Below are 60,948 nucleotides of genomic sequence, written 5' to 3'. Positions count from 1 at the left end.
CAAAAATATAAACTTCAAGTTCTTCAATTTACTCCCAATGCACCGAAATGTACTTAAACTACTCGGAATGACCCCAAATTAGCGTGCAAGTCTTAAATGACAGTACATAACTATTCTCGATCTCGAAATCCCATTTGGACCTTGATATCACCAAAACCTCCTCCAAACCAAATTTAAAAAACTTCAAAAACCTTCAAAGAGCCAACTTTCACTATTAGGCACTGAAATGCTCCCAGGTCATCCAAAACCTGATCTGACCATACGCCCAAGTCCAAAACCATCATAAAAACCTATTGGAACCGTCAAATCCCGACTCATAGGTCGTTTGCTCAAAACGTTGATTGAAGTCAAACTTAGCCATTTTAGTCCACCTTAAGGAACCAAGTGTTCCGATTTCAACCTGAACTCTTCCAAATCTCGAACTAACCATCCCCGCAAGTTATAAAATAGTAAAAGCACATACAGGGAGCCTTATTTAGGGGAATGGGGTTCTAGAAAGCAAAACGACCGGTCGGGTCGTTATAGGTTTTCTAGTAGTGGGGTCATCTTCAGGTCAAAGGGGGCTACTCACTTGATACTAATCGGGTTGCGAGGCATCTACCCTTATGCTCCTATAAGGGTGATAAGACAAGCTGGAAGAAAACAAGTCATACATCGGGTTTCCAACATGGTTCAGTACAAGGCAGATTTCAAAAGAGATGTCATTTCGTTCATGTTTGAGGTGCAACACATGTGGAACCAAAAGATCATTGTGAAAGGAGAAACCATTGAGCTAGACAGGTATCATGTCGGTCATATGTACTACTATATATCATGGCTGGAAAATGACGTAGCGGGGGACATCAAGCCAGGAGTTAATTTAAAGGATAGGATCATAGATGAAGTGGTTGAGGCCCATGTTAAGTAGAAGAGGCTACGCAAAAGGGTGTTTGAGTCCGAAGCTAAACATATGGAGCAGTACAAAGTGAACATGGAGGCAATAAGGGAATGGAAGGAGATTCCCACTAAGTCAGCAGAAAGATTGGAATACTTGGAACAAGGACTGATGGAGCTAGAAGGGAAGATGAGGAAGAGACTCTCGGATTGTCAAGGCATGGACGATGGTGAAGGAGGAAATCTGGCAAAATCTTACTTGCTATTGGATATACGCGATCTAGGAAACTTGATTGATAGGGTTAAAAGAGCCAAAAATGGAGAAGGTCCTTCGGGGACCCAGTAGGTCAGGAGATAATATTCTTTACTGCTTTCTAGCTTAGATTAGATTTCGATGTAATAAGGCTTGATGCCATTAGTGACTTTATTATTATTGTCAATTTAGTGAAAGTTTGTTTTGGCCTATTTTGGCATTAATGAAATGAAGAAAAGTCGGCATCAATTTTCTCCAAGTCTGTGTGTCGCTTAGGCCTAACTCGAGCACAATGAGGTCCTCAAATTAGGACGTGAATTATTGCATGACTTTGTGAAACATGTTCAAATATTGCAAACATTCTTTTATTTCACCTTGCTAACTTGGTTACCTTTTGCTTTTTATTTTCTTTTTTTGATTATTTCCATTTCCAAAGATTGGTTCGTGTATACTGGCATCATTAGCATACCACACTAGATCAGAGGTCCTTCACCTCCTCCTCCACCTAGCGACCAGAAAGGCAAAAGCAAGGGAAAAGGGAAGATGGAGGATTTACGTGGTATCGATAAAGACAATGCTAATGTGGTTTAAAACGTTGAAACTTCAGATGTCAGAAGTACTCCGGGGCAGAATGAATTGGTCTTACATTTGGAGCAGAAAATCCTGAAACTACAGGACGAACTCGAGTAGGTCCGAAATCTAGAAAACCTCTCCCTTACTATCAATGTTCCCGTTATCAACCAGCAAAACCCGGCTACCCAGAACCAAACACCGTCACAAAACACACAAAACCAGAATCCACCACCTATAGCTCCAAATCCTCCCGCACCACACCAGTAGCATAATCCCACACCTTCCCAGAACCTTAACCCGCCACCAGTGCCAACCCCTCAACAACATCACCATTATCCAACTCAATACCCGTAAACCACTACTTATCACACCCCCCAAAATGCACCACAACCCACTCTTGATCCCCAAAACTCGACCAACGACCATCCATATACCCAAGTTCCAGGAACTCATCAAAGCAATCCGATATATGTGGAAACCTTACCCCATACCTCGTGGAAAACCCTATACATACCTGAACCAACTGAAACGTACTTGCTCATTAGAAACATGGAAGATGATCTCAAGTATCTCACATGGAGAGTCTAGAGTGTTGAAGGTGGGAAAGGCTTTGAAGGTCTAAACTATGAGGGCCTGTGCATTCAGACGGATGTGGAACTGCCAGAGGGTTACAAACCTCCCAAGTTCAAAATGTTTGATGGTACTGGTGATCCAAAGGTGCATCTGAGAACATACTGCAACAAGTTTGTAAGAGTGGGCAAGAATGAACAAATCCGTATGAAGTTGTTCATACGAAGCCTTATAGGAGATGCTTTGTCTTGGTATATCAGTCAAAACCCAAAGAAGTGGGTTAATTGTGTAAGTATGGCATCAGATTTCATGGATAGATTCAGGTTCAACACGGAAAATATGCCAGATATTTTCTACATTCAAAACCTCAAGAAGAAGCCGATAAAAACCTTCCACGAGTATGCTACTCGTTGGAGATCATAGGCTGCAAAGGTAAGGCCGACACTTGAAGAAGAACAAATGAACAAGTTCTTTGTTAGAGCTCAAGATCCGTAGTATTACGAAAGGTTGATGGTCAGCGAAAATCACAAGTTCTCCAATATCATCAAACTAGAAGAAAGAATAGAAGAAGGAATCAAGAGTGGGATGATAACCAATTTCGAGGCACTACACATAACGAAAAAAGCTTTGCAATCAGGAGGCATTTCGAAGAAGAAAGAATTGGGTGTTGTGATGGTAGCCCAGGGCCCTATGTCTCCCCTCACATATCAAACACCTCCATCCATATATCAACCCTCACCCCCAAAATACCAATACCCTGCCACCGCCCACCATACCTACAACACTTAACCTGCATATTACTATTCACCTTCACCCGCTGGCCAAAACTACCCAAAGCCATGTCCAAATTTCGAACGCAGACCTCCAAGACAATACACCCCAATTCCTGAACCCATAGACCAACTATAAGAGAGATTGAAGGTCGCTGGTTATGTCACCCTTATTCCTGCCGTTATTGTAGAAAACCCTTCCCAATGGATCAACTCCAACGAAATATGTGCTTATCATTCAGGCATGAAGGGTCATACCATTGAGGAATGTTGCATATTAAAAGACGAGATTCAGGCGCTGATCGACACTAAGGTTATACAAGCAAAGGAAGTGACACTAAATGTTCGCAACAACCCTCTCCCAGATCACAGAGGTGAGCTGAGGGAGATGCTCCTAAAATATCTCCGATCACCCTCACTCCAATTCTGGTACAAACCCAGGTGCCATTAGAAGTTGAGGTAGCTACACCATTCACTTTAATGGTAGCTCCCACACCATCTTACAAGTCTGATGTCGTCCCGTAGGATTATATTGCGGAAGCAAGAAGAAAGGGAAAAGCCAAAATGGAAGAAATAGGTATCGCGCAAGGTACGACTAGAACTAGCAGAGTTTACACACCTGAGAATCTGGGAGGAACGAGCAAGGAAGCTGCACCTAAGCCGCCTGTTCTCGAGACTGGCACTGATGATCTTTGGAAGAATATACAAGCAAGGGAATACTCTGTTGTTGACCACCTGAACAAGACTCCTGCTCAAATATCCATCTTATCACTGTTGCAAAACTCAGACGCACACAAGAATGCTTCGATGAAGGTGTTAAGTGAAGCTTATGTACCTGCCGGCATCACTTGTGGAGAGATGGCTAACATGGTCGGACAGGTATTGGAGATCCACAAAATCACTTTTCACAAAAATGAGTTATCACCAGAAGGATTGAGTCACAACAAGGCGTTGCACATCACAATGCAATTAGAGGACAAGTTCATCACTATGCTCTTGATAGATGGAGGTTCGAGTCTGAGCATATGTCCATTTACCACTCTAAAGAGATTGGGTAAAGGCATGCACGAGATACGAATGGGAAGCATGAATGTGAAGGCGTTCGATGGATCTCAGAGAGCCACTATCGAAGAAATCAACCTCGATCTATAGATAGGTCCGACTTGGTTTGATATTGAGTTCCAAGTGCTAGATATATCTGCTACTTACAATCTATCATTAGGACAACCATGGATACATGCACCCGGAGCAGTGGCTTCAACTCTGCACCAGGCTGTGAAGTTCGAGTGGGATCATCAGGATATGATCATTCATAGAGATGGGAGCAACCCCATCTACACCAATCAGGTCGTTCTAGTCATCGAAAACAGGAGGAAGTTGGGTGAAGAAACATATCATCGTATTGAATGGGTTAACATAATTGAAAAGGACCGATGGTGGAGCAACAATATAGAAAGCATATTGTTGTGGATAGAGTATGAACTAGATAAGGGTCTCGGCAAAAAGTGTTCGAGGATTACCAAACACGTACAACTGCAGTATCATGGCACGACTTTTGGAATCGAATATGAATATACATGGCAAGAATATCAGGACTGGATACTGCCATGGCGTGCCCCTTATTATCCGCTAGAACAACCCGTACCACTTCTGCACTAGACATTCCATCAGGCTGACATGATGTGGGGTCTGAGGAACATGAGATTTTGGTTGGCATGAGGAAGTTGTTTCTAGATAAAGAAGACATGGACTACAGTGCAATTGTTGAGGAGGAGGAGGATCTTACCATTCAAACAATGGAAAAATGAGCTATTCTCACAAACTAGACCACTGCATTATCCCGGGCTCGCTGAGTTCCTAGGTAGTTTGGCAAATTAGCATGAATTATTTTCAAATAGTTTTGAGCATTTAAGACATTTTCAATATTTTGTTTTGAAACAATTACTCGATCCATCGAGTCGTACTTGTTGACATTTTAAAGTTTTATTAATGCATTACTTCTTTTCATATTTATTACTAATTTTCTACATTTTTTTCAGCATAATTATTACATATCCTGATGAACCTACGACTGTGACGTGTAATGAGACAACGCAATATAAGGACAATGGTTTGGAAGATCTGGAAGATGACATAATACCTGAGGAAATTTTTAAAGATGTAGAGAATTTTGAAAACAAACTGAAGTCTAATTTGGAGGAAACTGAGGCCGTCAACTTAGGAGATTCCGAGATGGTCAAGGAAACTCGTATAAGCATTCGTCTATCACCGTCAGAGAAAGAAGAGTATGCCATGATCCTAAAGGAATATGAGGACATATTCGCATGCTACTCTACCATTTGTGAACCCCAATCCTTATTATAGTTGCTTGCTTTACTACTATCTTATTCTGTAGACTCATGCCTGGTAATGCTAGGATTGCTCGGGTTTAATGCCTAGGGAATTTTTGATGTGCATAACTGAACTTGCTATATGTGATCAATTTGTATTAAGTACGTGTTTACTGATTAATTATAGTGTTGAGTTTGTGATAATGTTGACCTTAAGCTTCTGGAATAGGTTTCCTTAGTAGCACTCCCACTTGTCCTGAATTAGTCTACAACTCTTAGTTATGTCCTGCCTTGAATTCTTATATTCTTTTTGGGAAGTCTGTTGTGGTATCTACTCCAAAGGGGAGTCTCTCGAGCATGTCATTGTCACTTTTTAATCTCCTTATAACTTATCCATGTCCTTAAATCGCATGCTTAATTTCTTGCTTTGTGGATTCATGTTTCCTATAACTTATCCGGTGCGTCTTAAGAAGTCTATGCTTTGAACTTATTTTCTAGTTTGAAAGCCTTGCATATGTTCCCATTGTAAGGTATTTGTACATGTGTGCCCTCCCACCTGTTAGATGTCACCCCTAAGGTGATACTTAAAAAATTCACACAGTCTAAAGTTCAGTCGGGACCCACATTTGTGGACTACAAAGTGTCCTTAACATCTTCTCTTTGAGGTAATTTGAGCTCTTACCCGATATTTGGTAACGTTAACTAGTTAAAACATAGTTATTTGCAAATTGGTGCCGTAACGCACCTTAAAAATCATTAGATGACGACTTTTATCTTGAACACCCCATCTAAAAAAGTTGTCACGCGTCGAAACCCGCTTTCGCAAGAAAATGGGAAATGACAGCATGACGATTCTGATGAGAAAATACTTAGGCTTTTACCATAATGAACTTGACTTATATGGATTGCTTTCTTTTATTTTTCTTTATTTGTTTTGAATTGCTAGCAAACATGCACATCATTTCCACTATTCACCTTTATCTGTTTCAATTGTTATGACATGCACATCTCTTTCCTTAAAATGAGGGTATAATCAAACCTAGCTATAATAACATCCCTATATAACAATCATTTATTATAAAAGTCAAATTTTATTTAAAACTATTTTTTTAAGTTGTATTTTACCTCTCTATAACAGTTTTTTACCTATAACAGCAACAATCATATTTATAACAGAACGCTCTTGTAAAATTACCTCTCTATAACAGCTATATAGAATCTTTAAGATTACTAATAATAATACTAAAAATATGTACACAATCTTTTTCATTAAATAAAGTTTTTATCTTGCATAAGATATAAAATTTGAAGATTTGCATATGATATATTTTCCATTAGACAAATTTCAAAGAATATTTAGATAGAAAATTTAAATATTAAGCTCTTAGATTGTCTTCAAAGGAAAGCTAATGGATACCTTTTTGCTTAAAATTTGGACATGAGTCTTCATTAATTCAAACGTCATATCGCTATTAAGAGAATGAAATCTACGAAACAAGCTACAATTATAAAGTTCTTCCATCAATCTTGAAAGAATTTATTTTTTTAGGTAGCTTTAAAATGTATGCGTTAGAGTTTAAACCATTATACATTTAGTTACGAATTTATTAATAATGTATTAGCTTTCAATATTTAACTAGTGAAATATGCATATCTTTTAAGATTTTTAATTTGAATAATATTTTAATCTTTTATTTAGAACACTAAAAAGGAAAAAATAATTAATTTTTGGATACTTTTTATCTATAACAACCAAAAAATATTTAAATGTCAAATATTGTTATAAGTGTATAACAGTCATTTACTATAAAAGTCAAAAAATATTTAAACGTCAAATGATGTTATAGGTGTATAACAACCATTAAACTAACAGGTTGTATTGTATTGTATTGTATTGTATTGTATTGTATTATATTGTATTGTATTGTATTGTATTGTATTGTATTGTATTGTATTGTATTGTATTGTATTGTATTGTATTGTATTGTATTGTATTGTATTGTATTGTATTGTATTGTATTGTATTGTATTGTACTGTATCGTTTGATGAATACAATGTTTGGATGGATTGTGTCGTTTTGCCGTCGTTTCATGGTATCATGCACCAGTAATATGATGAATAAACTTGCAATATTATAAAGAAAAATTATGAGATGGTATATAAAAAGGTAGGGTAAATGATAAAATAAAATTATTTAACAATAATGAAGGGTGAGATTGAGAGAAAAACACAAGGAAACGATGCGACCACACCAAATCGGTCGTTACATAAAGTGTCACATTTCATCGTTACGTAACGACAGATTTAACGATACGATACAATAAAATTTAAGTAACAATCAAAACAAATATTGTATTTAAAGTAACAATACGATACGATACAACTGGTAACAACCATCCAAACAAGCTGTAAAGCCAAAAGATATTAGAACAAATAATGTTGATATAGAGATGGTTGATTGTAATAATTTTTAACTTGTAACAGTAATAACCTTCTTTATAATTGTATAGTTTGGTAAAATTGTCCCTTTATAACAACTATGTAAAATCTCTAGGATTACCAATAATAATTCTAATAATTTTACCAAATATTTTAAAATTTTAATGCATCACATATGATAAAGAATATTATATTACATCCATAATTAAAAAGATAACACTCAATTTCATTAAAAGATGTCCTTGTATATATTTTTTCCATTGCACAAAAAATTACATATTTGCACATCTAATTACCAAAATAATGCACTTTTTAAATATTTAATTAGTAAAATATATATATATATATATATATATATATATATATATATATATATATATATATATATATATATATATATATACACACACACACACACAAAATTTGAATATTTTCTTATATTTTGTATGTAACATAAAAAAAGAGAAAAAATATTTCTTGAATAATTCTTATACATAATAATCAAATACAATAATATTCAAATATCATACAATAATATGTATATAATAGCCATTTATGTTTGATCGTATAAGAATTAAAAGGGAAAAAAAAAAGAAAGAGTAAAAAAGAAAAGAAAAAGGGCTTCTTGTTTGGGGAGTCAATTACTCAAATGGTCACTCAACTTTCTCAAAGTATCTCCTAAAGTCACTTTTCTTTCGTTTGTAACAACAAAGTCATTTAACTATGTCTATTGCACTCAGAAGATCACTCAACTAGATTTTTCAAATTTTGGATTGCCAAATACCTATTTTATCCTCTAAATTATAAATATTTATCTTCTTTTATTTTTTTAACTTTTCAATATTATGATTTTCCCTTTTTAATTTATATTATGGACTTATCTATAGAATAAATAAATATTATTTATAAATTAAAAAAATAAAAATTATTTAAGCATCTATAATCTATAATGTTGGAATAACAAAATAATAAGCATAGTAAAATTAATTAGAATAATTTGTTCATAATAATAATTTTAGTATTAACAACAAAAATTTAAAAATTTGTTTACACAATTTAGAATGAAAGAAAATAAAGGTTGTAAAATATATATTCCATGCATGTAATATAAAAATAATTATTTAAATAAAAGTATTTTTATAATATACATATATATATTCTTGAAAATTATGCTCAATTATATTATATATATTCCATGCACGATTTAACATAGTATATTTTACCCTATACAGATAGTCCCACTACTTTCCGGTGACATAACTTTGTGTCGTCGGAAAGTTGATAGAAACATAATAATATAATTGAGCATATTTAAGAATATATAATGTATATTATAAAAATATCTTTATTTAAATAATTATTTTTGTATTACGTGCATGAAATATATATTTTACAACCTTTATTTTCTTTCATTCTGAATTGTGTAAATAAATTTTTGAAGTTTTGTTGTTAATACTAAATCATTATTACTAACAAATTATTCTAATTAACTTTTTTTTACTAAGCTCGTTATTTTATTATTCCAGCATTGTACATGCTTAAATAATTTTTATTTTTTTAATTTATAAATAATATTTATTTATTCTATAGATAAGTCCATAATATAAATTAAATAGGGAAAATCATAATATTAAAAAGTTTAACAAATAAAAAGAAGATAAATATTTATAATTTAGAGGGTAAAATAGGTATTTGACAATCCAAAATTTGGAAAATCTAGTTGAGTGACCTTCTGAGTGCAATAAGCATATTTTAGTGACTTTGTTGTTACGAACAAAAGTAAAGTGACTTTAGGATATAATTTGGGATAGTTGAGTGACCATTTGAGCAACCATCTCCTTGTTTGGGACAGGCTACTTTTCTAATATTCATCATTCGAGAGGGTTGCTTTTAACAATTAAAGCAAAATAGTGAAACTCCGACCGTCGGGTCTCCACGTCGCCGGCATTATCAACACCTAACATGGCGGAGGAAGATGATGAATTTCGGAGCTTAACCGATCCAGATTCTGACCCGGAATCAATCCCTATGTTCTTCGATAGAAATCGGCATATTTGCTATCTAGAGATGATGCTGGAACTCATACCTTCACCTTATCAATCGCAAGAAATCAATCGCCTCACTCTCGCTTACTTCACCATCTCCGGTCTCGACATTCTACGTGCCCTCGATCGCGTAACTTTCGCCCTCTTCCTTTTAATTTATCCTTGCTTTTAAATATTTACAATTTAGAAAAATTGTTAATATTGTATTAGGAGCATTTTTGTCTAAATTGTGGTAGTTAATAGTAGTTAATACTCTCTTTATCCCGAAGTAATGACAGTAGTTTCTTTTCACTCATCTGTTTAAGCAATTTTTATTATATGATTGCTATACACTCTGTGCGTACTGATTTATATTACTTTTTCTTCTATTTTGGAATGCCTCTTCGATTAAATATTTAAATCTGTAAACTTTCATTTGATCTCTATCGAAATAACTTTTCGAATAGTACATCAAATTTTCTATTCCCTAGAATAAATTAGTTAAATTAACTTCTTATGCTTGTCATGTAAAAATGAAAAGGAGGGGGGGGGGGGGATAGTATATTTTTGTAATTTTTTATAAAAGAACTCTTTTCATGTTATACCAAAATTTAGATGCATTTAGCCTTGTATTATGAACTATGCTTTTTTGGAACGAGAGAGTACTTTGTTTTTCTTGTAAAGTGTCTATCCTTTCAGCTTTGATAATTTTTTCCTTGATTTATATCTGAAATTAATGTTGCTTCCTAGTAATTTGGAGTTAACTAAGCCAGCTATGATGTTCTGTTCGTATGCAGCACTCGAAGTTGCTCCTACTTTTAAGATTTCCTGACAATAAAATATCATGCGGTATAGTCACGTTTGCAGATCCCATCATACACCAAGTTTCGAACTGTGCGCCATTGACCCTCGGGGAATTGTCGGTTATAAAAAAAAACACATTTGCAGATGCTTGAAGTGGACAAACCTAAAACAATACTATAATTTATCTAATTATGAATGCATATAAGAGTTGGCTAGCCAAAGTAACATTTTCTTCCATGCCAGGTTGACAAAGAAGGGGTGATTAATTGGGTTTTATCACTGCAAGCTCATCCACGAGATGAAGCTGAATTGAGCAATGGTATGGTTCAGTTAATATAGAGAAATGACTTCGATTAGTCAAGCAGTCTTTAAACTTGGAGATAGTAGATTTATTGGGGACTTTTGGTTTTGTGCAGGACAATTTTATGGGTTCCATGGTTCTAGGAGTTCTCAGTTTCAATCGAATGAAAATGGGGTACAAGAGCGGGTTATTGTTAATTGTTAATTGTTGTTTTGGATAAACAAGCTGATTTAGAAGAACTTATTCCTATAAATTCACCTGTCTTATGGTTTCTACACAGGATGCAATCCCCAATGGCAGTCATTTGGCAAGTACTTACTGCGCGCTATCCATATTGAAGACCCTTGACTATGACTTTTCACTGCTGGATTCCACATCAATCGTCAAATCAATGAAAAATCTTCAGCAACCTGATGGGAGGTACTTTTTGTGGCTTTTCTTTCTATGGATTGTATGTAATTCTTTGATCAATGATACATTGCGTATCTGAATTGCTGCCTTAGTTTATATATCTAGCAAAGTTTCTTTAGAACTTAAAAAGTACGCTTGGGTCTATACTCCATTGCTTTGGTTACTCTCATGGCAGATCTAGTAGAATGTGGAATGGTAGATGTACTCTTTAACTGGTCAACCCCATTGGTTCTTAATTTTGTATCTTTTTCTTTTCGTAATCTGTAACTAGTAAATTTGTCCACCAAAGCCTGTTGAAAAAAAAATCAACAAGACAAATAGGGACCATATTATTCACAGCTCGTACATCAGGAAGATGGTTTAAAACCTTTACAGAGACCACTTTTGGTATAGTAGCATTCTCACGCAAAAAGTCATTTTCCAAACTTTTTATGTCATAAAAGAAAACAAATATTTGAATTTAAATACTCAAAGAATATTTGTATTTCATTAATTAAAATTTTGAAAAGCTAATACATTTTTAGTAAATCCATAATTAGTTGTGCTATATATATTCAAACTCTCTAGAGCACATACGTATTTTAGATCTCTAATGATTGAGATAGTATATTTTATTTCTATATAAATATCTTACTATTACAAAATTTTATTACAGAATATCTTACATATATTTCATTTCTGTAATTTGCTTCATGACACCAAAGTTTGTAGCTAGTGCTTTAAATATGAAAATAATTTTTAGAAAGGAAGTGGGAAATTTAGTAAAATATACGAATTAGCATCATTATAATGAAAGGAAAAGTAAATTAATATTTGAGTAGCACTATTATAGAGAGGTAATTTTTCAAAGAGTGTACGATGATGGCCGCCAGTTTTAGCTTCATGACACCAAAGTTTGTAGCTAGTGCTTTAAATATGAAAATAATTTTTAGAAAGGAAGTGGGAAATTTAGTAAAATATACGAATTAGCATCATTATAATGAAAGGAAAAGTAAATTAATATTTGAGTAGCACTATTATAGAGAGGTAATTTTTCAAAGAGTGTACGATGATGGCCGCCAGTTTTAGCTTCATGACACCAAAGTTTGTAGCTAGTGCGAAAAATCGGTTTCAAAGATATTTGGCTGTTGTAGTAAAATGTTGTTATAAAGGATGGCTATTAAAGAGAGGTCTGATCCTGAATGTGCTGGCAGTGACAATTCCACTCAATCCCTCCTTGAAAGAAACAAGAATAGAGAGGAAAATAAGGGGAAAAAAGAAAAGAACAAAGGCTTGCTGATTAAAAATATAAAAAAAAGAAAGGGCCGAAGGTACTTAATCCATGTAATATACACCTTTTTATATGTCGATTGTACATCTCCTTATGTATGGAGACATCAATCAATTTCTGATGGAAAGCTAGGACAAACATATATTTATATGCATATCATTGATTCTGCCAACATCTCTTGAGAGCTATACCATTAGATGCATCCTTTAAATAGAAGTATTGATAAAGCTCCAGTACACCATTCCCAACTGTGAAATTAGTACGGGACATCAATCAATTTCTGATGGAAAGCTAGGACAAACAGATATTTATATGCATATCATTGATTCTGCCAACATCTCTTGAGAGCTATACCATTAGATGCATCTTTTAAATAAAAGTATTGATAAAGCTCCAGTACACCATTCCCAACTGTGAAATTAGTACGGGACATCAATCAATTTCTGATGGAAAGCTAGGACAAACAGATATTTATATGCATATCATTGATTCTGCCAACATCTCTTGAGAGCTATACCATTAGATGTATCTTTTAAATAAAAATATTGATAAAGCTCCAGTACACCATTCCCAACTGTGAAATTAGTACGAACGTTTCTTCCACTTCTCTTTCCTTATCCACAATACATTAAAAAAGTTTGACATGCAAATGAATCTGCCGTAATCTTGGCCTCAGAATATGTGGGGTGTGTGTTTATGCTTATTTAGGTTCTTTTATAGTAACTGCTATTTTTTTCATTTTCCAGCTTTATGCCCATTCATAGCGGGGCAGAGACAGACCTCCGCTTTGTATATTGTGCAGGTAGATAATATCTTTGCATTGAGCTTATTGAACTTAAACACTTTAGAATGAAAATTGATTATCGCTGACCTGCATACCAGCTGCAATCTCTTCCATGTTGGAAAACTGGAGTGGCATTGACAAGGAGAAAGCCAAAGAGTACATTATAAACTGTCAGGTATACAGAGCATGGCCATCTGTTTTCACAAAACTTCTTATTCTGTATCTTTGATATAGTTACCTCTCCAAAGTGAACTTACATAAGTTAATGATCGGTCAATTTGGCACATCCAAATTAATTCCATTTACCAACATCACCCATGTTAAGCATTTATGTTTATATAGTCGAGTTGCGCACAAGTTTTCCGTGACGATAACTTTATTAGGGGAAAAAAGATGTTCATCTTACAGATAACATTTAAATATTCACATCCTTATTTTGAAAGTTTGGATTTTATTCAGTTTTTGTGCATTCTCATTGCAATTTAAAGCTGCCACCTGAAAAACCTAACTTTTCAGAATTAAAGTCTTAGAAATGGTTAAGTATTATAAATTACACCCTTATGATAAATAAGTTTCTCATTCCTCAGATTTTAATGATAAAGTGTCCATGTTATAGAGCATCATTTTAGTTTTCATATCTCTAGCGTTTTCTTTTGCTATGATTCCTGGTGATGCTTCTCATGTTAAGCACTGCTATCTGGTTCATGCAGTCATACGATGGTGGTTTTGGTTTAACTCCTGGTTCAGAATCACATGGTGAGTGAATATTACCTCTAATGCATTTATAAAGATCCCTAATTTTTAAATGCGAGTGATGTCCTACTTTTTTGAAGTCTCATAAGGATCTTTTCATTTGAAGATTGTAATTACTAAAAACTGTTTCTTTCCTATTTGGGGTGGGGGAGCTGCACAAATAAACCGTTGCAAGTTTATTTGAGAAAAAATAAAATGGGTGATAGAATTAAAGGATATCGGGCAAGCAGTTATGGCCCCCTTCCGGTAGCTGAAGCGTATTCGTACCAGTCAATGTGAGGATGGCCCCCTTCTTGTACTGCTTATCTTTCATATCTCTGTTGTGATCTTCTTTTCCTTTTTTCTACTTGGGGTAACTTTAAAGTGGTAAGAGTGAAAGATGGTTGTTGCAAATCTATCTTTTATCCTTCTATATTTAGTTTCAGTTGTGGAAAACCCTGTCAATATTTGTAGTTATCAGATTTATAGAGTGGCTATTGTTTTGTCTCTGTTTTGAGCCACACGGGGTGGGAAAAGAAAACATAAAGGGGGCTCCAAATGAATGTATCTGTCATTTCTTCTTCTAGTTCTTTGTTTTTTTAAGAGAAAGCTGAAAGTGCAATGTGGTAGCATGCTCTTAAATCATCTTTCAGTTTTCTTACGTGGTAATATGATATTTCTCATAGATGGTGATTGTTTAGTATCACAGGTGGTGCCACTTATTGTGCGGTTGCATCTCTCAAATTGATGGGATTAATTGAAGAGGATATATTGTCAAAGAGTGTATCCTCTTGCTTCATAAATGTGCCCATGCTTCTAGACTGGAGTCTACAGGTATACTTACTTCTAATAGTGTGTGACAGGTTCTTATATTGCTATGCTAGACATATTTTTCAGTATTCCTCCAAAGAAAAAATATTACAATTTTAAAATAGCGGATGATTATAACCAAAAAAAAAATTGTAACGTGGAACAATGTAAGGATATAGGAGGACCTTTTTTTCAAAAGAAAAAAAAGGATGATTTTTTGTACAAGTCCATTCCTCATATCTGGTCCTTTGACTGATAAATGGTCGATATGATCTACTGTCCTTTTTGCCTCTTTGAGCCGAGGGTCTTTCGGAAACAACTCTCTATACCCTTGGGGTAGGGGTAAGGTTTGCGTACACACTACCCTCCCCAGACCCCACTAGTATGATTTAACTGGGTTGTTGTTGTTGTTGTTGTTGATCTACTGTCCTGCAATTGGTGTGACTCAATCTTTCTCACAGAGACAGGCCACTGATGGTGGTTTCCAAGGTAGACCAAACAAAGCTACTGACACCTGCTATGCTTTTTGGTGAGTTCAAATAGCTTTTTATCTTCAACTGTCATCACTTCTGTTTCTTCTGGCTTGACAAATTGACGCCCTTGTTCAGGGTTGGAGGAGTTCTAAAGATCTTAGGGGCTCACAAGTTCATCAATTATGGAGGTTTACGTAAATTTCTTTTCACCTGTCAATCCCAGGTGCTATTGACTTCTCCTCTTTCTTTTCTTTCTTTGAACATGCTTTTAAATGCAACTGCAGTTCTAGAGCTTCCAAATTGTTCTTTTTCTTTGGGACTAATAAAGATCTAATGTCTGAGCTCGTATGCCCTTCCTATTATATGATGTCCAAGAACTTTTATCAACCACTGGAACCTCATTGCTACGGATTGTTAAAACTGTTTCACTGCCAATATTTGTGTACCATCATCGTTGTGGTTTGCTTTTAGATATTTTCACCACCTAATTCAGGCATTTCCCTGGAAGAACTTTAAGTTACTAAAATTTATGCCCCCTTTTTTTGTTCTACAGTATGGTGGTTTTGGCAAAATTCCGGAGCAGCTGCCAGATCTTTATCACGCCTACTATGGCTTTTGTGCATTTAGTCTGTTAGGGGAGGCAGGCCTCAGTTCAATCTGTGTTGAACTGGGTATAACAAATGGTACACGCACTAGACTTTGATCCAAATGTTATTTGGGCATCTGCAGCCACTACGAATTTCGCCTCTCATGATTGCAAAGGTTTCCATGCGCAGGTATAATTAAGTTCCACTCCTCGGTTGAGTGGAAATAAAAATTAGAAGTTTGGTAATTATGATACTTTCTACCTACTTGTTTTCACCATTTTCCCTATATACTAAAAATATAGTTTATTTGATTTTTGACATAGATGATATAACTTTACTTTCACTTTGTTATGTTCAATCACATTTGCTTGGTTCCCCTAATTGTTTTAGCATTTTTTAGCTTCTACTTCGAGACGTTAATGGTACTTACCGGCTTGTCACAATATTTTACTTTTTCTGCCTGTTTAGGTCTGGATTTTGATCATGGGTTGAGCTTTAAACTTGAAATTACTGATTAGCAGTTATATATCTATACATGTTCAATAGGAATGTTAATATTTATCGCAAAACTTGTGGTGCATGTTCAGATGTTGCTTTAGCTATGTCAAAAACCTATCAAGGTGTGGTGCTTTACTTTCTAATTACACTTTTAAGCTTCTCATGGCCCCATTACGTGGGACTACATTTGTCAATCCTGGCTTTGTGACTTGAAGTATGGAAATAAATGTTAGCTAGCGGTTTATATGTTCAAAAGTATTAGAAGAATTAACCTAAACAGTCAATCACCCAACCGCTCAAACAAGAAAATAGCTGGTATATACATATATATAATATGTATAATTTATTTATAATGTGCGTATTGTCACACCTCCTTTTTCGCCCGCGCCGCCTCAAAAGGGCGCGGAAGGGAGTTTTTTCCAATTAAAGGACAATCGAAACAGGATTTATTTATTTATTCAGAGTCGTCACTTGGGAGATTTAGGGTGTCCCAAGTCACCAATTTTAATCCCGAATCGAGGAAAAGAATGACTCTGTATTACAGTCCGCGAACCAGAAATCCGGATAAGGAATTCTGTTAACCCGGGAGAAGGTGTTAGGCATTCCCGAGTTCCGTGGTTCTAGCACAGTCGCCTCAACTGTTATATTCGGCTTGATTATCTGATATAATACATATTATAAACTTATGTGCAAATTTTATCCTTTAGCCGCTTTTATTATTTTTATTTATTGTTATTATTTTACGGAGAATTGCAACATTGTGAAAACGTATTTCAAACCACGTCGCAATCAATGCACCCGTGGTTATTGACACATTTCGACTCCGTTGAGATTTGGATTTGGGTTACATAAATGCACACCCATATTTAAGAAAATAATTTGTTAACGACGCGCCTAGAGCGACTAACGTATTGTTGTTTTGGGAAAGGCCGTAAAGTTTTACTAGACGTCCAACTCCGATGTTCTAAATAATTAATGCATACATTTGTGAGGGCCCCGCAATCTACATATTTTACTAGGCGAGGCTCGTCTCATTTATTTTAAATGGACAAATCTTAAAGCGACTACATTTTTCTATTAAAATTAGTCTCTAAAATAAAGAAAGAAAATCCTAATTAATTACGAGTTTTTTTTATTTATTTATTTAAGAAAGCATGGCATACTAATTGCTAGATTAATACAAATATTGATGAAAAGGAATTTTACTCAAAAATTCAAAATTATAAATAAAATAAAAATTCGACAACTAATATTCAAAAGAATCAAATATAGCTAGATTAAAACTCGCATTGTTATAAAAAAAACTATTGAGATTAATTATTCACAACCATTTGAAACTAGATTTAACCATAATTACTAATGCTTATTAGAAAGTTTATTAAACTTAAACGTTCTTCTAATCTTGTTTGAACTCAAATCGTGCCTTAATGCCTAATTCACGAAATTCAGTTTAAATTCATACCTTAGCTAAATTTAGTTACTTGTTCACGATTAACCTACTGTTGATAATCTTAAAACCTTCATAACTAGTGAATTAACCCGTTTTGCCAAACTGATTCATTAAAGACTAACTTATGTTATTTTCTCTTATTCCAATTATTATTCAGTAATACATGAAATAGCCTAAATACAAACAATAAAAGGAACAAAGAAAAGCGACATTAAAACTTCAAAATTCAATTCTTCATATGTATTCATGCTTCCACATTATTAGCTTGCAATAGCTAGTGTTACAGTCGTGTACCTGATATTTGAAGCAAAAGAAAAGGGAAATCAGCAGAAATTCAGTAGCATACAACAACAGCAACACCCAGCAACCAGCAATGAGAAACCAGTGACAGATTTTAAAACTCAAGATAAAAATCCAGAAACACCAACAACAATCAACGGACAGAAGCCAAGGGAATCTTTTCAGAGTTGAAAGACTAATTAATGTTCAACCCTTAATTTCTGAATCCGTATATCAGAATATTTAAATTGTATATCAGGTGTATACTATTCTTCTTTTGAATTTCCAAAATGTTTTTCTTTTTATTTTTGGAGTCTTAGTATTTTCGAAATTTTTCTCTCTATCTTTTTTCTTCTTTCTGTCCTCTTTTTTCTCTCATCTTCTTCTTTTTTTCTGTCCTCTTTTTTCTGTCTCTCTCTTTCTCTTGTTCTTTTAAAATCTGATCAAGTCTTCCTTATTTATTCCCATCTTTCAGCATTTTTTAAATTAAAACCCATTATCTTTCACTCATCCCCCTTTTAATCTCACTACCTAATGTTTTGCCCCCCACTACATTAAACAAATACATTATCCCCTCCATTATATCTTGTCTCCCATGCTTACATTAAACAACTATTATTTTCCCCACTACATTATGTCTTGTCCCCCACTACATTAAACAAATACCCCATTATATCTTGTCCCCCATGCTTATATTAAACAATTGCATTATTCCTCACCATTATATTTTGTCCCCCCATTATTGATTATTTTAATATTATTTTAATCCTAATTGACAGAGCACTCAAAATAAATAATTGTTCAGAATTTTAATTTCAAAAATACCCCTCTGGCCTTACTGAAATTACCATTTTGACCCTGAAAACATTGTAATTTACCAATCTACCCCGTCAGCTATAACAAGTTCAACTAATCAATTCTAACCAAAATATAGCAGCTATAACCAATTCCTAATAAGATTTTATGAACAAACTCAAACTATATGATGAACAACAAAGAAACAACTTGAATTATTTTAACTGAACAATGTTTTTACACAACAAACTTATTTTCAGATTCACCAACAATAACAAACAAATACATTCAAAGCATGAGCTCAAATTCAAATTACACTTTAAACAAAATAAATAAACAGATTCAAATCACTAAACTCAAATAATCAATTGATCTTTAAATTAAATCCAACAAAATTATAACAAAGATACATGATTCAAACTAAATCAAAAAATTAAAAACTAAAACATAAACTCACATTAAATCACTGAATTAACATGAACTTCAAACAAAAAATGAACATGAATTATATCTAAATTAAATAACAAAGAACGGATTCAAGCAATTTAAACTAACACTCTTTTATATTAAAATTAAATCCTTTTAAATTAATAAAACAAACTGAAAAATAATTAATTGAATCTTCAACTTAAATCTAACAACATTATAATTAAACTAACAATTTCTATCTAAAAATAAATAAGAAAAAATGAAACAAACTGAAGAAGTAATCAAAGTGAAAATAACGAACAAGAAAAGAATCAAACTTATACTAATTTCAAATCTGAAAATATCAAACAAAAATACGGAAGAAATAAAACTTAGAACAACTGACCGTAAATGACCAACGACGAACTCGAACGAACTTAAACGAAACCAACGAAACCTTGACATAAACGGACTTGAAGACGACGAAGCAATAGCTGCGACAGCAGCCATGGCGAAAGAAAAGAAGATGAAGAAGCAGCAGCCGCGACAGCAACCATGGCGGACAGTGAAGTACGCAACAACAACGATCTTGAAGAAGAAGCAGCCAACGTGATCTTGGAGAAGAAGAAGAAGCACGGGCAGCAGCAACGGACAGAGAAGAACGCAGCAGCAGCAGTGACGAATGGAGAAGAAGAAGCAAGAACGATCAGCCATGGCCGAGCTTTGAGCTCGCCAGGGAGAAACGAAGACGCAGCGAACGTGACAGACTGAATGTTGCTGCGTTTGGAGCGTCGAAACTGAACGTAGCAGCAGCTCACGTCCATGGCTGGAGCTCGACGGGGCAGCAGGAGTTTGGTTGTTCATGGCTTGGGTGGTGCGATGACGATGACGGATCTGCTGGTCGCCATTGATGAGCTCTATTGACGAGCTCCGATGACGAAGATGAGGCAGTAGTCATGGCTGCTTGGAGGTGTGTGTGCGTGGTGTGTGCTATGTGTGTTGGAGGTGTGAGGAACGGGGGGGGGGGTGTGAGGGGGAAGGGCTGCCATGGGAGGAGCTTGGTGAAGCTTGGAGAAGAAGAAGAAAAAGAGAGGTGGGGGGCGGGTAGTTTAGGTCTTGTTCTTTTAGGGTTTTGCAAATTTTTTTTTTTGTTCAAGAATGAAAATAGAAAGGGTGGGGTGAGGTTTTGGGTTATGGACTGGGTCGACCCGGTTTGAAATGGACTGGGTCGTAGGGGAAGATTGGGTATTTTTTTTGGGCCTGTGGCTTGAATTTGAAGAAGAGCCCAATTCTGATTTTCTTTATATTTTTTGTTCTCTTTTCTTCTTTTATTTTTCTAAAACTAAATTCTAAAAATTCTTAAATTATTGTATAGAACTAAATTAATTTATAAAAGCGCAAATTAATTCCTAATAACAATTAACACACAATTAAGTGATAATTAAGCATAAAATTGTACAATTGGACATTAAATGCTAAAAATGCAAACGATGCACATTTTTTTGGAATTTTCATTTTTGTAAAACAAACTTAATTACTAACAATTGTAGGATTAAATCCTAAATGCAAATGCGACATATTTTATATTTTTATTAATTTAAACAAATAAACATGCACAGACAAAAATACAAATAATTATACAAAAATACTACAAAAATACAAAAATTGCACACAGAAGGAAATTTGTTTTATTTTGAATTTTTTTTGGGAGTAATTCTTTCATAGGGCAAAAATCACGTGCTTACACGTATGACCGTGTGTAATCAGCTATTTGTATAAAGATTCCAAGCATTCTCTTTTTTTGGGTGACTAATTCCAATATATTGTCCTTTTTTTAAGGAGATATTAGACCTTATTTGCTTTTTCAAAGACTATTATAAACTTTTTCCCGAAAGAAACTACTGCAAAATATATTTAAAGAAAAGCTCAATTAAGTAATTGCTAAAACATAAAAAAAAAAAATATCCATAGCTCAGGATGTTAAACATATAGCAATATCAAAGGTAAATTTTTCAATAAAGAAAGAATAGAAAACTGAAAAACCTCTAGGAAATAGTGCAAATACCATTTAGAAACTGACAGTATGACCACTACAAAATCGGACAGGTTAGGTCGTAACAATTCCAACATATTATTTGTCAAATCCATTTTGATTTAAATAAATTTTGAAGGAATTGAGTTATAATCCATTATTTATATTACCCTTTTTGGCATGTTCAGCACTCTATTTATCTAATTTAATTGCCCTTCTAGTTATGACTTATGACCTATAAGGCTATGACTCATATATCTCTAGATCGAGAAGTCTATTGGAAAACATATTTCCTCAACCTTTATTATTGTGAAACTACACAATATAATTGCTGCCAAAAATAATAGCCGGTAAAATGTATTATATATATATTGTATATTTGATTAGCAAATGTAATTATTTTAGTTGACCGGCCAAATATGTAAATTGTCCTTTATTATTCAAGGTTTAAAACCTTTATGTCGAAAGAGAATATACAAATTTTTTGGTAAGTTGACCTTTTATTTTCATTTGATACTATATAGTGTATCAATCATGAAAAAAAAAGTATAAAGGCAAATCGACGAAATGATTATTTAAGGTGGTTTACCTTTCGGTTTGGAAACACGTGATATTATCACGGGCAAGAGTACATGTTTGTTCTTTACTGAAAATGCCAATTCATCACCCTTTCCACACAAGTTATAATCTCTCTCTTCCTCCTCCCTCCTTTTGTCATTATGTTTTGTTGGTACTACCTTTTTCTTTAGTCCAACTTTATATAATAATCACTAGTAATAAGGAACTTAATATAACGACGATTCCAAATGTAATACAGATTAATGTTTAGTCAGCCCGTGTTCTTACAAGGAATCATAGTGTATTCTTACGAGGAATCATAATAGTTCAGTTGGTTGACTATTTGAATTTTTACCTTATCAGTAAGCGCATCCGTTTCTTCGCATGTAATCTCCTTCCCATTTTTCCTTACCTTCCGCCCAGGGGTGTAGACTGATTTTAATCTTTCTACCTTAATTAAAGGTATCGAATTTGAGCTTTGAGAGAATTTTTTGTTAAGGAATATTTTACACCCCACAGGGGTACAACAACAACAAATCCAATTTGATCCAACAAATGGGGTCTGGACCAATCTGGCACTCAGAGGGCGTACTTGATACAAATTCATATTAATCAGTGATTTTGGAAACCAGGGTGTTTAGGGGGGGGGGGGGGGAATTCCCAATTTGAAGATTTTTACTAGTGGGAAAATCTAAAAAGTTAAAAAGGAAGGCCTAGCTCTTCTTGATCTCTTTGTCTGGGTAAAAGAATAGAGTGTACAGATCAAAAAATCAAGAAACTACTTTGTGGTGGGCCAATCAATTTTCAAATGAAAATGATACGTGTGTTAAAGAAATTAGTGAAAGATCATTATGATTCAAGAGCATGCATAAAAAGATGAGAAATCATGACTTGTCAATGAGATAATCTATAAAGCAGTATGTGAAAAAGGGGGGGGGGGGGGGGCTTCAAGACGGCTACATTAACTTTACTCATACTTCCATATTATGGTGGCTTTTAATGGTAAACCGGTGCAAAGGTATCTTGGGTTCACGCAGGATTTGCGAAAGAATCGCACGTCAAGAGGTGTGATATAGACAGTCTAATCTAATACAAGCATTAATGGTTGCTTCAACGACTCGAACTTGTAACCTATATCTCACGCGAAAATAACTTTATCGTTGGTTCAAGACTCCCTTCTATGGTGCTCTTTAGACTTGTCAATATATAGAAGAGTAAAAAGGGCAGCCCGATGCACTAAGCTCTAACTATGCGCGGGGTCCGGGAAGAGCCGGACTACAATGGTCTAACGTACGCAGCCTTACCTTGCATTTCTGCAAGAGGTTGTTTCCACAATTCAAACTCTTGACCTCCTAGTCACATGACAACAACTTTACTAGTTACGCTAGGGTCCCTCTCAATATCTAAAATAGTAAATTAAATATTTTTGTTCTCAATTTTTTTCTCAGTAGTCATTTTCTCCTTGAATGATTACAGGTTGTATTTAGACAGCTTAGGAGACTGAAATTGAATAGAAACAAACCAACCATCTCACCCCCACCCCCACCAAAAATAACCACTTCCCAACTAGTATCAAATGCATAGTGGAATCTGGACATTATTTGCAGTGTTGCAGTCTGCAAAGAATGTTTTTCCCCTTAAAAAATTCAGTATACACTGCACTATGCCTAGACTTTTGTCATTAAATGCACCTCCAAATTAGTTCATATATGGTCGCGAAACTTTACTCACTATAGCAATAATCACAAAACTATTTTTTATCACATTAGAAAAGTAACTATATTTGAATTATTCGAGAAAATACAAATGACCGCAAAAAAAGGAACTTACGCAAAGAAAGGAACTATATTTTTTCTTCCTCGAATTCCGTACATAGCGGAAGTTTAGTGAAACGGACCGCTTTTTTTACAAATAAATTTAAAAAATACCACCAGGATTGCACCATGACTAGGCTTTAATCATTAACTTCACCTTAAAATCACAAAGTCAGATGATTTAAGCAAACAAGCTCTAAATTCATACGCTAATTAAACAAAGAAAATAAGTCATTTCTTTTTAATACAATCAAAATGGAAAAAAAGGGGGGGGGGGGGGGGATGAAACAAAATTTACTCTTATAATTGGTTCACCTGTTGGATTGGCAGCTTCAAATTAAAGGGAGTACTTATGAAGAGCTTGAAGGACAGTGTTGTACATGATGTTGATCAAGTTGTACTTCTCTGTTCTTAGGGAAAATGAGTGTAATAAATGGTCCATTTTCCTCATCTTTGGACAACTTTGAACTTGAAGAAACTTCAATACTTTCAACTTGATATGACACATTTTCCTCCACAATTCTTCTACAAAATTTATCTTCAGCATCTCTCAAGAATTTAAATGTTGGAGGAGGTGAATTGGACCTTATAAACTTATTAAACTCAGCATCACTTATTGATTCAAGAAAAGGATTGAATCCATTTTTGTGCATCATAGGACTTAAAGGAGGAGTAAAATAAAGTGGTGAAGTAAGTGGAGTTAAATAAGGAGTTTCCATATTTAGACATAAATCACTTAAACTCCTAGTTCTTGATCCTTTTCTACTCTTTTCACCTTTGGATTTTCCATCTTCAGATTCCAAATCTTCTTTAGTTTCCTCTTTGATAGTAAATAAAAATCTTGGTGGCCCACAAAGTCCTATAAATTCATTTTCCATGTTATCATCTCCAAAGGGTTTGAACCAAAAATCGGTAGCCTCCTCGACTGGTTGACCTCTCCACTGAGTACTATTTGACTCTACATTGGATTGAACTTGGATTGTTGGTTCATGGACTTGTGTATCATTGGCACAAATTTCTTGAGATTTTAAGGCAATATTGGAATTTAAAGAAGTTGAGGGCTTAATACAAAACATACAAAAGAACTCTTTGGCTTTATTGCTACTATAACCATCTTCAAGACTTGTTTTAACAATCCTATTTTTCCACCATAATAAGTAGTAAAGCTCAGCAATAAGAGCTAATAAAAGACAACCAAATACCACACTTAAAACAAGTCCTACACTGCTCAAAGATTTCATCTTTACATTTATATAACCAATAAAAACAAAAAATTCCAACCTTTCACCTTAGAATTGCCTCAGATTCTTGAAACTGAGAGAAGATCTTTGGTTTCAAATTTTCAAGAAGAGAAGAACTCTGATATTTTCAGCAAGTTTTCTTTAAACTTTGTCTGAAGTTGAAGATGTAGTAAAAGCATAGAACAAATTTCAAACCAACCATAAAAAGAAAAGGACTAAAGCAAGAAAAGAGGGGGCCTTTTTGCTCATAAATCAACTTATTGAATGATGATACATGTTATAGAGGAAAACAGCCTAGCTTTTTACTAAAATGCCCATGGAATCTAAGCAAGCAGATGTGGACACAACTCTGATTTGGGTTTGGGGGTTTGGATCTGATTTGGGTTTTGTGGGGGTTATTAAACTGGTTTGTATGTGAAGGTAAATTTTTAACTAAAGAACAATACATGTCACTGTTACAATGAGGGGCCCTTTTTATCAATTAAAAAAAGAGAGTTAATGATGGTTTCATGAAAGAGATTTTTTATGTTAGCAAAAAATATAGATATTTTTAATACATATTTTTGATTAATTGGAAATATATATTAGTCTTGTGAGTACATTTAGTTTAAGTCGTGTTTTTAAGAGTCTCTAAGTTGTGTCAGCGATTTATATGTCATTAGAAAATATAGAGAAATTCTAGTATTTTTTATTTTTATTTTTATAATATTGGTATAAGATGTGCTTAAATAAAGTGATATAATCACTGGGAATTCGTATAGCCAATCCCAATTTGTTTGAAATTCAGGTTAAGTTATTAAAAAATGGTAGTATTTAAACTAGTTTAATTTGCAGACACCTAGATTATTTCGCCGAGTTCCTATTATTTCCTTCCAATACGAGTATCGAGTAACTCTTCTCTTCAAATCTTAAACATATGAAAACAATTACCTAATATTATCAGATTTTTGTTGGAATTTATATTCTGATCTCTCATAATTTTTATTTATCCTAGTCTCATGCCCTTGGTGAACAATGAGGGGCTTTGCTGATAGTGAGGGGTGGAGAGAGGTAAAAACTATTGTCTATTTTTTATACTATACTTTATAATAATAAGGTCACATATCTCTAGAAATGTTCACATGGGATCACTTAGAAAGATACCTTTCTTTCATCAATAGTCTCCCTCTTTCCCTTTCCTTTTAGCATTTTCTTTACCCTTCCCTTTTTTTTTTTTTTTTTTCTTTTCCTTTCTTTATTTTAATTATTTTATTTACACAGTGTTTTTTGGAAAAATAATGGGGCTTAAGTTGCAGGTAAGAATGCAAGGTTTTTTGACAAATGTTCAACTTGTATTGCAAATAATATTTACTTAAAAGCTAAAAAAAATGGATGATAAGAGTGAAGTGGGGTGCAAGGTTTGCTTAACAAGAATGGACATTTGTGAATATGTGAGGATAGTTTTATTACTTTAAAAAAAATAAATTTTAGCAACGGACAAATATTGTACTATTTCATCACTAGTTAGTTGATGACATCGATCGCTAAAATACAGCACTAATATTAGCTTTTTTTCTTTTTCTTTTTATAACAATACTTTCATCGTTTCAATTTGTTTGTCGTTATTTTATGTTTTTTCTATTTCAGATTGCTTCTTTATATTTATATCTTGCCTTTATTACGGATCCACATGATAAAAAATACAATTATTTTGGTACAAAGGGTATATTTGGTACTTAATGCATATTTATCACGTGTGTCAAAAACCTCCTCCTTTTTTTAATTAACCCTTGCATCTAGTCAAATACTATCAAATAAATTAGACGGTATGTATTATGTCAAATAAATTTCTGATGTCTGTAGCCTTTCCAAGTACTATATATAAATGACCTAAAAAAAATTGGATCCAACCTCATTTTAGTATACAATATACATTTAGTCTGTAGCCTTTCCAAGTATATAAATGCCCTAAAAAATTTGGATCCAACCTCATTTTAGTATACAATATACATTTCTTTCGGAACTTACAGTATTTTATTCAGGTTCTCGTATACTCCCTCCGTTCACTTTTACTTGTCCATTTTGGACTTTTCACGCCCTTTAAAAAATAATAATTATAGTGCGTATTTTATCATATAATCCCTAATAATGATAGCATTGCAAAAAGTCTTGAGAAATAATTTTGAAAATGAGTAATTAATGATAATGGTAAAACAAGAAGAAAAAAAAAGATTCTCTTAATCTTAATTTAGTTTAGAAGTAAAAGTGAGAGAGTATATCTTACTTCCCTTTTGAGTAGAATAGAATGATAGAGAGAAATTAATGCGTTTTAGCATTTATCATAGTTTCTACAAATTTTAAAAGATTGTCCATTAATTTATGGAAAAAAGATATAACGTGGTCTACGAGAAGTTGAGTCCTTGAATATGTTTATTTTAATTAACGAGTCAAAGAAGTAAATCTCGTAGGCTTCTTGATTTCTGGATTAATTTGTGTAACTCCAGTTATCATTTGAAGATTACAATGGGTTCGTTTACTATTTTTCTTTTTGTCATTTTGTTTTAAATGTTACTTGTACTTACTGTAAGAAATTTATTTTATTAACCCTATGTTTGGAATACAAATTAATTCAATGAAACATCAAATAGTGTTAACATGTAGAGTTTCAACAGCTATTGCATTCACGTCTACTACTTTTGGCTTGAAATACATATAGATAAATCGGTGATACTTTGCTCCCATAATAATTTAAAATCTTGGCGGAAGCAGGTTGTTCTGAGGAGGTTTAAAAAATAAAAAGTAAAAAGTAAACACGCGAAAAGATCGAGGAAATTCAAAACTTTTATATATACATACATACATACATACATAAAATAATTTAACCTTATATACTCATATGCAATATAATTCTCCGGCGCGATTATTTGTAAATTTATTGTTGCTGTGAGAACAAAAAAAAGATACTATTGGTAGGGGCTGTTACTTGAGAAGTCGAACCATTTATAAGAGTCATTAAAATGGGGCATATGATCCAGCTGTTTCTTTCTTATTTCTACCTTCTTTTGCTTTCATAAGCATATATATAAGCATGCCATTTACTCATTTGGCTCATTTACATATTACACTGGAGTTGTATTTCACGTGCACTGACCGTTCACTCCCAACAGTTTTATACTTGTGTTATCGCTTCTTTTTAGACTCAGGTTTGGAATATTTAGTACCCTAAAATGGTCATATCTCGACAAGAACAAAAACTAATTAATATCTTGCCGTTCCATTCAAGACTTCAGTTGGTCTCAGTCGATTTTTCAAAATAATTTTTTTTTTTTTTTTTTGACGAAACCGATCGAAGTTGGCGCAAAATTATAGGAAACTATTTTAGCGTCCACAAAATTTATATTTTTAAGAAACCGATCAAAATCGGTTGGTTTTTCATATAAAATAAATCAAAACTAAAATTCAAAAAATCGACCAAAATGGGTCGGTAATTTTATATTTTTAATAAAATCGACCAAAATCGGTGTTATTTTTGCGCAAAAAACGAAATTAAAGAGTACAAATAAATAAAAGAAAACCTTAAATCAAATATACTAATGGTCTAGTGGTAGAATAGTATCCTGCCACAGTACATACTTTGGATCGATTCCGGATGGTGCATTTTTTAATTGAATATTTTTTTCTTTTTGGATCATTTATGAAATTTAATTGACCGACCGAAATCGGTCGGAAATTGCGACCGACTTCGGTCCTATTTATTACTGACCAACCTAATTTTGACGGATTAAAGTCGGTCGGAATTGGTAGATTTTTTCAGTTTTCCGATCGATTTCTCTCGATATTTCTAGACGGTTTTAGGCAGTTTTTTAGTAGTTTACGTAAATCTTACCCTAGCTCTAAAGGTAGAAAGACTGTTTCTGATAGAACCTCGGCTCAAGGAAGACAAGAATTTAAGAAGAGTCTTTTGCTAATATCTTAGCGTCTATCTTTTATTTTGCGTCAATAATCCATGTTTTTCTTAATCGTCACCTCTACCTTTTCTTCGTGTTTATCTTCGGATTGGATTGCTTGACTTCCTTCAAACCTTACTTGAAGGGTTTGCTTTCTTTAAAAAGTAAGTATTTTCTATAAAGAGTTTTCAAAGCAACTTTGTTCGTTCTAATCAAAGCTTATGGATTTAGGATTGTTGTCCCCTTAATGAATTTTCTTAGATCAATCCTTTGGATTCATAATAGTTTTTATTATTTTTAGGATGACTTTTGATCTATAGCTAGTAATCCTCCTTTTTCTTATCCGAACTTAGGACCGTCTATGCTCTGCCAGAGGCAGGTGCATATATATTGTACGAAGTAGGGGTGGGCATATATCGGGTAAAACCGATAACTCGAACCGTTAATTCTTTATTGGGTTATTGGTATTGGGTTATTGGGTTAACGGTTCGGTAACAGGTTAAATTATTTTTTTATTGGGTTATCGGTTCGGGCTCGGTTTGCATTTTTGTTATTGGGTAATAACCGATAACCCAATAAGAATGATATAATTTACTAATTTACCCTTATTTATATACTAGGGTTATTTATTTTCCTAATTCCATCTTCACTCTTCAGTCTTCAGTCGTTTGTCTCTCAGTTCTCATTCTTGTTTCCGTCGCAGCCCCCAAAAGTCAAGACGCAAGACTCACCACCAGTTCTCCGCCAGACATCAGTAGATACTACACAGAAGTGGGAGTGTGCTTTTGTTAAGAAACAACAAAAGTTGGCAGTTTACACGTTTTGGCAGTTTGATTTCTTTGTTTTATATATTGCAAATTTTTTTAATTGTTTTATGTTATGGGGTAAACCGATAACCGAACCGATAACGATATATAACCGATTAACTGATAACCGATAACCAATATCTTATCGGTTTGGTTATCGGATTATGATATTTGTAAACCGATAATCGATAGGCAAAACCGATAATATTCAAAATCGAACCGAACCGACCGATGCCGACCCCAATACGAAGAGAGGTCACTCGCACCCCAAAACTTCGACAATTTTTTTATATATACTTGCCAATGCCTGCACGCTAAATCTTGGGTCCTCCTTTGTGCTCTGCGAGCATAAATGAAGTTTAGCTCTTATTTAAAACCTAAATATTGTGCCTTTTTAATCTAAACAATTTAATCAATCTTCCATGTAATTAGGGGACAGCATTATTCTGCAAGTTGCCTTATGGATATGTTCCAAAGTGTTAAACTGATTGAAGTCAATTAAAGGAAAGAGTACACGTGGAAGAATCCAAGGAATTGACAAAGGATAATTGGGAACAAGTGGGCCTCTGTTGCTGTCAGTCATATCGCTGACTTTGGCCCACGTAGGCCCAATTTTTATCAAATGGGAAGTTTGTTGGCAAAAAGTCGGCCTTTAGTGTAGTCAATCTTATTAGGGACAAGTGCACGTATAGCCATTTCTAGGAGGCTATTTAGAGATTAGCTAGTATTTTTTTATCTTGAAATTTTAAATATAAAATCTCAACTTCAGGGTATTTTTATCCTGAAAAATTGAGTTGATAAACTGAAACTCAGGACGTACAGACTAATTCTTAAATAGCAGCCCTTTAAAGTGGCTACATGGTGTCATTTCCGCGTCTTTATTAATAACAAAAGAGATCTTCACACGTATAGTCAATCGAATTCACTGTTTACTTTTTTAGCCAGTATACATATATTATATACCAGTTATACATAATTATACAAATATTATATATGAATTATACATATATTATACATCTGCTGACTATTTTTAGTTTAAGCAATTGGACATGCGGCTATACATGTACTAACTATGGGCTTGTCATTTGGGCCAGGAGTAACCTTGAAAAGGCCCATAGCTTCAAATGACTCCGGAAATACATACTTTAGGAAAAATGATATTGTATAGCTGCTCTTAAAATATTCTTTGTTTCTTCGCGCGTAGATGACCATTTTCTTTGTAATAATTTGGCAGGAGAAATTCAAAAATAGTCAGATTTATAAGTGATCATTCAAAAATAGCCATAATATTTATGAGTAATTAAAATTTAGTCACTTTTTTTATGTAAAGATAAAATCTAAACAAAAATACCATTAAAAATCTGAAAAAATTTCACCAATAATATGTTGTAGTTCGAATTTTTATATATGAGATTCCAGCATAATGTGCTAGAATTTCATAATGTTTTGAAGTTCCAACATAATATGCTATAAGTTTAAACGCCGGAGCTCCATAATTCAGTATATTATGCTGTAACGTTCCATGTGCTGGAGTTTCAACATAACATACTAAATCGTTTATAAGCAGGAGCTCCATAAAGAGATTATATATAGACTATAATTATCCTGTAGCAAGAAAAAAGTTAATATTTTAAAAAATGAAAGACCGTAAGATATATTCAGAGTTCGACTGTAAGTTAGGGTATTTCCAAATAGTGCCTTGAGCAAATTCCATGCATTCAGATATGGTGATAGCTAAATAATTCTGTCAATAAATCCTTCCACTTGAAATGATAAATGAGTAAATAATTTCTCATCTAATTCTCTGCCAAAGACAATTTTCTTTTCTTAATTCTGGACCGTACAAATTACAAAATACAGATCAAAGAAAGAAAAAGAAGGGAAAATACAACTGTTTTTAACGAAAAAATATATTAGTTATAACAAATATGTTTATTTATCGAATTTGTGATAATTGTTTATATTTTTTGAATTCGTCCACCTATCTTATCTCCTATAAGAACAAAAGGGACAATGATTTGCTTGAACAAAGTTGGGAATTGGAGCAATGGGATTCTAGCAAACAAAGCTAGTAACAATATTCCCTCAAAAACCCTCTTGGATAGCTATAGCTACGGGGCTTTTCTTGCTTGAACAGAAAAAAATTCATGAGAAAAAAATTTACGTATTTTTTTTTGAAAACGAACTTATTTGGTTCAACAAGAGGTCTTGACTCCCCGACTGTATTGGGAAAAAACTGAGTTTATATTAAAAGATGATGTGGCATGACACGTGGATTAGTTAAATGGTCAAAGCGCAGCAATTGACTAAGAGGCATGGATGGAAACAACCACGGGAAGAAGAATTTAAATAGGCACGAGACGACGTATAGATACGAGTCTCTTTCCAATTTAAATTATTTACAGCCAACGGATAGAAGGCATTGAAAGCAAAGATCTGGTGACAGAAAGGAGTCATGAGAGAAGTACATGAAGGACATTGTGGGAATCACGCAGGAGGACGGTCACTGGTAAGAACGTTAATTCGCACAGGATATTATTGGCCTAAGATGGAAGAAGAGGCAACCAGTTTCGTGTCCAAATGTGATAAATGTCAAAGGTACGACAATAATATGCACAGACCAGCTGAGTTACTACATCCTGTTTTAGCCCCTTAGCCCTTTATGAAATGGGGAATGGATATCGTAGGTCCACTTCCACAAGCAAAAGGTCAGGTAAAATTTCTACTTGTACTTACAGATTATTTCACTAAATGGGTAGAAGCAGGGGCATTTAAACAGGTACGAGAAAAAGAAGTTAAAGACTTCATATGGCAAAATATAATATGCCGCTTTGGAGTACCAAAGGAGATCGTGCGTGACAATGGACCACAATTTATTGGAGCACAAGTTACAGAATTTCTTCGAAGTTGGCAGATCAAAAGAATAACGTCTACGCCATATCATCCAGTGGGGAATGGACAAGCAGAATCAACTAACAAAGTTATTATCAATAACTTGAAAAAGAGGTTACAAGATTCAAAAGGTAATTGGCCTGAGGTATTACCTGGAGTACTATGGGCTTATCGTACAACGACCAAAACAGGCACTGGAGAAACACCATTTTCGATGGTTTATGGTACGGAAGCCTTAATTCCAGTTGAAATAGGTGAGCCAAGCACACGATACGATCAGGCAACGGAGGAATCTAATAATGAAGAGATGCGGGTTAGCCTAGATTTACTTGAAGGAAGAAGAGAAGCTGCTTTGATAAGAATGGCAGCACAAAAGCAAGTAATAGAACGATATTACAATAGGAAAGCACGCCTCAGATTTTTCAAAATTGGGGACTTCGTGCTTAAAAAGGTGTTCCAATCTGCAAAAGCTGCTAACTCAGGAAAGCTAAGTCCAACATGGGATGGACCATACAAAGTCCGTGGCATTGCGGGAAAAGGAGCATACCAGTTGGAAACAATGGATGGTAAAGTTTTACCCTCACATTGGAATGCTGTCCACTTAAAAAGATATTACTTTTAAGAAAGTACCTACGGTCAGGTATCATCATGTTAAAATTTCTCTCTTGGTTTATTAATATTTTACTAACGATTTTAGATGCTAGGCAAAATATCCTAACTCGTGCCAAATGATGAGTCACAACCTGCAAGGCAAAATGGAGTATTCTTAAATTCCTAGCCCAGGGTTACAATTAATCTGATGGAAATACACACGAGTTAGGCAGTCTTCATCTATAATCGCACCGTCGAGTCCCGTATATCTTTCTGTTTCAGGAAAAGGGCCAAAGTAAAAGAAATAAATAAGTTCTCGAGGCTTCATACTTCACCGCTCAAACACTTGGGGACTACATATTATACACAGATATGTGTAGAGAAAGAAACAGTTACGAGTATCGAACAAAAATCGGCCACAAAGAAGCAAGTGTTGAGAAAAAGTTACGAAGTCTTCAGCATTCATGAGAACAACAGAGTCATCTCTCAAACTCATAAACAAAGTCACCTCTCAAACCCTTCTTAACATGTAAAGATAGGGTCATGACTATGTACTGAAACAGGTTATGAAGAAAAACCTTGTTTATTTTATGTTATTTACAAATCTGTTACAAGAAAAACAGTTACGAGAAAGTTGTAGATGTATTGTAATACATGTAACAGTCAAACACTTGTTAAAAGTTCATTCATGAGAACAACAGAGTCATCTCTCAAACTCATAAACAAAGTCACCTTTCAAACCCTTCTTAACATGTAAAGATAGGGTCATGACTATGTACTGAAACAGGTTATGAAGAAAAACCTTGTTTATTTTATGTTATTTACAAATCTGTTACAAGAAAAACAGTTACGAGAAATTTGTAGATGTATTGTAATACATGTAACAGTCAAATACTTGTTAAAAGTTTATGAATAAAAACTTGCCAAAGTTGTTTCATATAAAACGTGTGTTTTCCTATTACTTTCATCGTATTATAACACCATTATGAAGTTGAGACGTCTTCTTCATTAAGTGTCGATAAAATAAAAGGGCCCTCTTTTATAAGCCTCATGTTAATAAGTCATGAGAAGAATCATAAAGCATTTTCAAAGGATAAAAATGCTAAACTATTCTATAAGTCCTAAATAAGTAAGGTAAAGGCAAGAATAGAACACATTGAAGTACTAACAAAACTTCTTAATATAATTAAAAAGACTAAGTAGAAACTTAGTCAATAAAAATTTATACAAGTGCCCCATTATGATAACTGGGGACTTTCACCAAAAAATCCCTTAAAAACTAAGGGATAAAACCATCATCCAATTGAAGGGGTTAGCACATCAGAAGTTGCAATATTTATTTCACTTTCAGCCACAGGCACGGTGGCAACTTCTGAAGAAGCAGCAACAGGAACGATTTCAGCAGAGCTTGAGATGTTAGGATCAATGAGGGAAACAAGAGTCACGGAAGCTTCAACTTCCACAGACTGGGTCATTGAAGTTTCACCCTCTGAAGCTGGAATTGCAACATTTTCAGCTGAAGCAGGAATTGTAATCCCAATTGCTGCAGTATTCACTTCTTCATTTAAAAGTTCTTCTGTTCCAGGAACTTCAAGTGCAGGAGAAGGAGTATCAGCAGACTGTTGGCTTTTCTCGATGGTATCTATGACTTTGGCCAGTTCAGACTGCAAGTCAAAACCTTCTTGAGCAGCTTCCGTCAAAGCATCACGACGAGATTTCAGGAAAGCCCAACTCACTTCTATGTTAAAATTTTCCTCTAGAAGTCCATATTCCTTTTCCCACATAGCAAGATCGTTTTTTAAGATTTGATATTCAGCTAAATGGGAATCAAGGGAAGCTTCAAGAGAAGCATGAGAACTCTTCAAGGCATGAATCTCGTCAGAAGAAGTCTGTAAGTCAGCCTGAGCTTGAGTCAAGCTTTGCACTAACTCTCCTGCATATTCTTCCTTCCTAGCCAAAAGTGCCTTCAGCTCTCTAACTTCTTCACTAGCCCTGGATAATTGTTCTGACAAAGAGCATTCCAAAAGCTCTTTGTCTCTTTTCAATTGGCTTGAAGAGGCTTTGACAGTTGCCAGTTCAGAAGTTAAACCACGGTTTTGCTGCTCCAGGAGATTTTTATCTTCTTGCAACTCCTCTATGGTCCCTTGAGCATTCTCGAACTGCTCCTTCCAATTGGTTGCTTCAAGCTGGGCTCCCCTAGCTATTTCCTCGGCCTCGTGGATAGTCTTTTCAGACTCACGAGCTCTTCTTTCCAGTAGGGAAATTCTTCCCATTAATTTCCGTGCCAATAAGGTTAGCCTACAGAGGTAAGTCATGGAAATGAGAGATTGAAGATAATTTAAAAAAAAACTTGTTGGTAAAAATACCTTCAAAGTAGAATGAACTACGTCATTCATCAGAGTTAAGCAGCTATGGCTCTCCATCTTCTTCTTCTCGATATCTCCAATTAGAGGTTCGAGCCAAACATCGGCTCTGCCGGTCTTCCTCAAGAGGCTATCATTGGCAGGAACCTCCAAAGTAACACTTCTCATAGTCATACTTCCACTGCTAGAACCTGTCTCTGTATGATGAACAGAGGGAAGAGGAGCAGTGGAAGGAATGCAAGGAAAAGATATAGAAACCAACACATGAGCGGAAGCAGGTGCGGTAGAAACAGCCAAGGGAACGGATATAGGAGCGGTAGAAACTGGAAAAAGGACGGAAGTCGTCAAAACTGGTAACGAAATACTTACGGCTGGCAGAGGAATGGAGGAAATAGGAACAAATGAGGAAAGAGGAGCTTCATCAAAAACAGGGCCGAGCTCGCCACTCCCGAAACCACTGTCAAAAAGATGCTGAATTGATTCATCATTATCTCTTGGTTCGGCGTCCTCATCAGATTGAATCAAAACAGGCTCGGTGGCGGAGGTACGAGCAGGAGTGTTTTCAATTTCATCATCAATGATTATTCGTCTCCTGACCCTCGGCCTGGTAATTAGGGAGGTACGCTCCTCTTCTTCTTCAGAACTTTCCTTTGTAGCTTTTTACAGCACAAAGAAATTGTTGCCTTTTTACAATGAAATTGTTGCCTTTTTACAGCACGGAACCGTGCCTAATGACAAAGGAAAGGCTTACGCGCTTCGCAAAAAAGCTGCACGATATTGTTTATATCAAGGTAATCTTTATCGAAAGATGATCGACGGACCACTAGCAAGGTGTCTCGGTCCCTCTCAAATCGAATATGTCATGAGAGAAGTACATGAAGGACATTGTGGGAATCACGCAGGAGGACGGTCACTGGTAAGAACATCACATTTGGACAAGAAACTGGTTGCCTCTTCTTCCATCTTAGGCCAATAATATCCTGTGCAAATTAACGTTCTTACCAGTGACCGTCCTCCTGCGTGATTCCCACAATGTCCTTCATGTACTTCTCTCATGACATATTCGGTTTGAGAGGGACCGAGACACCTTGCTAGTGGTCCGCCGAACATCTTTCGATAAAGATTACCTTGATATAAACAATATCGTGCAGCTTTTTTGCGAAGCGCGTAAGCCTTTCCTTTGTCATTAGGCACGGTTCCGTGCTGTAAAAAGGCAACAATTTCATTTCTCCAATCCCATGTTAGATGATTAAAATTTACCTCGTTTTTATCAGGTTCAAGAACGGAATGAAATAGATGTATGACTGAAGCATCTGTATTGTTTGCCACGTCTGCTGCGGATGCAAGGTTTGCTAAAGCATCTGCCTCTACATTCTCATCTCTTGGGATCTGCACTACTTTCCAAGTTTGGAATTGCTTTATTAACTCCCATACCTTTGCGAGGTATTCTTGCATTCGTGACTCTCTGGCTGTATAAGTCCCCAGCATCTGATTAACCACGAGTTGAGAATCACTCTTGATTATAATCTGTGTTATGCCGAGTTCTCGTGCCAATTCTAAACCTGCAATTACAGCCTCATACTCTGCTTCATTGTTAGTTATAGAATGACATTTTATAGCCTGTCTAATGGTCTCACCCGCAGGTGGTACGAGAACTATTCCTAAGCCTGCCCCTTTTACATTAGATGAACCGTCAGTGTATAAAACCCAAGTCCCCGGGTTCGCACCATTAAAAACTAATAATTCTTTTTCTGCTTCTAAATGCATCCCCTGGCTAAAATCAGCCACGAAATCAGCTAGTACTTGAGACTTTATAGCGGTCATGGGTTGATAAATAACTTCATACTCACTTAGTTCTATAGCCCATTTTGCTAATCTTCCTGAAAGTTCGTGTTTATGCAAAATATTTCGAAGTGGAAAAGCAATAACTACTACAATGGGATGACATTGAAAATAAGGTCTTAACTTTCTAGATGCCATGATCAAAGCTAATGCTAATTTTTCTAGCTGTGAGTATCGTGTCTTAGCTTCCAATAAGGACTTACTTACATAATAAATAGGAGATTGTTTACCTTGGTCCTCGCGGACTAAAACAGCACTTACTGCGACTTCAGATATGACCAGATAAATGAGAAGTTTTTCTCCCACCTTCGGTTTTGCCAGCAACGGTGGTTTTGATAAATAAGCTTTCAAATTTCTAAGGGCTTGTTGACAATCTTCATTCCATTCAAAATGATCTTGCTTTTTAAGTGCAGAGAAAAACTTAAAACACCTTTCTGAGGATTTGGAAATAAATCTCGCCAAAGCTGCAATTCTTCCCGTTAATCTTTGTACTTCCTTTTTATTAGTAAGTATATCCGGGATTTCTTCTATTGCTTTGATCTGAGAAGGATTCACTTCAATACCACGATTAGAAACAAGAAAACCCAAAAACTTACCTGATGCAACACCAAATGCACATTTTTCTGGGTTGAGTTTCATATTAAATTTTCGCAAAATTTCAAAAGTAACAGATAGATGAGAAATATGGTCGTGAGATTGCTGGGTTTTGACGAGCATATCGTCTATATATACCTCCATTGTTTTCCCTAAATGTTCTTGGAACATTTTGGTGACCAACCTTTGATAGGTTGCCCCAGCATTTTTGAGGCCAAATGACATTACTTTATAACAGTAAGTCCCCCTGTCTATGATGAAAGAAGTTTTTTATTCATCACCAGGATCCATTTTAATTTGATTATATCCTGAGTATGCATCTAAAAAACTTAAAAGTTCATGACCTGCGGTTGCATCAATTAGTTGGTCTATATGCGGTAAGGGAAAGGAATCTTTTGGACAGGCTTTATTTAAATCGGTATAATCTACACAAACACGCCACTTACCATTTTTCTTGGGTATGACTACCGTATTAGCTAACCAAGTAGGATATTTTACCTCACGGATTGACCCGATTTTTAATAATTTTTGGACTTCCTCCTGAATCACCTGGTTCTTGAAAGCACCTTATTTCCGTTTCTTTTGCTTTATTGGTGTGAAAGAAGGGTCCTCATTGAGTTTGTGAGTCACCATATTTGGTGGAATCCCTGTCATGTCAGCGTGGGACCAAGCAAAGCAGTCTAAGTTAGCTTTTAAAAATTCGATTATCATACCTCGCATGTTCGTGCTTAAATTGGCCCCGACATAAACCTTTCGTTCAGGCCATTGATCAAATAACATCACTGCCTCAAGCTCTTCAATTGTCGTTTTGATGCTTTCATTTTCTTCAGGTTCTTGAATTGTGTCAGGTCTTGAGTCCAAATCCGTCTTTTCCTGTTCAGTTGAAGTTTGATCTTTTTTACCTTCAACTGTTTCCTGTAATTGCTACTTTTCTTTATTCTCGGCGCTCGTACTTGTTACAGCGTTGACACTTTTAGCCATCTGCTGATCCCCACGAATTTGGAAAATTTCCCATGGCGATGGGAATTTAATAACCTGATGTAGAGTTGATGGGACAGCGTCCATATCGTGTATCCAAGCTATTTCCATATCAACTACCTGAAATTTAGTTTCCTTCACAACACCCATAGCAAAAGTTGTTAGAAATACCTCACCTTTTGTTACTACACTTGAATTGTCAAAGCCTGACAAGGTGTGCGCCTTGGGTATCATTTTGTCTTCAGCTTGCATTTCTCGTAGTACCCTTAGTAATATAATATTTACAGAACTCCCTGGATCAATCAAAACCCGTTTTACATTAGTATCATGTACAAGTAAAGATATTACCAGTGCGTCATTATGTGGAGTTGTCACTCCTTCGGTATCTGCGTCATCGAACGAAATACTTTCATTTTCAAGGACCTGCCGCACCCGTTTCCCGTGTGTAATTGTTACCTTAGAAACCTTGTTGGAGGCTGTGTAGGTTACGCCGTGAATGTCCTCTCCCCCACTTATGACATTCACTGTCCTCTTGGGTGAAGGAGGTTGTGGTGGCTCTTGTCTGTTTTTCATATAAGCTTGTTTTCCTTTCTCACTAAATAACTCAGTGAGGTACCCTTGCTTTAATAAATGATCCACTTCACTCTGCAGGAATCTGCATTCTGAAGTTTTGTGCCCGTGATCATTGTGAAATTCGCACCAATGATCCGGATTGCGTCTACTTGGATTTGACCGCATCTCTTTTGGCCACCGTACCTTATCTCCCATGCTTCTTAAAACAGCTACGAGCTCGGAGGTAGAGACATTAAAATTATATCCACCAAATCGTGCCTTTAAACTCCTGTCATCATCTCGTGATTCTTGTCTGTTCCGATCATTCCTGAACTTTGAAGAAGAGCCAGAATCCCGGTTCCTTGATTTTTGATCATATTGCTGGCTATCTTGTTTCGACCGTGGGTCCTTTCCTGCGGGTCCCATATATGGATCGTACCTGTTTTTACCTGATCTTTTTTTCGGTTTCTGACCTTCGGGTACCGCCCCTTTCTTCATGATGGAGCTTAGGTACGGTATCTTCTTCGATTCGCAGCTTCGTGCTATACCTGTTGTAAACATCATTCCATGTGGTTGCAGGAAATTCTCGAAGACTTTCTTTGAGTCGTCTCGTGGCTTCAGAACTTTTGTGATTTAAATTACTTGCAAAAGCTATAGCAGCCCAATTGTCAGGCACACGAGGTAGAGTCATTCTTTCATGCTGGAATCTATCAACGAAGTTTCTGAGCAACTCCGAATCCCCTTGTTTGATTTTGAAAATATCTTCCATCATTTTCTCAACCTTTTGTGCTCCCGAATGTGCTTTAATAAAAGAATCTGCAAGCTCAACAAAAGAATTAATAGAATTTTCAGATAAAAGAGAATACCAGGTTAATGCACCCTTGGTGAGTGTTTCTCCAAATTTATTGACCAATACTGATTCAATTTTTTGTTTGGTCAAGTCGTTGCCTTTTACGCCGATTGTAAATGCAGTTACGTGGTCACGTGGGTCTGTAGTACCATCATATTTCGGGATGTCAGGCATTTTGAACTTTTTCGGAATTGGAAGGGGAGCAGCACTAGGCTTCCATGGTTGTTGTGAGTATTTGTCCATGTCTACTCCTTTTATTACAGGTGGAACTCCAGGGATTTGTTCAATACGCTCATTTTATTCCTTAAGCTGTTTCTGCAAGGTTAGTACTAAATTTTGCAAATACGAATTATTTAAATTACCTGGTCCCCCTTCTTGTGGTTCACTGGGGGTTGCTCCGTTTCCAGAATTATCAAGACCAGAACGGGGGTTCTCCAATGTATTATTATTAGGAGTTGGTGTAGGTGGCGCAACAAGCAATCGACTAACAAGTGCATGAAGAGCTTTGCCGACCTGTGCATCAATTAGTTTTTGCAAAGCTTCAGTTGTAACTCCTTCAAAATGTTCAGATTGCTCTTGTTGATCAGCACGAGATTCAGTAACAGGAGTGCCTTCACGAGATTGACGTGGTGAATTTAGAGGAGAGGGAACCACGTTATCTTGATTTTGATGTATTTGATTCTCATGGTTTCCCAATGTGTTATTACTATTGTTGTCGGCGTTGTTGTTTGACATGGTGACGCCAATAGATAAGATATAGCTTAAAAGGAAAGATTATCAGATTCCCGGTAACGGAACCAATTTGTTTAACCAAAAATCTGAGTCTTTGGTCAAAGTAAAAAAGAAATTCGGGTTACTGATAATCAGGAGACAAAAATAAAATACTTTTGAGAACGATGGTAAAGAAGCAAATAGATGTGTATTTCAATAAATTCTCAATAGTATCCCGTGTCCTTACAAATGATGATACTTCTTCCTTTTATAGATAATTCTAGGTAAAGGAATGAAGCCTCAGCTTTAATGATATAATCATGAGTAATAAATGATATTAAATAAGCCGTTATACAATCATTCCTATCAAATACCGATTTCATAACGTATCAAGTATTTAATAATGAATTTGGACTCCTTTCTGCAAGGCTCGAGCCTTATCCAAATCAAGAGCAGCATTCGCAGACATGCGAATGGCCATAGCTACTTCAGCCGTCATTCCTCTAATGCCAAATCCTGATTAAAGGATGGATATACATGATTAAAGTTGAGGAAAAAGCGCTTAACATGTAAAAAAAAAATTCATATAAAAGGGGGGATACCATGTGTTTTGACTTTCCAGCCATGTAAGGAAGAAATTGATTTCCAAGTTCTCTGCTCCGTAGAAGCAATCTTCAAAAGTGAGTCTACCCAACCACGAAAGTTGGGAATAGGTTCCACATCTCCCATGGTTGCTACAAAAAATCAAGAAGGGACGAGATTAAAAACAACTTTCTTTTGAAATTCTCAAAAGTAGGTACGGTAAATAAAAGGAAACCTACGTTCAAAATTCCACTTCTCAGGGAAGGGAATATTTGTTTCACTAATCAAGTCCATTGTACGGACAGCAACGTAACGGATATACCATCCACGATCTTTATCATCCTCAGGATTTACCAAAACTTTTTTGCTCCTTGCAGTTAAGGTAAAAACCCCATGGCGTATTAAGTTAGGATGGTATAGATGAATGAGGTGAGAAAAGGTAAAATTGACATTGGCCTTGGAAGATAAATATCTCAAACAAGCCACTGTTCTCCACACCAGTGGACCGATTTGGGCCAAACAAATTGTAAAGAAACGATAAAAATCGAGAATAACTGGGTCAATCGGAGGATTGAAACCTAAAGTGAAGGGGTAAGTGTAAACAGAAGAATACCCACTTCTAAAAGAGGAAATTCTTTGATTTGGGGAAGGAATTGACATTTTGAGACTATCCTTCCAGTTACAATCTCTTCTAATGGTGGGGATTGTAAGCTCGGTTACTATTGTTGGGTAAGTATCGGCTCTTTCTAAATTTTTAATTTGTTTTTGAAGAGACGTTTTGTCACTTTCAAAAGACAAATCGCCGGGAACTATATCATCAACTGAGGGTTCTTGAGAAGGATCAAGAATTTCCCTACTTTTAGAAGAAGGGGCTTTTGGGATAGAACTCCTTGAAGAAGAACCAGAGGAGCCGCCTCGCGTAGATTCTAACCCTGTTCGAAGCCTACCTCCTCCGCCTCTTCTGTGTCTAACAGGGGCGTTGGGGAATTGATCTAGAATTGGAACTTTTTTACGGTTAGGGTTTGAAGAAGACATTGTTAAGAAGGAAGTATGTGCTGAAGATTTGTGAAGAAGACAAAGGAGGACAAAGTTATGTGTAAAATGGGAACCGTCAACTTTTTAAGTGTAATGATGAAAAGCCTATAATAAAGGCAGCTATCACTTCGTAAATAGTGAGAGTGAAGAAGTCTCGAAAAAGAGTATGAATAGTGGAATCAATTAGAAAATGACACATGGGCAGAACATTAAATGGAAAAGACTGATGAGACGTTAGTACTGTCATGAGCATTAATTGTGGTAAAAATTCCTTTTACATGAAGATCCACTTCCCAATTATTTAATTGATAAAAAAATGGAAAGTGGGGGGACTATCTGTATTGGGAAAAAACTGAGTTTATATTAAAAGATGATGTGGCATGACACGTGGATTAGTTAAATGGTCAAAGCGCAGCAATTGACTAAGAGGCACGGATGGAAATGGCCACGGGAAGAAGAATTTAAATAGGCACGAGACGACGTATAGATACGAGTCTCGTACCAATTTAAATTATTTACAGCCAACGGATAGAAGGCATTGAAAGCAAAGATCTGGTGACAGAAAGGAGTCCAAATTCATTATTAAATACTTGATACGTTACGAAATCGGTATTTAATAGGAATGATTGTATAACGGCTTATTTAATATCATTTATTACTCATGATTATATCATTAAAGCTGAGGCTTCATTCCTTTACCTAGAATTATCTATAAAAGGAAGAAGTATCATCATTTGTAAGGACACGGAATGCTATTGAGAATTTATTGAAATACACATCTATTTGCTTCTTTACCATCGTTCTCAAAAGTATTTTATTTTTGTCTCCTGATTATCAGTAACCCGAATTTCTTTTTTACTTTGACCAAAGACTCAGATTTTTGGTTAAACACCGACTTCCCCCCCCTTACGGGTCCATCCCATGATTTAAGGAAGATATTTTTTTTCTTTTGATAAAGACTTCTAATGTCAGCAGTCTTTTAGATTTGGAAGCCGACATTTTTTATTTGTTCACATCGAAGAATTTGAAGTTTCTATCTTTCATTTGGCGTGATTGATGACATCTGCAGGAGTATTGAATCTCTATAAATAGAGAGCTCCTTAGTCATTTGTAAAACACACCAATAAAGAGAGAAAGAAAGACTGAGGCATCACAGACAGAGTATAACAAAATAGTCTGTGAGAAAAATAGAGAGTGTGCGATATTGTAGTGAGGTAGGAATATCAAAAGAGGGTTATTTCTTTCGAGTATTGTAGTGGCCTTTGGAGTATTTTACACGGATCTACAAAGTGTAAAATTATTTGCTATAGTGATAGCAGTTGCTCCTCTCGGGGTCGTGATTTTTCCCTTATTCAAAAGGGGTTTTCACGTAAAAGATCTTGGTATCGTTGTCACTCTTTTATTCTTGTTAATTACTGTATATCGCTGCTACGTTATTATTACCGTGAATATTATTTCTGTAGGGGTTTATTCTCAACAATTAGTATCAGAGCACAGGTTCTACTCGTTCACAGAAATACTATTCACTATCGGTAGTACTATACTCGGTAAAAAAATATCTGGAGTAAAGTATGAGGCAATGGAGATAGCGGTTTCTCAACATGGCAAAGAAGAATAAGGGATTTGCTCATCCAACAAGAATTACACTAGGTACTAAATGTTGATGCCAAAAAGTCTGATACCATAAAAGCTGAGGATTGGGCTGACTTGGATTAAAAGGCTGCTAGTACAATCAGGTTGCACTTATCATATAATGTGGTAAAATAACATCATTGATGAAGACACCGCATGTAGAATTTGGACAAGGTTGGAAAGCCTATACATGTCCAAAATGCTGACAAATAAATTGTACCTGAAGAAGTAGTTATACGCCCTACACATGGGTGAAGGTACGAATTTTTTGTCACATTTAAATGTATTTAACGGACTAATCACACAGCTCGCCAACCTCGGAGTAAAAATCGAGGAAGAAGATAAAGCCATCTTTCTGTTGAACTCGTTTCCATCTTCGTACGATAATTTGACAACAACCATCTTGTACGGTAAGACTACCATTGAGTTGACAGACGTCGCATCGGCTCTTCTGCTCAATGAGAAGATGATAAAGAAGCCTAAAAATCAAGGACATGCTCTCATCACAGAAGGTAGAGGAAGGAGTTATCAAAGGAGTTCGAGCAACTATAGTAGATCCGGAGCTCATGGGAAGTCTAAGAAACAATCCAAATCAAGAGCCAAAAATTGCTACAATTGTGATCAACTAGGTCACTTCAAAAAAGATTGTCCAAATCCATGTAAGGTCATAGGTGAAACCAAGGGCCAGAAGAATGACGACAACATAACCGCCATGGTGCAAAACAATAATAATGTTGCTCTCTTCATAAACGAGAAAGAAGAATGCATGCACTTGGCAGATCCAGAATGGGAATGGGTAGTTGACACAACGACATCTTACCATGCCACATCGGTAGAGATATTTCTTGCAGATATATAGCATGTAATTTTTGCATTGTGAGAATGGGTAACACAAGTTACTCAAAGATTGCGGGGATTGGTAGCATTTGTATCAAGACAAATGTCGGATGCATATTGGTCCTAAAGGACATGCGACATGTACTTGATTTGCGGATGAACTTGATCTCGGAAATTGCTTTGGATCGATATGGGTGATCACGTCCAAATGCACACCTCAAAAAGGGTATGACACGGTCATTTGCAATAATAAAATTCAAGGAAGAGTTGGGGTCAAATCCGCAGGGAGCTAAGATGGGAGTTATGAGTATATATTTGGAATGAGCAAGTGAAGTATCTAGATTTTACTTCCACAATAAGGTGTTTGCTTTTATATCTAATATTAATCTAAGGAATGCAAATTAAAGATATAAGATTAGAGATAATTGTTTTTGAGGTTTTTCCCAATATATAAAAAGCCTAGGGTTGTGACCATGACCTAGGTGTTTGCCTAATGGACTAAAGACTTTTATGCTCGTTTTGTTAATTGTGGTGTATTATAGCTCACAACTCTACATTACCCACTCAATACCTCTCGGTCAGAGAGTGATTTTGTCCAATTTGGCTTTCTTAAGACCAAATAGGTATCAACCAAAACAGTTAATAAGAGCTCAAGTCGGGTTGTTACTATCTCTAGGTTGAACCCTTTAACTGGGTTAATCAATTTCTCAATTGACCCAATTCTTTGTTAGCTAAGTTAACCTAGACTGGATCTCTCTTTCAATTGAAGCATGAACCAATATTTGCAATGTCACGACCCGGATTTCCCACCCTCGGGAGTCGTGATGGCGCTACTAATGAGAGCTAGGCAAGCCAATCTTTTAACTACTTACTTCATTATCCAATTATTCCCTTTTAGCAAACATAAAGCGATAGCGTAATAACAGCGGAAATTTAAATTAAAGCGGAAGACACCAATAAAATATCTAAATCTGTAGCTATTATAATTACTTAAGCCTTAATCACCTAAAACCTGGTATCACAGTGTCACAGACGGTCTAAGACTGCTAAATACAAGGTTCGAGAATGAAAGACACACTGTTTCTGAAGCAAAAAGATGAAACAGGAAATACAAGATAGAGGAGACGGCAGGGCCTGCGGACACCTGCAGGTCTACTTTGGATATCCGCGTGGACTAAATGTAGCTCCAACTACGGTCCAAGAGCTACTCCGGGATCTGCATATAGTGCAGAGTGTAGTATCAGCACAACCGACCCCATGTGCTGCTATGTGTCTAGCCTAACCTCGGCGAAGTAGTGACGAGGCTAGGACCAGACCACCAAATAAACCTGTGCAGTTATATAATATACAGCAGGAAGTAAAGCAGGAATAAACAAGTAAAGATGGGAGGGGGAAACATGCTTCAGGGAATAACAGGTAAAACCGAATATCAAGAGAACTATAAAGGAATCAAAATCCAACCACTAACAAAAATAAGGAAAACAAAGGCAGATTTTACTTTCTTTTCACATCTTGTTGCAGGCATGCAACCCGTTCCCATTTCCTGTAGTGGCAGGCGTGCCACCCGCTCCCATTTCATGTATCTCGTGGCAGGCATACCACCCATTTCCATTTCGTTATATTTTGTGGTAGGCGTACCACCCGCTCCCATTTTATTATATCTTGTGGTAGGCGTACCACCCGCTCCCAGTTACAAGCCAACATTAATCACAAGGAATCCCGGTAAGGGAACAAGAGCAATATAACAACTTTCTGGCAAGGGAACAATGATATTTCAACAACATCCCGGTAAGGGAACAATAATATCAAACAAACATCCCGGCAAGGGAACAATACTATCAAAACAAACATCTCGGCAATGGGTCATTAATATCAAACAAACATCTCGGCAATGAAACAATGGTGATAATAACATATGAAGCGCAATAAACCACAACGGAGTCATAACAATTATAATACAAGACTCACGAGCATGCTTGACATCAATGTATAAATACTCGTCACCATGCCTATACGCCGTACTCCACAATTAACATGTAGCAAATAAGACACAACTCCTAATCCCTCAAGTTAAGGTTAGACCAAACACTTACCTCTATGCCACGAACACAATTCACGATTCAACTATAGCTTTGCCCCTTGATTCCACCACTAATTCGCTCGTATCTAGTCACAAATTACTTAATTACATCAATAAACGGTAAATGAATCAACACCAATGTATGAAAATTAGTTTTCTAAAGTTTTGCCCAAAAAGTCAAAAATCGCCCCCGGGCCCACATGGTCAAAACCCGAGGTTCGAACCAAAATCCGATTACCCATTCCCCCACGAACCCAAATATATAATTTATTTTGAAATCGGACCTCAAATCGAGGTCCAAATCCCCAATTTTAGAAAAACCGAGGTTCTACCCAAAACACTCAATTTCCCCCATGAAAATCATTGATTTTAAGTTGAAATCATGTTAAAAGATGTTAGTGATTGAAGAAAATGAGTTAAAAACAACTTACAATTGATTTGGAGAAGAAGAAGCCTTTGAAAAATTGATCTAGTGTGTTTATGTTTTGAGAGGATATGAAAAATGGGTTTAAAATCGTCTGAGTATAAAAGTTGCAGGTCTCAGATATGTGAGTTGCGAATAGGGGTTCGCAATTGCGAACCCTGACTTCTGGTGGCTTGGGAATTGCGAAGGGAATTGGGAAATGCGAACTGGGAATTGCGAATGGAGTTTGGCAAATGCGAATTGGGAATTGCGAAGGGAGGTTGAGAAATGCAAACTGTGAATTGCGAAGGGAGGTTGGGAAATGCGAAGCCTGCAGGCCTGCAATTCCTTAAGTCCAAAATTTCACCACGCGGCTTGCCTATCCAAAACTCACCCGAGCCCTCGGGGCTCCAAACCAAACATGCACACCACCATAAAAACATCATACAGACTCGCTACTGCATTCAAATCACTAAAATATCATCAACAACTATGAATTAAACCTCAAAATCAATGAAATTTCTCAAAACTTCTTGAAACATCAAATTTGCATTTAAGGTCCGAATCACGTCAAATGGATTCCGTTTCTTACCAAACTTCACAAAATTATCTTAAATCACATATAAGACCTGTACCGGGTGCCGGAACCAAAATACGGGTTCGATACCAACATGTTCTAATCAAAATTCATTTCCAAATCCTTTAAACAATTTCAGAAAATAATTTTCTTTAAAAATTTATTTCTTGGGCTTGGGACCTCGGAATTCGATTCCGGGCATACGCCCAAGTCCCATATTTTCCTACGGACTCTTTAGGACCGTCAAATCACGGGTCCGAGTCCGTTTACCCAAAATATTGATCGAAGTCAAATTAATTCATTTTATAGTCTAAATTTATCATTTTTCACAGATTTTCACATATAGGCTTTTCGGCTACGCGCCCGAACTGCGCATGCAAATCGAGGTGATGCTAAAAGAGGTTTTTAAAGCCTCGAAACACAGAATTTCTTTTAAAAACAAGTGATGACCTCTTGGGTCATCACATGCAACCATCAATTCTTCAATTGAAGCATGAACTAAGCTAAATAATAAAAACCCAATCCTAAACAAGCATAAAATTAATTATCCATTAATCTGAAATTTTCAATTCCCGCTCATCAAATCCTTGATCTGTGTTTTTGGCCTATAAATACCTCTTCAAGTCTCATCTGAAAGACATTCTGGAATCTCGAAAAAATCATATTTATACTTTCAGTTTTTGTACTCTCTCTCTCTCAAGCTTCAAAATTTGAAATCCAAAGGAGTAGATCATAAATGACCTTTGAGCCCCGCTCGCTGCCCCGTTGAAGGTAAAATCTGTCCCTATTTCGATTTCCCCCCTTTGTTAAGACGCTTTATTTGTTTAGAAAAGCATATTTTAAGTTCGCTTCTTTATCTGTTATAATAAGATGTGTCAATGATATTTGTTGTTGAAGTAAAACGAGGAATTCATGCTTTAAGTCTCTGATGTGCTCATATATGTCATGTTAAAGTTTATGACCAAATCACGTTACTTGCTATCACTATTCAATTGTAACAGAAAATATACCCTTTAGGATTTTGTGATTAACATTCTGTTTCCAAAGTAATTTTTTTTAAAAATTTTATTCTTGCGTGAACTCTAGGTATAAATAATGTAGTTTGTAGTATAAAGTATGTTGTTAGGTAAAACTGTGTGGCAACTTTAGATATTTTTTTGTTATAGTTTAGAAATCATGTCTATAACTTAACTATCATTTTAGTTTGATTTAAGTGATTAGCATAGTCCCAAAATACATACTGCTACTGTGTCTTCATTAGAAACAAGAATTTAGGAGTTATTTCTATAAACCTTTCGCCAAGTCAAAGAAAAAGTGAATGGTTGTGCCTCTGTTCCTTTTTCATCATAATGAAATATGTGTTTTCTTTATAATAATGATACTATGATTTAAGATCTTACATGGACTTTATAGGAAATTGATTAATGAGTTGCATACTTGAGTTATAGGTGCAAAGTGCTGAAATTCTACCTTTTCCCGTGATAATAGAAAGTACTGATATCTGCTTATTTTGTTATTGCTATAGCCATTAAGGAGCATACTCCTTTAGTTCCTGTTTGAGAGGACAACTGTATTGAAGAGTTTGTAGTTTCTATCTTTCGTTTGGCGTCACTGATGACATGTGCAGAAATATTGAATCTCTATAAATAGAGAGCTCGTGAGTCATTTGTAAAACACACCAATAAAGAGAGAAAGAAAGAGTGAGGCATCACAGACAAAGTATAATAAAATAGTCTATGAGAAAAATAGAAAGTGAGTGATATTGTAGTGAAGTGAGAATCAAAAGAGGATTATTTCTTTTGAGTGTTGTGGTGGTTTTTGGAGTATTTTACTTGGACCTACAAAGTGTAAAATTCCTTGCTATAGTGATATCAATTGCTCCTCTCGGGGGCGTGGTTTTTCCCTTATTCAAAAGGGTTTTCCACATAAAAAATCTTAGTGTCGTTATCACTCTTTTATTCTTGTTAATTACCATATCTCAATGCTACGTTATTATTTTACTTTTATTACCGTGAATATTATTTCTGTGGGGGTTTGTTCCCAATCCCCAAAAAAATCTGCCAATCTTTTAGGAGAGAGAGGACCTAGCTCAACTTTTTTTCTTTGAAATTAAGGAAGCTAATTAAGTGAAGAGTAATGGAGGGTGGATATGCATAGCGTCAAGCAAATGTTATTGTTTAACCAAAAATCTGAGTCTTTGGTCAAAATAAAAAAGAAATTCGGGTTACTGATAATCTGGAGACAAAAATAAAATACTTTTGAGAACGATGGTAAAGAAGCAAATAGATGTGTATTTCAATAAATTCTCAATAGTATCCCGTGTCCTTACAAATGATGATACTTCTTCCTTTTATAGATAATTCTAGGTAAAGGAATGAAGCCTCAGCTTTAATGATAAGTAATAAATGATATTAAATAAGCCGTTATACAATCATTCCTATTAAATACCGATTTCGTAACGTATCAAGTATTTAATAATGAATTTGGACTCTTTTCTGTCACCAGATCTTTGCTTTCAAAGCCTTCTATCCGTTGGCTGTAAATAATTTAAATTGGTACGAGACTCGTATCTATACATCGTCTCGTTCCTATTTAAATTCTTCTTCCCGTGGCTGTTTCCATCCGTGCCTCTTAGTAAATTGCTGCGCTTTGACCATTTAACTAATCCACGTGTCATGTCACATCATCTTTTAATATAAACTCAGTTTTTTCCCAATACAGATAGTCCCCCCACTTTCTATTTTTTTATCAATTAAATAATTGGGAAGTGGATCTTCATGTAAAAGAAATTTTTACCACAATTAATGCTCATGACAGTACTAACGTCTCATCAGTCTTTTCCATTTAATGTTCTGCCCATGTGTCATTTTCTAATTGATTCCACTATTCATACTCTTTTTCGAGACTTCTTCACTCTCACTATTTACGAAGTGATAGCTGCCTTTATTATAGGCTTTTCATCATTACACTTAAAAAGTTGACGGTTCCCATTTTACACATAACTTTGTCCTCCTTTGTCTTCTTCACAAATCTTCAGCACATACTTCCTTCTTAACAATGTCTTCTTCAAACCCTAACCGTAAAAAAGTTCCAATTCTAGATCAATTCCCCAACGCCCCTGTTAGACACAGAAGAGGCGGAGGAGGTAGGCTTCGAACAGGGTTAGAATCTACGCGAGGCGGCTCCTCTGGTTCTTCTTCAAGGAGTTCTATCCCAAAAGCCCCTTCTTCTAAAAGTAGGGAAATTCTTGATCCTTCTCAAGAACCCTCAGTTGATGATATAGTTCCCGGCGATTTGTCTTTTGAAAGTGACAAAACGTCTCTTCAAAAACAAATTAAAAATTTAGAAAGAGCCGATACTTACCCAACAATAGTAACCGAGCTTACAATCCCCACCATAAGAAGAGATTGTAACTGGAAGGATAGTCTCCGAATGTCAATTCCTTCCCCAAATCAAAGAATTTCCTCTTTTAGAAGTGGGTATTCTTCTGTTTACACTTACCCCTTCACTTTAGGTTTCAATCCTCCGATTGACCCAGTTATTCTCGATTTTTGTCGTTTCTTTACAATTTGTTTGGCCCAAATCGGTCCATTGGTGTGGAGAACAGTGGCTTGTTTGAGATATTTATCTTCCAAGGCCAATGTCAATTTCACCTTTTCTCACCTCATTCATCTATACCATTCTAACTTAATACGCCATGGGGTTTTTACCTTAACTGCAAGGAGAAAAAAAGTTTTGGTAAATCCTGAGGATGACAAAGATCGTGGATGGTATATCCGTTACGTTGCTGTCCGTACAGTGGACTTGATTGGCGAAACAAATATTCCCTTCCCTGAGAAGTGGAATTTTGAACGTAGGTTTCCTTTTATTTACCGTACCTACTTTTGAGAATTTCAAAAGAAAGTTGTTTTTAATCTCGTCCCTTCTTGGTTTTTTGTAGCAACCATGGGAGATGTGGAACCTATTCCCAACTTTCGTGGTTGGGTAGACTCACTTTTGAAGATTTCTTCTACGGAGTAGAGAACTTGGAAATCAATTTCTTCCTTACATGGCTGGAAAGTCAAAACACATGGTATCCCCCCTTTTATATGAATTTTTTTTTTACATGTTAAGCGTTTTTTCCTCAACTTTAATAATGTATATCCATCCTTTAATCAGGATTTGGCATTAGAGGAATGACGGCTGAAGTAGCTATGGCCATTCGCATGTCTGCGAATGCTGCTCTTGATTTGGATAAGGCTCGAGCCTTGCTGCCTAAAAGGAAAGCTACAAAGGAAAGTTCTGAAGAAGAAGAGGAGGGTACCTCCCTAATTACCAGGCCGAGGGTCAGGAGACGAATAATCATTGATGATGAAATTGGAAACACTCCTGCTCGTACCTCCGCCACCAAGCCTGTTTTGATTCAATCTGATGAGGACGCCGAACCAAGAGATAATGATGAATCAATTCAGCATCTTTTTGACAGTGGTTTTGGGAGTGGCGAGCTCGGCCCTATTTTTGATGAAGCTCCTCTTTCTTCATTTGTTCCTATTTCCTCCATTCCTCTGCCAGCCGTAAGTATTTCGTTACCAGTTTTGACGACTTCCGTTCTTTTGCCAGTTTCTACCGCTCCTATATCCGTTCCCTTGGCTGTTTCTACCGCACCTGCTTTCGCTCCTGTGTTGGTTTCTATATCTTTTCCTTTCATTCCTTCCACTGCTCCTCTTCCCTCTGTTCATCATACAGAGACAGGTTCTAGCAGTGGAAGTATGACTATGAGAAGTGTTACTTTGGAGGTTCCTGCCAATCATAGCCTCTTGAGGAAGACCGGTAGAGCCGATGTTTGGCTCGAACCTCTAATTGGAGATATCGAGAAGAAGAAGATGGAGAGCCATAGCTGCTTAACTCTGATGAATGACGTAGTTCATTCTACTTTGAAGGTATTTTTACCAACAAGTTTTTTTTTTTAAAATTATCTTCAATCTCTCATTTCCATGACTTACCTCTGTAGGCTAACCTTATTGGCACGGAATTAATGGGAAGAATTTCCTACTGGAAAGAAGAGCTCGTGAGTCTGAAAAGACTATCCACGAGGCCTAGGAAATAGCTAGGGGAGCCCAGCTTGAAGCAACCAATTGGAAGGAGCAGTTCGAGAATGCTCAAGGGACCATAGAGGAGTTGCAAGAAGATAAAAATCTCCTGGAACAGCAAAATCGTGGTTTAACTTCTGAACTGGCAACTGTCAAAGCCTCTTCAAGCCAATTGAAAAGAGACAAAGAGCTTTTGGAATGCTCTTTGTCAGAACAATTATCCAGGGCTAGTGAAGAAGTTAGAGAGCTGAAGGCACTTTTGGCTAGGAAGGAAGAATATGCAGGAGAGTTAGTGCAAAGCTTGACTCAAGCTCAGGCTGACTTACAGACTTCTTCTGACGAGATTCATGCCTTGAAGAGTTCTCATGCTTCTCTTGAAGCTTCCCTTGATTCCCATTTAGCTGAATATCAAATCTTAAAAAACGATCTTGCTATGTGGGAAAAGGAATATGGACTTCTAGAGGAAAATTTTAACATAGAAGTGAGTTGGGCTTTCCTGAAATCTCGTCGTGATGCTTTGACGGAAGCTGCTCAAGAAGGTTTTGACTTGCAGTCTGAACTGGCCAAAGTCATAGATACCATCGAGAAAAGCCAACAGTCTGCTGATACTCCTTCTCCTGCACTTGAAGTTCCTGGAACAGAAGAACTTTTAAATGAAGAAGTGAATACTGCAGCAATTGGGATTACAATTCCTGCTTCAGCTGAAAATGTTGCAATTCCAGCTTCAGAGGGTGAAACTTCAATGACCCAGTCTGTGGAAGTTGAAGCTTCCGTGACTCTTGTTTCCCTCATTGATCCTAACATCTCAAGCTCTGCTGAAATCGTTCCTGTTGCTGCTTCTTCAGAAGTTGCCACCGTGCCTGTGGCTGAAAGTGAAATAAATATTGCAACTTCTGATGTGCTAACCCTTTCAATTGAATTATGGTTTTATCCCTTAGTTTTTAAGGGTTTTTTTGGTGAAAGTCCCCAGTTATCATAATGAGACACTTGTATAAACTTTTATTGACTAAGTTTCTACTTAGTCTTTTTAATTATATTAAGAAGTTTTGTTAGTACTTCAATGTGTTCTATTCTTGCCTTTACCTTACTTATTTAGGACTTATAGAATAGTTTAGCATTTTTATCCTTTGAAAATACTATATGATTCTTCTCATGACTTATTAACATGAGGCTTATAAAAGAGGGCCCTTTTATTTTATCGACACTTAATGAAGAAGACGTCTCAACTTCATAATGGTGTTATAATACGATGAAAGTAATAGGAAAACACACGTTTTATATGAAACAACTTTGGCAAGTTTTTATTCATAAACTTTTAACAAGTATTTGACTGTTACATGTATTACAATACATCTACAAATTTCTCGTAACTGTTTTTCTTGTAACAGATTTGTAAATAACATAAAATAAACAAGGTTTTTCTTTATAGCCTGTTTCAGTACATAGTCATGACCCTATCTTTACATGTTAAGAAAAGTTTGAGAGGTGACTTTGTTTATGAGTTTGAGAGATGACTCTGTTGTTCTCATGAATGCTGAAGACTTCGTAACTTTTTCTCAACACTTGCTTCTTTGTTGCCGATTTTTGTTCGATACTCGTATCTGTTTCTTTCTCTACACATATCTGTGTATAATATGTAGTCCCCCAAGTGTTTGAGCGGTGAAGTATGAAGCCTCGAGCACTTGTTTATTTCTTTTACTTTGGCCCTTTTCCTGAAACAGAAAGATATACGGGACTCGACGGTGCGATTATAGATGAAGACTGCCTAACTCGTGTGTATTTCCATCAGATAAATTGTAACCCTGGGCTAGGAATTTAAGAATACTCCATTTTGCCTTGCAGGTTGTGACTCATCATTTGGCACGAGTTAGGATATTTTGCCTAGCATCTAAAATCGTTAGTAAAATATTAATAAACCAAGAGAGAAATTTTAACATGATGATACCTGACCGTAGGTACTTTCTTAAAAGTAATATCTTTTTAAGTGGACAGCATTCCAATATGAAGGTAAAACTTTACCATCCATTATTTCCAACTGGTATGCTCCTTTTCCCACAATGTCACGGACTTTGTATGGTCCATCCCATGTTGGACTTAGCTTTCCTGAGTTAGCAGCTTTTGCAGATTGGAACACCTTTTTAAGCACGAAGTCCCCAATTTTGAAAAATCTGAGGCGTGCTTTCCTATTGTAATATCGTTCTATTACTTGCTTTTGTGCTGCCATTCTTATCAAAGCAGCTTCTCTTCTTCCTTCAAGTAAATCTAGGCTAACCCGCATCTCTTCATTATTAGATTCCTCCATTGCTTGATCGTATCGTGTGCTTGGCTCACCTATTTCAACTGGAATTAAGGCTTCCATACCATAAACCATCGAAAATGGTGTTTCTCCAGTGCCTGTTTTGGTCGTTGTACGATAAGCCCATAGTACTCCAGGTAACACCTCAGGCCAATTACCTTTTGAATCTTGTAACCTCTTTTTCAAGTTATTGATAATAACTTTGTTAGTTGATTCTGCTTGTTCATTCCCCGCTGGATGATATGGCGTAGACGTTATTCTTTTAATCTGCCAACTTCGAAGAAATTCTGTAACTTGTGCTCCAATAAATTGTGGTCCATTGTCACACACGATCTCCTTTGGTACTCCAAAGCGGCATATTATATTTCGCCATATGAAGTCTTTAACTTCTTTTTCTCGTACCTGTTTAAATGCCCCTACTTCTACCCATTTAGTGAAATAATCTGTAAGTACAAGTAGAAATTTTACCTGACCTTTTGCTTGTGGAAGTGGACCTACGATATCCATTCCCCATTTCATAAAGGGCCAAGGGGCTAAAATAGGATGTAGTAACTCAGCTGGTCTGTGCATATTATTGCCGTACCTTTGATATTTATCACATTTGGACACGAAACTGGTTGCCTCTTCTTCCATCTTAGGCCAATAATATCCTGTGCGAATTAACGTTCTTACCAGTGACCGTCCTCCTACGTGATTCCCACAATGTCCTTCATGTACTTCTCTCATGACATATTCGGTTTGAGAGGGACCGAGACACCTTGCTAGTGGTCCGCTGAACATCTTTCGATAAAGATTACCTTGATATAAACAATATCGTGCAGCTTTTTTGCGAAGCGCGTAAGCCTTTCCTTTGTCATTAGGCACGGTTCCGTGCTGTAAAAAGGAAACAATTTCATTTCTCCAATCCCATGTTAGATGATTAAAATTTACCTCGTTTTTATCAGGTTCAACAACGGAATGAAATAGATGTATGACTGAAGCATATGTATTGTTTGCCACATCTGCTGCGGATGCAAGGTTTGCTAAAGCATCTGCCTCTACATTCTCATCTCTTGGGATCTGCACTACTTTCCAAGTTTGGAATTGCTTTATTAACTCCCGTACCTTTGCGAGGTATTCTTGCATTCGTGACTCTCTGGCTGTATAAGTCCCCAGCATCTGATTAACCACGAGTTGAGAATCACTCTTGATTATAATCTGTGTTATGCCGAGTTCTCGTGCCAATTCTAAACCTGCAATTACAGCCTCATACTCTGCTTCATTGTTAGTTATAGAATGACATTTTATAGCCTGTCTAATGGTCTCACCCGCAGGTGGTACGAGAACTATTCCTAAGCCTGCCCCTTTTACATTAGATGAACCGTCAGTGTATAAAACCCAAGTCCCCGGGTTCGCACCATTAAAAACTAATAATTCTTTTTCTGCTTCTAAATGCATCCCCTGGCTAAAATCAGCCACGAAATCAGCTAGTACTTGAGACTTTATAGCGGTCATGGGTTGATAAATAACTTCATACTCACTTAGTTCTATAGCCCATTTTGCTAATCTTCCTGAAAGTTCGTGTTTATGCAAAATATTTCGAAGTGGAAAAGCAATAACTACTACAATGGGATGACATTGAAAATAAGGTCTTAACTTTCTAGATGCCATGATCAAAGCTAATGCTAATTTTTCTAGCTGTGAGTATCGTGTCTTAGCTTCCAATAAGGACTTACTTACATAATAAATAGGAGATTGTTTACCTTGGTCCTCGCGGACTAAAATAGCACTTACTGCGACTTCAGATACGGCCAGATAAATGAGAAGTTTTTCCCCCACCTTCGGTTTTGCTAGCAACGGTGGTTTTGAAAAATAAGCTTTCAAATTTCTAAGGGCTTGTTGACAATCTTCATTCCATTCAAAATGATCTTGCTTTTTAAGTGCAGAGAAAAACTTAAAACACCTTTCTGAGGATTTGGAAATAAATCTCCCCAAAGCTGCAATTCTTCCCGTTAATCTTTGTACTTCCTTTTTATTAGTAAGTATATCGGGATTTCTTCTATTGCTTTGATCTGAGAAGGATTCACTTCAATACCACGATTAGAAACAAGAAAACCCAAAAACTTATCTGATGCAACACCAAATGCACATTTTTCTGGGTTGAGTTTCATATTAAATTTTCGCAAAATTTCAAAAGTAACAGATAAATGAGAAATATGGTCATGAGATTGCTGGGTTTTGACGAGCATATCGTCTATATATACCTCCATTGTTTTCCCTAAATGTTCTTGGAACATTTTGGTGACCAACCTTTGATAGGTTGCCCCAGCATTTTTGAGGCCAAAGGGCATTACTTTATAACAGTAAGTCCCCCTGTCTATGATGAAAGAAGTTTTTTCTTCATCACCAGGATCCATTTTAATTTGATTATATCCTGAGTATGCATCTAAAAAACTTAAAAGTTCATGACCTGCGGTTGCATCAATTAGTTGGTCTATATGCGGTAAGGGAAAGGAATCTTTTGGATAGGCTTTATTTAAATCGGTATAATCTACACAAACACGCCACTTACCATTTTTCTTGGGTACGACTACCGTATTAGCTAACCAAGTAGGATATTTTACCTCACGGATTGACCCAATTTTTAATAATTTTTGGACTTCCTCCTGAATCACCTGGTTCTTGAAAGCACCTTGTTTCCGTTTCTTTTGCTTTATTGGTGTGAAAGAAGAGTCCTCATTGAGTTTGTGAGTCACCACATTTGGTGGAATCCCTGTCATGTCAGCGTGGGACCAAGCAAAGCAGTCTAAGTTAGCTTTTAAAAATTCGATTATTATACCTCGCATGTTCGTGCTTAAATTGGCCTCGACATAAACCTTTCGTTCAGGCCATTGATCAAATAACATCACTGCCTCAAGCTCTTCAATTGTCGTTTTGATGCTTTCATTTTCTTCAGGTTATTGAATTGTGTCAGGTCTTGAGTCCAAATCCGTCTTTTCCTGTTCAGTTGAAGTTTGATCTTTTTTACCTTCAACTGTTTCCTGTAATTGCTACTTTTCTTTATTCTCGGCGCTCGTACTTGTTACAGCGTTGACACTTTTATCCATCTGCTGATCCCCACGAATTTGGCAAATTCCCCATGGCGATGGGAATTTAATAACCTGATGTAGAGTTTATGGGACAACGTCCATATCGTGTATCCATGGTCTCCCCATGATCATATTGTAGGCCATTTCCATATCAACTACCTGCAATTTAGTTTCCTTCACAACACCCATAGCAAAAGTTGTTAGAAATACCTCACCTTTTGTTACTACACTTGAATTGTCAAAGCCTGACAAGGTGTGCGCCTTGGGTATCATTTTGTCTTCAGCTTGCATTTCTCGTAGTACCCTTAGTAATATAATATTTACAGAACTCCCTGGATCAATCAAAACTCGTTTTACATTAGTATCATGTACAAGTAAAGATATTACCAGTGCATCATTATGTGGAGTTGTTACTCCTTCGGTATCTGCGTCATCGAACGAAATACTTTCATTTTCAAGGACCTGCCGCACCCGTTTCCCGTGTGTAATTGTTACCTTAGAAACCTTGTTGGAGGCTGTATAGGTTACACCGCGAATGTCCTCTCCCCCGCTTATGACATTCACTGTCCTCTTGGGTGAAGGAGGTTGTGGTGGCTCTTGTCTGTTTTTCATATAAGCTTGTTTTCCTTTCTCACTAAATAACTCAGTGAGGTACCCTTGCTTTAATAAATGATCCACTTCACTCTGCAGGAATCTGCATTCTGAAGTTTTGTGCCCGTGATCGTTGTGAAATTCGCACCAATGATCCGGATTGCGTCTACTTGGATTTGACCGCATCTCTTTTGGCCACCGTACCTTATCTCCCATGCTTCTTAAAACAGCTACGAGCTCGGAGGTAGAGACATTAAAATTATATCCACCAAATCGTGCCTTTAAACTCCTGTCATCATCTCGTGATTCTTGTCTGTTCCGATCATTCCTGAACTTTGAAGAAGAGCCAGAATCCCGGTTCCTTGATTTTTGATCATATTGCTGGCTATCTTGTTTCGACCGTGGGTCCTTTCCTGCGGGTCCCATATATGGATCGTACCTGTTTTTACCTGATCTTTTTTCGGTTTCTGACCTTCGGGTACCGCCCCTTTCTTCATGATGGAGCTTAGGTACGGTATCTTCTTCGATTCGCAACTTCGTGCTATACCTGTTGTAAACATCATTCCATGTGGTTGCAGGAAATTCTCGAAGACTTTCTTTGAGTCGTCTCGTGGCTTCAGAACTTTTGTCATTTAAATTACTTGCAAAAGCTATAGCAGCCCAATTGTCAGGCACACGAGGTAGAGTCATTCTTTCACGCTGGAATCTATCAATGAAGTTTCTAAGCAACTCCGAATCCCCTTGTTTGATTTTGAAAATATCTTCCATCCTTTTCTCAACCTTTTGTGCTCCCGAATGTGCTTTAATAAAAGAATCTGCAAGCTCAGCAAAAGAATTAATAGAATTTTCAGATAAAAGAGAATACCAGGTTAATGCACCCTTGGTGAGTGTTTCTCCAAATTTCTTGACCAATACTGATTCAATTTCTTGTTTGGTCAAGTCGTTGCCTTTTACGCCGGTTGTAAATGCAGTTACGTGGTCACGTGGGTCTGTAGTACCATCATATTTCGGGATGTTAGGCATTTTGAACTTTTTCGGAATTGGAAGGGGAGCAGCACTAGGCTTCCATGGTTGTTGTGAGTATTTGTCCATGTCTACTCCTTTTATTACAGGTGGAACTCCAGGGATTTGTTCAATACGCTCATTTTGTTCCTTAAGCTGTTTCTGCAAGGTTAGTACTAAATTTTGCAAATACGAATTATTTAAATTACCTGGTCCCGCTTCTTGTGGTTCACTGGGGGTTGCTCCGTTTCCAGAATTATCAAGACCAGAACGGGGGTTCTCCAATGTATTATTATTAGGAGTTGGTGTAGGTGGCGCAGCAAGCAATCGACTAACAAGTGCATGAAGAGCTTTGCCGACCTGTGCATCAATTAGTTTTTGCAAAGCTTCAGTTGTAACTCCTTCAAAATGTTCAGATTGCTCTTGTTGATCAGCACGAGATTCAGTAACAGGAGTGCCTTCACGAGATTGACGTGGTGAATTTAGAGGAGAGGGAACCACGTTATCTTGATTTTGATGTATTTGATTCTCATGGTTTCCCAATGTGTTATTACTATTGTTGTCGGCGTTGTTGTTTGACATGGTGACGCC

The 60,948-nt window shown here is 36.1% G+C and overlaps 2 protein-coding genes across 2 annotated transcripts; one reads left to right on the top strand and one right to left on the bottom strand.

Moving 5' to 3' along the window:
• Positions 1 to 9,673: 9,673 nt before the first annotated feature.
• LOC107784135 (geranylgeranyl transferase type-1 subunit beta) lies at positions 9,674 to 16,363 on the top strand. The gene is made up of 11 exons (XM_075225618.1): positions 9,674 to 9,984; positions 10,881 to 10,956; positions 11,054 to 11,112; positions 11,219 to 11,358; positions 13,366 to 13,421; positions 13,502 to 13,578; positions 14,114 to 14,159; positions 14,845 to 14,969; positions 15,407 to 15,474; positions 15,554 to 15,641; positions 15,972 to 16,363. Exons 1-11 carry the CDS (start codon positions 9,772 to 9,774, stop codon positions 16,119 to 16,121), a joined length of 1,098 nt encoding a protein of 365 aa, XP_075081719.1. The 5' UTR covers positions 9,674 to 9,771; the 3' UTR covers positions 16,122 to 16,363.
• Positions 16,364 to 24,189: 7,826 nt separating this feature from the next.
• On the bottom strand, positions 24,190 to 25,080 carry LOC107804675 (uncharacterized). Its single transcript, XM_016628596.1, has one exon. It carries the CDS (start codon positions 25,078 to 25,080, stop codon positions 24,190 to 24,192), a length of 891 nt encoding a protein of 296 aa, XP_016484082.1.
• Positions 25,081 to 60,948: the final 35,868 nt, after the last annotated feature.

The sequence above is a fragment of the Nicotiana tabacum genome, chromosome 11, assembly GCF_000715075.1.
Source record: "Nicotiana tabacum cultivar K326 chromosome 11, ASM71507v2, whole genome shotgun sequence".
NCBI lineage: Eukaryota > Viridiplantae > Streptophyta > Magnoliopsida > Solanales > Solanaceae > Nicotiana > Nicotiana tabacum.
Note: the sequence above shows the minus strand (reverse complement) of the source record. Positions and strands in the feature narration are given on the sequence as shown.

Coding starts and splice junctions, on each gene's coding strand:
- LOC107784135 (XM_075225618.1), top strand. CDS start 9,772: ATGGCGGAGGAAGATGATGAATTTCGGAGCTTAACCGATCCAGATTCT. Junction 10,957..11,053: donor TGAAGCTGAATTGAGCAATG/GTATGGTTCAGT, acceptor GGTTTTGTGCAG/GACAATTTTATGGGTTCCAT. Junction 14,160..14,844: donor TCCTGGTTCAGAATCACATG/GTGAGTGAATAT, acceptor TTAGTATCACAG/GTGGTGCCACTTATTGTGCG.
- LOC107804675 (XM_016628596.1), bottom strand. CDS start 25,080: ATGAAATCTTTGAGCAGTGTAGGACTTGTTTTAAGTGTGGTATTTGGT.